At 41.8% G+C, this 60,948-nt stretch overlaps 6 protein-coding genes across 6 annotated transcripts; all 6 read right to left on the reverse strand.

The window, feature by feature from the left end:
* Positions 1 to 4,207: 4,207 nt before the first annotated feature.
* On the reverse strand, positions 4,208 to 5,287 carry LOC129339885 (olfactory receptor 6X1-like). Its single transcript, XM_054994459.1, has one exon. It carries the CDS (start codon positions 5,285 to 5,287, stop codon positions 4,208 to 4,210), a length of 1,080 nt encoding a protein of 359 aa, XP_054850434.1.
* Positions 5,288 to 21,079: 15,792 nt separating this feature from the next.
* On the reverse strand, positions 21,080 to 22,051 carry LOC129339886 (olfactory receptor 6X1-like). Its single transcript, XM_054994460.1, has one exon. The coding sequence runs from the start codon at positions 22,049 to 22,051 to the stop codon at positions 21,080 to 21,082; it is 972 nt and encodes a 323-aa protein (XP_054850435.1).
* Positions 22,052 to 28,963: 6,912 nt separating this feature from the next.
* On the reverse strand, positions 28,964 to 29,581 carry LOC129339888 (olfactory receptor 6X1-like). Its single transcript, XM_054994461.1, has one exon. It carries the CDS (start codon positions 29,579 to 29,581, stop codon positions 28,964 to 28,966), a length of 618 nt encoding a protein of 205 aa, XP_054850436.1.
* An 8,922-nt stretch (positions 29,582 to 38,503) lies between these two features.
* Positions 38,504 to 39,451, reverse strand: LOC129339889 (olfactory receptor 6X1-like). Its single transcript, XM_054994462.1, has one exon. The coding sequence runs from the start codon at positions 39,449 to 39,451 to the stop codon at positions 38,504 to 38,506; it is 948 nt and encodes a 315-aa protein (XP_054850437.1).
* Positions 39,452 to 45,388: 5,937 nt separating this feature from the next.
* LOC129339890 (olfactory receptor 6M1-like) lies at positions 45,389 to 46,318 on the reverse strand. The gene has a single exon (XM_054994463.1). It carries the CDS (start codon positions 46,265 to 46,267, stop codon positions 45,389 to 45,391), a length of 879 nt encoding a protein of 292 aa, XP_054850438.1. The 5' UTR covers positions 46,268 to 46,318.
* A 12,020-nt stretch (positions 46,319 to 58,338) lies between these two features.
* LOC129339891 (olfactory receptor 6M1-like) lies at positions 58,339 to 59,268 on the reverse strand. Its single transcript, XM_054994465.1, has one exon. It carries the CDS (start codon positions 59,164 to 59,166, stop codon positions 58,339 to 58,341), a length of 828 nt encoding a protein of 275 aa, XP_054850440.1. The 5' UTR covers positions 59,167 to 59,268.
* Positions 59,269 to 60,948: the final 1,680 nt, after the last annotated feature.

The raw sequence follows: 60,948 nt of genomic DNA on the forward strand, positions 1-60,948 counted from the left end.
TGAAATTATTGATGCTTCAGTCTTTGGGACCTAACAGCATGAAACCTGAACGTCTTTTATTCTTGCCAGTTCATGATTAGACATGGGCACAAATGGGAAAAAAAACCCGAACAAGCTGTTCGTTGTTCATTGCCATCCATGAACAACGAACAATGAACAGTAACGAACATGACCCTGTTCTCAAACAGGTTCATTGTTCGTTATTCATGGCCCCTTAAAGATCCCTTTAAACTATCAGCTGGCAGATGGCAGGGGGAATTCCCCCCTGCCACCTGCCAGCTGATAGTTTAAAGGGCCCTTTCCTGCCACGTGCAAGGGGCATGGCCCTTTAAATACCCCACAAACTGACCTTCCCAATGTCCAATACCCACCAAATTTGCAGGGGACATAGTCCTCACTGTCCTCTGAAGACCCCTCAAGTTTCAGAGAGATTGCACACCGGAAATGGCATGATCCATGTGTCCCCCCCCACCTTTGCTGTCATTTTCACAGTGGCAAAAATGGGACTGCCTGTTGGAAGGCAGCTACTTTGAGGGTTTACAAACTGACCTTCCCAATGTCCAATACCCACCAAATTTGCAGGGAATATAGCCCTCACTGTCCTCTGAAGGACACCCCCCCCCCAGTTTCAGTGAGATTGCACCCCGGGAAAGGCATGATCCATGGGCATGGGAAAGGCATGAACCATGTTATCATTTTCTCTTCACAGTGGCAAAAACGGGACTCTCTGGTGGAAGCTACTTTGAAGAGTTAAAGCCAGAAGGAAAGCCAGAAGGAGTTCATTTTTTTTTAATTACTAACACTACAAAAAGGGAAAAATGGGAACAGGGGGAAAGGGAAAAAACAACATATAAAAACTCACACACTACATCTACAGGTATTGCTTTCCCTTCATACTACAATTATTTAAAGTTAAAACTTTATAATATGCTATTAGATTGGTAGATCTTAAAAAATACAAACTACAATCAGGATCAGGTCTTCTCCCCCCCGCCCTGCGTCTCGGTCACAGCTCTCTCTGAACAGCTACAGTAGCTGTGCTCGCTCCCTCCTCCTCCCCCCCCCTTCAGCTTCTAAGTCCTCTTCTTGTTGGAACTCTTGATGGTTAGACACAAAGTCCCTTAGCTGTGCTTCCGATGTTATCTTGTAGGCTTGGTCTTTATAACTAAACCAGATACCTTCCGGAAATAACCATTTGTATTTTATTTCATGCTTCCTCAGAAGAGCTGCAAACCTTTTATATTTAAATCTTCTTTTCCGAGCTAAAAATGGAATGTCCTTCAATATCTTAACCTTGTTACCCAGGAAGTCCAAATCCACATTGTACGAATTATATAAGATGGTGTCCCGAGTCTTCTTAGATGAAAAGTCGATAATAATCTCGCGAGGCAGCTGATGCTTCGTTGCATATTTTGAAGATGTCCGACGGACTTCCAAAATGTCGCTTTTTAACTCTTCTTTAGTTGCCTTTGCGAATGTCGCCAAAAGTTCCGACACCAAGTCCTTTAAATTTTCACTTTCCTCCTTCTTCACATTCTGGAGATGCAATACCGTCTGAGCACGATCCACTTGTAGCCCTATCAATTGATTCTCCAAAATCTTTACTTCTTTGTTTGTTGTCTTCATGAGTTCTGCGTTTTCCCGAGCAGACTGCTCTGTCCCCGAGGCTGCTTCCTTAATGGTTTTCACTTCACTCTCAATTGAGCCAACCCTTTGACCGATTTCATTCAGCTTATCAACAAAGGGCATTATAGCTTCGACGACCGACCGCTTAACCAGCTCTTCAAGAGACTCTCCTTTCCCCTGCAAGGCAGCCGAAACAGATTTGCCTATAGCAGGGCTCTGCCTTTTCATCGCCATCTTAGGGGGGGGGGGGATCTGCCAACTAAGTTCCGAGACTCAGTGAATGGGAAGATATCCGAACCTTCTTAGCTTCAACTCCCACCAATCCTTTGCATACGCTTGAAATGACAGAAGGGATTCGCTACTTACAGGTTTTCACCTTAAATCTGCTTTTTGCCGTTCTCCATGGCCCGGCAGCACACGATGTGCTGTGCAAGACTGCTGGCCTCCATAGGAGCAAACGGGCAATTTACCCCCTGCATCGACTTCAGGGGGCTCTTCCCGGCGCGCTCCGGACCCTGAACCCCTCACTGGGAGTCCTGGGGGTTAACCCTCGCAGGTCAACCGCCCAGTCAGGCTGCTCGGGCACTTCCTCCTGGACCTGCGGAGAGGAGCGTCCGACATGGCCGGGAAAATGAAACCAAATCGAAAGCCAGAAGGAGTTCAGACAGAGTTCAGTCCCTGCCGTTGCCAGGGGAATTGATTGAAAGGCAGACTGTCTGGCTTGATGAAGGGCTGACAAAGGCAACGGATGAGGCTTACAATGACCACTTGTTCGTTTAGAATGCAGGCTCATGAGCGGCTTGTTCGTGAACAGATGAATGGGCTGTTCGTGGGTTTTTTCCATTCGTAATGCTGTTCGTGCCCATGTCTATTCATGATTCCCAAACTCTCAAGTCGGTAATATGTTTTACACTTTAAAATGAGCTAAGATTGGACAATTTCTCAGTCTCCTGCATATAGAGCAACTTGGTCACAATCTCAGTTGGTACAACCCATGGACCTTCAGATGCTGCATTTTCGCCACAGAGAAGCCACAAAGAAGTAATAATGCAGAGGAGAACAATTTCACTCACTCACTGAAAGGCCACCTTCCTTCATTGTTGTGATCTTGTTGGGTGGGGTTGGTGGATGCTGCATAAATTGTCACTCTAATATTCCCCGTGTAGTTCCCAAAGCTAAACATATTTGTGTCAATCCCCTGCTCCACACTGGATCACAAGTACTTTAGTTTGCCACGCTAGTTGGAATAGTGAGACAGACACAAGGCTTGGAACTAAAGGGCCACTTTATTAAATATAACATCATCCATTAATATGGCAAGGGCCAACTAGCAGTACATGTCAAGCCACAGGGTCACACCTGGACCTCTGCCTTGACCTGTCTGGGCGAGCCCCAAAGCCCCGGGTATGAGTCATCCTATGGATGGCTAAGACCCGACTGGCCGGCAAAATAGATCCCTCCAGCTCAAGCTCCTAAGCTGTACAGCAGTGAGGGAAGGACTTGCACATGGGGTTCCCCAAGGCAGTCTGCCCATGCAGCATGGCAGCTGTCACAAGCAGTACCATCCACTCCTGGTAGACCCCTCTTCCCCATCAGTGGAGAAGCGTCTAGGGTACTCACCAGTCCGCTCCCTATTCCCAAACTGTATCCTGCCAGTGACCATCCTAAAGTGACTCCACCTTGCCAATTACCTTAAACCTCCACAAGCAGTACAAGGTAGGCAAAAAAACATCTCTTCCCCATGCCAATTAGGGAAAAGGGGGAAAAATTCCTACCTGGCTTTGTCAACAGCAGCCAGCTAATGCTACACTACTAAAGGATGAGGTGGGTGGGCTGAGCATGCAGAGCAACAGCAAGCCAGCTGGCTGGAGTTGCCTCATCAGACTCCTTTCTCTGCCCCCCCCCCCCAGCCTGAGACCCAGATACCATGGAAATGCTCTGTCTCCTTCTCCTTCCAGGGGGGCAAAGAGCGGCTCCTGGCCTTATCAGTGGAAGCTGCTGGCCAGGAGGGCCGTAATTCACTCACTGCAACTATAAGTCTAACCATTGTGTTCTGAGTACCTATAAGACTAACAACATTTGTGGTAGGATACGAGATTTCGTGCATCACAGCTCACTTCTTCAGATGTAAACTATGACTCATGAAAGCTCATACCCTGCTACAAATTTTGTTGTTCTTAAACATGCTACTTGACTCTTGCTCTTTTCTACTGCTGCAGAGAGACTAACGTGGCTACCCATCATAATATGTTCTGAGTATATGTTAACCTGAAGAATGCTGCAGGCTGGAAACGAGCTCTTCCTCTCCAAATTTAGCAGGTTTCAAATCAGTACTTTGGGAGGATTTGTCAAAAGCATCTCCACAGCTATCCACCAACACTGAATGTGTTGATGCAAAACTATTCTAAATACTACTAATTTCACATTACAAGAAACTCAACAAGGCAATTATAAGATGTTCTTAATTTGAGAAAAATAGTTGATACACTCTATTTTGAGTTACTTTTATATATAAAAATGAGAAGCACTGAAAAAGGTCATAATTTAATAATGAAGATGCAAAATAGCCTTCACGAGAATCTTATGTCTTCAAGTAAGATGCTGTATGTTCCACTTGGTTCCACTTACTATGCTGTTTATCGGTAATAGTACTTAGTTGCGTCTTCACGTGTCCTGACCTTGTAGTTCTCACATCTCTCAAATTATTTACTGACTTTTTTGAACACGTTAAATCTTCATTTAGCAACTTCTTTTGGATTGCATTCCTGACAGCTTCCTTCACTTCTGTATTCCTTATTGTATAAATGAAAGGGTTCAGCATTGGAGTGAGGGCTGTGTTCAGCACTGCTAATACCCTGGTTAAGCGGGATGAGGAATGCAGATTGGGCCTCACATACATGGCCATCAGTGCTCCATACAATATAGACACCACAATCAGGTGTGATGTACAGGTGGAGAAGGCCTTCTTGCGTCCCTTGGCTGACGGAATGCACATTATGGTGGAGATGATATAGACATATGACACTATGGTCAATATCAAAGTCAAAATACCAAGTAAGACAGCACTGAGCAATCCCAGAAGCTCATTGAGGTACGTATCAGTACATGCAAGGCTAAACATGGGAGCAGCATCACAGAAGAAATGATCAACAACATTGGAAGCACAAAAAGGCATCCTCCATACAAGAAGGCATTGAAAAAACATGAGTACAAATGATGAATACCAAGTAGACAAGGCCAATTGAATGCAAACATTTTTGGTCATAATCATTGGGTATTGGAATGGTTTGCATATGGCCAAATAGCGGTCAAAAGACATCACAGTAAGGATTAAAAGCTCTGTACCTCCCAATGAGAAGTAGAAGAAGTTCTGGGCCATACAGCAACAGAAACAAATGGTGGTCCGTGTTTTTATAAGTGTTTGTAGAAGCTTAGGCACCACCGTTGTGGTGTAGCAGATCTCCAGAAAAGCCAGGTTGCTCAGGAAGATGTACATGGGAGTCTGAAGCTTTGGCTCGATAGCTACAATGACAAGGATGAATCCATTCCCCAGGATGGCTATGATGTACATGAATAAACCCATGACAAAGAACATTTTGTGCAGATCATAGAGAAAAGGAATCCCTACCAGGATAAATTCAGTTACAGTTGATGTATTCATTATCAACCTAGTGGTTGCAAAATATCAACTAACCCTCTGAAATGGCTCAGAATCTAGACAAGCCAAACTTTCTACCTTCATGTGAAATTAAAACTTGAAGAATTGAAATTATTTAGGTCATCAGGTACAGTGTAGCGCAGCAGCCAGAGTGTAAAACTCAAAATTGGGAGATCCACTTTCAAATGCTGTATTCTCCTTGAAACTCATTGGGTGACCCTGGGCATACACATACTCTAGAATAATTTTTCACTTAAATAGTCATCAAAGAAGAAAAAAAATCCTTTTGGAAATCTTCTGTCATCATTGGGCTTAGAAATTGTATATCAATAAAAGTACTCGTCATTCATAGGATAATTACTCACTTAATCCAATAGTAGGAAATCACACTCCATGATTCTCTAACCAGGCTTTTATCCAAAGGATTGTTTTTCCACACAAAGATTCTGTATACTTGACTAGACCTACAGGTGTGGTAGACTTATCCTTACAAGATGTGCTATTCTACATCTTGCACTTCCTCTGCTTTCTGCATTAGCTGAAGAAATAATGGATAGTGACCAATGATTTAGTTACAAGTTAATAGATTCAAAAATGGTCCTTTTATCCTTCAATATCCTTAGCACAGAAAGACAGGAAGGCAGAATTTTCTTTAGAATACCCTTGACCGAAGAACAGTACACTCCTCTCTGGGATGGTTGTCCTCTTCCACCGAGCGCACAGCTTCAGGAGGGACACACATGGAGTGGTGAGGGAGGAAGGGGACACCCGCCTAGCCAGTCAGATCAGCTGAATCAACCCTAGTGATCAATGGGGTGACAGATTTCGCAGCCAGATCACCCTCACATCCAATTTTCTTTAGAGATACAGGAATTTGAGAATATTCTGAAACTCCTCCCCTTTGATCATTTAAGCATCCGATTTACCTGAAGTATTCCTTATGACAAATTTCATTTACATGAAGCTGTTTGCCCAGGAGCCCCCTGTTAATAATGCATCTTCAATAATGTAAAAATTCTTATGGGAATAACTTTGAAGAAGATAAAGTTCTCTCAACTCAATTAACAAGAGTTTTTTAGAGTTAAAGATTTAACTTTGCAAAAGATCTTCAATAATATAATATTTCTCATGGGAATAACTTTGAAGAAGGTAAGGTTCTCCCAGGTCAATTATCAAGAGTTATTTATTTTTTTTTTTTTGAAAAATTTTTTATTGGGTTAGAGCATTATTATTTTTACATTACATTCAATTTTCCCCTAATTTTTCGTTTCTAACCCCCTCCCTTTCCCCCCCTTTTGTTGACTTCCAACAGCTTTCCCACCCTCTGTCCCTTTTCCCTTACTTCTATAAAATTCATCTGTCTAAAACAAATATACATTCTCCATTATATTAAGCAGTACATCTTTAACTCCTTTACTTATTATACAAACCGTACGTCTTTAGATAACCAATTTATCCCATTTTCCAGTTTTGAATATTTCTATATATCATTTTCCAGTTTTGAATATTTCTATATATCATAAACCTATACATCGTAAACCATAAAAATTTCCCACATTTAAATCAAACAATTTGATTTATTCTCTATATATTACTCATTTCATCTTTTTATGGTAATTCTATCTAACTTATCACATAATCAATCAATTTAACTCTTCTATGCATTCAGTTTGGTGCATATAAATCTTATCAAAGAAAGAAAATATTGTTAGTTACTCAATCCTCATGTTTAAACCTTATCATTAATTATTCTCTATCAATATTCTATCACTTAATCTTTACATATCTATATATATCTCGATCAATTAATCTAACTGCTTATAAATTCACATTTCTCTTCCTCCCCCGGTAAAGTCACCCCTCTCTTTTATACTTTTATTATACTTCAGTAGTTCTCAAACTGCCACAGTTTTCCTCCCACCTCCCATTTCTTCTCCAGATATTGTTTCAGCTTCTCCCAGTCTGTGTTAAACTGCCCTGAGTCCAGATCTCTCAGTTTTCTTGTCATCTTGTCCATTTCAGCCATGTACAGCAATTTGTAGATCCAATCTTCAATAGTTGGCACTTCTTGTACTTTCCATTTCTGCGCATACAAAAGTCTAGCTGCTGCAGTCATATAAAATATCAACGTCCTATGGTGGGCTGGGATTCCCTCCATTCCCAAGTTTAGCAGCAGGAGTTCTGGGTTCTTATTTATTTGAAACTGTAAAATTTCACTCATTTCTCTTATTATTTCCCCCCAGAACTGCCTAGCTACCTCACACGACCACCACATATGATAGAGGGAGCCCTCATGCTTTCTACATTTCCAGCATTTATTAGAAGTGTTCAAGTTTCCTAGCGCAATCTTCTTTGGTGTCATGTACCAACGATAGATCATTTTGAAAATGTTCTCTTTAATATTAATACATGTCGTTGTCTTCATTGTAGTTTTCCACAAGTATTCCCATGCCTCCATTGTTATTTCTTTATTAAAGTTTATAGCCCATTTCACCATCTGTGTTTTAACTATCTCATCCTCAGTATACCATTTCAACAGTACTTGATATACCTTGGATATTCTTTTCTTGTCTTCTTTAAGAAGGGTCTGCTCTAGTTCCGAGTTCTCTGTTCGTATGCCCCCTTTTGCAAAGTCCGAGTTGTATAAGTCTCTAATCTGTCTATACTGAAACCAATCATAGTTAGGTGATAGTTCCTCTTGCGTCTTTATTCTAAGTTTAGATACTTCAATCTTAGTTATTTCTTTGTACGTTAAACATTGTTGTTCATTATCCACAGCTCTCGGATCTATCACCTCATATGGAACCACCCACAAGGGGGTTCCTTCTTGTAGGTAAGTTCTGTACTTCTTCCAGATTGTATATAGACTTCTCCTTACAAAATGATGCAGGAACATCGAGTTGACCTTTACTTTGTCATGCCATAGGTATGCGTGCCATCCAAAAATTTTTTTATATCCCTCTAGGGCTAATAGTTTCTTATTCTTTAATGTCATCCAGTCTTTTAGCCAAACTAGGCAGATTGCATCATGGTAAAGTCTCAGATTGGGCAGTTGCATTCCGCCTCTCTCCTTTGCATCTTGTAGAACTTTTACTTTCACTCGAGGCTTCTTGCCTGCCCAAACAAAATCTGATATTTTCCTCTGCCATTTTTCAAATTGTTTAGAGTCTCTGATGATTGGTATTGTCTGTAACAAAAACATTACTCTTGGTAACACGTTCATCTTAACTGCTGCAATCCTGCCCAACCATGACAAATTCAGTCTATTCCACTTGATCAAGTCTCTCTCTATCTGAGTCCATAATTTTTCATAATTATTCTTGAACAAATCTATATTTTTTGCAGTCAGCTCAACTCCCAAATATTTCACTTTACTATTTACTTCACAGTCCGTTGTTTCCATTAACAATTGTTGTTTCTGCTTAGTCATGTTTTTACATAGTATCTTTGACTTCTTTTTGTTAATGAAGAAACCTGCCAAATCACCAAACTCCTTGATCTTATCTATCACTTTTGGCATGTTCTCCAATGGATCTTCTACAATTAACATTATGTCATCTGCAAATGCTCTAACCTTGTATGAATAGTCCTTTATTTTTATTCCTCGTATTTCCTCATCTTGTCGTATTTGTATCATCAGAATCTCCAATACTAAAATGAACAACAATGGAGATAACGGGCAACCTTGTCTTGTTCCTTTACTAATCGTCAATTTCTTGGTCAATTCATCATTCACTACAATTGCTGCAGTCTGGTCTCTATAAATTTCTTTAATTGCTCTGATGAATCTTTCTCCCAATTGTAGCTTTTCCATAGTGGCAAACAAAAAGTCCCAGTTTAAATTGTCAAACGCTTTTTCAGCGTCTACAAAGAAGAAACCAACCTCTTTATCACAACGCTTGTCATAGTATTCAATAGCATTGATCACTGTCCTTAAATTGTCTCTTATTTGTCTGTCCGGCAAAAAGCCTGCTTGTTCTTCCTCTATGACTTCCGAGAGCCACCCCTTCAGTCTCTCCGCCAATATCTTCGCAAAAATTTTGTAATCATTGTTAAGTAATGATATAGGCCTGTAATTTTTCACGTTAGTCAGATCTTGGCCCTCTTTTGGGATCAATGATATATTCGCTTCGCTCCAAGTGTCTGGAATTCTTTGATCCCTGAAAACTCCGTTCATCACCTCTTTTAGGAATGGTGCCAGTTCGTTGGCCATTGTCTTATAAAATTTAGCCGTAAGTCCATCTGGCCCTGGCGCCTTTCCTAGATTTGCGGATTGTATTGCCTTACTTATTTCTTCATCAGTTACTTCACTGTTCAACTTATTTCTCCAAGCTTCCGAAATCTCTGGAAGTTTAGTTTTCTCCAAATATGATGCTATTGATTCTTTGGTTACTTCTTTTTTATTATACAGCTTCGCATAGAATTTATAAAAGGCTCTACTAATGGTAGTCTGCTCCAGGTACGTTTTATTTTCTTCACAGATTTTATTTATTATTTTCTTTTCCCTTTTCTTCTTCAATTGCCATGCCAAATATTTCCCAGGTTTATTAGCACCCTCAAAAGCTTTTTGATTCAGTCTTTTAAGGTTCCACTCCAATTCTTTATTACTCATTGCTGTTAACTGTTCTTGAAGAATTTTGATTTCCTGATGTATTTTCTTTTTCCCTGGTCTCTTTTTTAACTGTGCTTCTTTGGCCTTTATTTTCTCCTCAATCTCTTGTCTCTTCTCCTCTTTCTTTTTCCTTGCTCTGCCATTTAAGTCCATTAGTATGCCCCTTACAACCGCCTTGTACGCGTCCCAAACTTTACTGGTTGGTACTTCTTTATTCACGTTGTATTGTATAAAAAACTTAGTCTCTCTTCTCAATGTTTCCATATTCTCACTTTCCTGTAACAAGTCCTCATTTATTCTCCAGGCTTTCCTTTTTCTCCTTTTTCCAAATTTCCACATAATTGGGTTGTGATCTGAGCCTACCATCGGCATTATTTCTACCTCCTTAGTCCATAACGCTAAGTCCTTTGAGGCCCAGATCATATCAATTCTTGATAATGTAAGATGCCTTGCAGAATAAAAAGTAAACTGTCTGGTTTTAGGATATTCTCTCCTCCATACGTCTTCGAGAGTCTCTTGTTGAATCAACTCAAAAAAAAGCTTTGGCAATAGTCCTCTTTTCTTTTGTGCTTTTGTAGTCTTTTTGTCTAGTTCCAAATCTGTCACTCCATTGAAATCTCCAGCAAGAATTATCTGGTCATATACAAGATCGTCTAGGTGCTTCCTTAAGTCCTTAAAGAAGCTTTCCTTTGCACCGTTAGGTGCATAAAGTCCGACTACCAACACTCTCTTTAAATTCCAATTACATTCCACTACTACAAATCTAGCTTCCACATCTCTCATAACAAGTTTTGGCTGCAGCTCCTCTTTTATATACAACACCACTCCTCTTTTTTTCTTGTTGGAAGCCGCTACAAATTCTTTGCCCAATTTTCCAGATTTTAAATATTTTACATCCTGTTTTCTAATATGGGTCTCCTGCAGACAAACAATATCACATTTTTGTTTTAATAGCCAATGAAAAATATTTTTTCTCTTATTCGGTGAGTTTAGTCCATTTACATTCCAAGATAATACTTTACACTCCATATTCATGGTTTTGTTGGTAAGTCTTTTTCATTGTCCTTGATAAATCTCTCCATCTCCCGCTCAGATCTGATGCGTTTTTTTGCCCCTCCAAACTCAAAGGACACTCCTTCCGGTAACTCCCATCTGTATCTGATATTCATGTCCTTCAAAGTCTGAATTAGCACTCTATATTTTTTCCTGTCCAATAACACTGATCTGGGCAGTTCCTTCATTATAATAATCGTCTTGCCATCAATCTCCAATGGATCTTGAAATTGTTTTGTCACAATCCTCTCTTTCATATTTCTAGTTGTAAACTGCACAATCACATCCCTTGGTAGTTTCCTCTGGGTTGCAATTCTCGAGTTCACACGATACGCCACATCTAGGATAGCCACAATCTCCTCCTCCTCCTTCCCCAGGTAATCAGCCAACACCTCAGTCATCTGTTCTTGCGCTGACTTCCCTTCCACTTCTGGCAGACCACGAAAACGAAGCTGCTTCTCCATGTGTTTAGTTTCTGCAACTGACATCCTCCCCTTCACCAGCCTCATCTCTGTTTGTTGCGTGTCTATTAAATTCTCCATCGCGTCTTCTACTGTTTTAACTCTCTGCTGCGTTCCTTGTAATTCACTGCTAATCGTTTCCACGCCTTTTTTCACTTCTGACAGCTCCGACTTTACTGTCTGTGTAACTTCCTTGACCTCTTTAATAAGCTCCAATTTCGTGTCCTTAAGTTCTTTCATCATGTCTATAAGTTTTTTGTCCAAATTTTCTATTGCCGATTGCCACTCTTTTTTCGACATCGTGGGGCTTGCTTTAGCTCGCTCCCACGAATCTGCTCTCTTCCTCAGCTCCGTGGCGTATAATTAAACGTTTTCCTTTTTTTTAAATGTCCCAATCTTTGCCAAAATTAATTTTTTATATCCAAAATGTCGGGCGTCTTTTCTCTATGGTTTCTCTATGTTGTTGTAATCCAAGATGGCCTACTTCCTCTTCCGCTGAAGCCACGACCCTTCCACTTTCAAAGATGGCGATTCCCCACTTCCTGTCCTTTGGCAAGGGCCGCTTCCCTCCAGCCACTCTATTGTTGTTACGCACTTCCTGTCTCCCGTCTTCCCACAGCAGGTCTCGCGATGGTGTCTTTTTCCCACAGCTCCAAAACCACAGGTATTCAAAACAATAGTCCGATTTTTGTAATAACTTCTTTAAACTTAGTCTCTTTTAAAATACAACTCCTGCCGAGTCTTCACCTCCTTTTCACTAGTCTGTTGCAGTTTAAAAATCTACTTTCTTTCCTCTCTGTTTTTGTCAATCTGTCCCGTTTCAAGAGATAGCGATCTTTACCTTCTCTTCAACTTTCTCGGGTTGTAATCGCTGTTTCGATCTTAAATTCTCCTCTCGACTTCCCTCCCCGATCGAAGCTTGGGTATGTAGGTCTTATGCCAGCCGAATTGGCCCCAAAATTGCCGCAGAGATTATAGCCGACCCGTCGCAAGGTGGGACCTCAAGGATCGGGGGGGAGACTCCTTGTGTAGAGCCCCCCCTCGTCCGAGATCTAGCTCACCCTAGGGTCTTGAGCGTTCTTTGCCTGCTCCCCGCCTGAGAGCAGTCGGCCGCGGGTTATTTTCACCCCTCCGGCCGGTTAAAACGGCAATCCGGTCAGCTCCACAAATGGAGCTGCGTTAGACCTCCATGAATCCCAAACCGGAAGTCCAATTATCAAGAGTTATTTAGAAGTTACAGATTTAACACTGCAAATAAAAAGAAAATAGTGGGATGGACTGTCTATATGGAAATGCCTAAAACCAGTTTGTTACTTGGTTGTTGTGGATTTTCCGGGCTGTATCGCCATGGTCTTGGCATTGTAGTTCCTGATGTTTCACCAGCGGCTGTGACTGGCATCTTCAGAGGTGTAACACCGAAAGACAGAGATCTTTCAGTGTCAAAGAGTTTGACACTGAGAGATCTCTGTCTTTCGGTGCTATACCTCTGAAGATGCCAGTCACAGCTGCTGGTGAAACGTCAGGAACTACAATGCCAAGACCATGGTGATACAGACCAGAAAATCCGCGACAACCATGGTTCTCCAGCTGTGAAAGCCTTCAACAATATATCGTTTGTTACTTGGTTTTGAAATTTGATAGAGTTCAAACTCCTCAATAGAGTTCAGATTGAAACCAAAAGGGATAGTTGGGGATCCAAAAGGACTTGCGGTGTGCATCTCATTTTACCGTCTCCCCAATGTTTATACTTTCAATTCCCTGGCAAACCCCACAGCCTCCTTCCTTTTCCTTCTTCCTTCTTCCCTTCCCACGCACAAGCCAGACAACATTTATCTTCCTCCTTTATCTTTCCCTCCTTCCTACCCCTAGGCAGCCTCTGTCTGGGAAACTATACAGCAGCTGCTGGGCTGGGCCCAGTTATGAAGTGAGGAACCTGCAAGAACGTTTTGGAGGGGGACACCTCACTCTCCTCTGTATTTCCTTCCTCAAACTATTTCCTCTTTTCCTCTTCCTGGAACATCCCATATTCCCTTTCCCTTCTTCCTTTTCTCTTTCTCACCCACAAACCAACCTACCTTTTATCTCCCCACCCTCTTTAGCCAGATTTGTAATTTATTTACTTAATGTGCACCCCACCTTTCACCACGATGGGGACCCAAAACAGCTTACATCATTCTCCTCTCCTCCATTTTATCCTCATGAGAATCTGTAAGCAGTCGGCCCAGATTCCGCCATCTTTAATAGCTATTTAATATAGCTACCTGTGACATAATACCACAAGGCCCCTGGATTAAAATGCAGTTTGGCTTACAAACAGGGGAATTCCAGCTAGCAGTTGCTGAGTACAGCCCGGGAGACCCAGGCATGAATGGAATGCCACATGTAAATGCAGAGTGACCAGCAGTGATTAGTTTACAGTTTTCCCAACTTTGAAAAGAATCCAGAGCAACAAAGGTTTCGCAGAGTCATCTCACTTAACACATTCCATTCCCCTCTTTCTGTGATGAGATCTTCTGCCCATGATTGAGGAGAAAATCAATTAGCATTCATAAGCTGTTATAATTCATTCCTGGGAAAGGTACATTTCACAACTAAATTCATCAACTTAGTTCTGGTGGACTCCATTAACAGACTGCCCATTTTGTGCAGGTCCAGGAGACCTTTTACACATCTCGGCAGCTAGCAATCAAGGTAATCAAACCTTTGTTATTCCCAGCAACTAACTGTTGGAGTCTTTGTTGCTCCTCAGGGCAAGTTTTATCCTAAAAGAGTAGTGCCCTTGCCCCATACAAATTATGCACTCTTACTGGAGTCGAAGTGCTGCTCCCCTGAGGTTAAGCCTCTCGCTCTCTTGGCCAAGGACGCTAGATGTTTGAAGCTACTCCCATGGACTGGACTACTCTTCTCCCATGGACTGGACTACTCTTCAGGATAGGTAGATATACTTTCCCCTCCCTCACTCTATCACAACTTCTGGCTAGCTTCCTAGGACTCTGTATGTGTGTAACCATTTTATTAATTACTCCTCTGTGTGTGTGTGTTTTTCCTCTTCAATAACAGTTTGATCTTTGAAAACTAAGGCACAAGTCTTGTCTACTTTCTGGGAAGGGACCCCGTAAAAATTGGGGGAAAAGATCCTGTAGTTACCCCCTCTCACATAGCCATCTTCCTTACTGCTATTTCTCTCCACACTTCTCTTATTGCAGGTAACAAACCTTGTGAGTTAAGTCATCTGAGAGTCTCTCTGCATGAGATGAATTAGTAAAGGCTAAGAACTGGGTTAAGAATCGGGTGAAGCCCAGTCCTGAAAGACTCTCTCTCAAGTAGCTTAAAAAGAAGAGAAATGAAGAGCTAAGAAATGTGTGGTTAAACTAGCCAAGGTGCTCATGAGGATCTCTTGCAATACATATATGTCTGGAATATTGGGAGGGATATCTTACACAAAGTAATAATTTAGAATAGAATTGCTGCTGGAAGCAACATGCATCTTCTGAAGGAAGATGGAACAAGAGCGGGTAGGAATATTGTTTAAGCCTTAACTTCACACATACAAGTGAAAGTATGCTTGTCTTGGACATTGGATGACCAGGTCTCCAAACATGGCAGGAGATTTTCTGCCAACTGCTTGCTGTCCCCTTCACTCTTCAGAAGGGGAAAACAGGTAGAGAAAGTGTCATTGCACCAATGGCGCAACCTCATTTCTGATGGAAAGCTGCGATGCTCTAGGATTCAACTAAAAATCTACGCTAAAACCATAGAGTTGTTTGAGAGGGGGTGTCACACTGGTGCAGCATTATTTCCTGGTTTGTGTCCAAAATGAGATCATGCCATTGGCAGAATATTATTCCCCCTTTCCCCACCCCTTCCTCTCTCAATGGTTGCTGGCCAGTGGTTGGTAACTCAGTTTGAATAAACTATGGTCAGAACACGGGAGGAAAGAAGGGTTGCAAGGAGATAGTACAACTGATAATCTGACCACTGCACTAAAAGCATTGGAAATATTTTTTCCTCAAAAAATGTACCATCTAGCCAATGGAAAAACGGCAATCCAGCAAGGCAGAAGCCCAGGAATGGTACCGATCATGTTTCTAGTCTTTCCAACAATAGCAGGGACAAAGCCAGTTAAGACTAGGGATGTGCGTTTCGGCATTCAGAATGCCGAAAGAATGCCGAAACAAAAGTGTTTCGGCTTCTTTCAGGGAATGCCGAAACGTTTCGGGGAATCCCGAAACGTTTCGGGTAGCCGAAAGAAAAAAGCCGAAACGTTTCGGGATTCTTTCGTCTTTCATTCGGCTTTTCAATGGGAAAATGCCTCCGTCTTCCCGGACGTCTGGGGGAGGCATCTTCCCACCGAATAAGCCCAAAATTGGTGGGGACCTTCCTCTAACCCTTCTCTAACAACCACCCAAGTTTCAGACAGATTGGACTTTGGGGGGCCATGTTATGGCCCCCCAAAGCAGGTCCCCCCATCCTCCCATAAAGGAGCATCTTCTTCATTATTTCCTATGGGGAAAAAATGAAGAAGCAGGCTTCCTTTGCCAGGGGTGGCATTTTGCATGCAAAATGCCCCCTTACCCTCAGGGGCCCTTCTCCCACCCCTCCTCCCACCCCCCACCAAGGCTCAGCCTGCTCCCACTTGGGGGGGCCATTTCATGGCCTCCCCAAGTAGGTGCTCTAATCTCTACCACTGACAGCTGGGGGAGGCTTGTGTTGCCAGGGGTGGCATTTTGCATGCAAAATGCCCCCCAACCCTCTGGGGCCCTTCTCCCACCCCTCCTCCCACCCCCCACCAAGGCTCAGCCTGCTCCCACTTGGGGGGGCCATTTCATGGCCTCCCCAAGTAGGTCCTCTCAGCCCCTAAATTCCACCCCTTACAGCTCCACACAAACCCAATTCCCCCCAGCTGCCACACACAGACCCAAATCCCCACATTAGCCCCTCACAGACCCAAATCCACCCCCACCTGCCCCACACCCATAACCCCAGGAACAGGCTGGCAAAGGCCAGCCCTCTCCCTTTGTTCCCTATGCTGGGAACTTCTAAACTCTCTTTCCCTGGGCAATTCTGCACAGCCCAGGGGTGCCACAATGGTGGGCACACTTCTGAGTGCCAGCTGGTCCCTGTGAAAGAGCACCTGAACCACAGACACCCTCCCTCAAATTCCCCCACCACCTACAGAGATGGCTGGCCAGCCAGCCCCATTGTTCCCTATGATGGGAACCAACTGCACAACAAAGAATAAAACAAGAACAACACAAAATAAAGTTTTTTAAAAATTATTTTCTCCCTTCCAAAGTACAAGTAGGCAAAGCATTATGACACATAACACCAGCAGTCCCCCACACAGAAAAATAACACAACTCACTTAACATCAGAGAATCACAAAGCACGATTCCTGTCAAAAACACTTTATTTCTTGAACAGCTTTAGGCTACACAGCAGGGGGGGAACACCAAAGGGCATGGCAGCAGTATCTTACACAAAAATAACACAACTCACTTAACATCAGAGAATCACAAAAGCACAATTCCTGTCAAAAACACTTTATTTCTTGAACAGCTTTAGGCTACACAGCAGGGGGGGAACACCAAAGGGCATGGAAGCAGTATCTTACACAAAAATAACACAACTCACTTAACATCAGAGAATCACAAAAACACAATTCCTGGCAAAAACACTTTATTTCTTGAACAGCTTTAGGCTACACAGCAGGGGGGGAACACCAAAGGGCATGGAAGCAGTATCTTACACAAAAATAACACAACTCACTTAACATCAGAGAATCACAAAAACACAATTCCTGGCAAAAACACTTTATTTCTTGAACAGCTTTAGGTTACACAGTAGGAGGGCACAAAAGGGCATGATAGCAATGTACTACAAAAAATAATACAACCCACTTCACCGTTTTTGACAGCAATTGTGTTTGTGTGATTCTCTGATGTGAAGTGAGTTGTGTTATTTTTGTGTAGTACACTGCTTTCCTGCTCTGTGGTGCCTTCCTACTGTGTAACCTAAAGCAGTTACAGAAATAAAGTGCTTTTGACAGCAATTTTTTGGGGTGATTCTTTAATGTGAAGTGAGTTGTGTTATTTTTGTGTAAGATACTGCTTCCATGCCCTTTGGTGTCCCCCCCCTGCTGTGTAGCCTAAAGCTGTTCAAGAAATAGAGTGTTTTTGACAGGAATTGTGCTTTGTGATTCTCTGATGTTAAGTGAGTTGTGTTTTTTTTCTGTGTGGGGGACTGCTGGTGTAATGTGTCATAATGCTTTGCCTACTTGTACTTTGGAAGGGAGAAAATAATTTTTTAAAAACTTTATTTTGTGTTGTTCTTGTTTTATTCTTTGTTGTGCAGTTGGTTCCCATCATAGGGAACAATGGGGCTGGCTGGCCAGCTATCTCTGTAGGTGGTGGGGGAATTTGAGGGAGGGTGTCTGTGGTTCAAGTGTTCTTTCACAGGGACCAGCTGGCACTCAGAAGTGTGCCCACCATTGTGGCACCCCTGGGCTGTGCAGAATTGCCCAGGGAAAGAGAGTTTAGAAGTTCCCAGCATAGGGAACAAAGGGAGAGGGCTGGCCTTTGCCAGCCTGTTCCTGGGGTTATGGGTGTGGGGCAGGTGGGGGTGGATTTGGGTCTGTGAGGGGCTAATGTGGGGATTTGGGTCTGTGTGCGGCAGCTGGGGGGGAATTGGGTTTGTGTGGGGCTGTAAGGGGTGGACTTTAGGGGCTGAGAGGACCTACTTGGGGAGGCCATGAAATGGCCCCCCCAAGTGGGAGCAGTCTGAGCCTTGGTGTGGGGTGGGAGGAAGGGTGGGAGAAGGGCCCCAGAGGGCTGGGGGGCATTTTGCATGCAAAATGCCACCCCTGGCAACACAAGCCTCCCCCAGCTGTCAGTGGTAGAGATTAGAGCACCTACTTGGGGAGGCCATGAAATGCCCCCCCCCAAGTGGGAGCAGGCTGAGCCTTGGTGGGGGGTGGGAGGAGGGGTGGGAGAAGGGCCCCAGAGGGTTGGGGGGCATTTTGCATGCAAAATGCCACCCCTGGCAACACAAGCCTCCCCCAGCTGTCAGTGGTAGAGATTAGAGCACCTACTTGGGGAGGCCATGAAATGGCCCCCCCAAGTGGGAGCAGGCTGAGCCTTGGTGGGGGGTGGGAGGAGGGGTGGGAGAAGGGCCCCTGAGGGTAAGGGGGCATTTTGCATGCAAAATGCCACCCCTGGCAAAGGAAGCCTGCTTCTTCATTTTTTCCCCATAGGAAATAATGAAGAAGATGCTCCTTTATGGGAGGATGGGGGGACCTGCTTTGGGGGGCCATAACATGGCCCCCCAAAGTCCAATCTGTCTGAACCTTGGGTGGTTGTTAGAGAAGGGTTAGAGGAAGGTCCCCACCAATTTTGGGCTTATTCGGTGGGAAAATGCCTCCTCCAGGCTTCCTGGAAGACGGAGGCATTTTCCCATAGAAAAAAGCCGAAAGAATGCCGAAATAATGCCGAAAGAATCCCGAATCCCGAATCCCGAAAGAGATTCTTGTTTCGGCTTTCAGCTTTAACGATAGAGAATTTTCTTTCGGCTTTCTACTTTCGGCTATAGCCGAAAATTTTTGGCTTGCACACCCCTAGTTAAGACCCTTGCTGCTTGCTTCCTCCTTACTATCCCTAAGAAGGCCAGATGTGCCTCCTCCCTCTGAAAGGACCAGCTGCCCGTCTTGTAGCCTCAGCTGATATCCTAATTTCTGTGGGTGAGGTACTATGGCGTGTTTTGTATGCTTTGTATTGATTATTTCCTGCTGTTGATGGAGCATGCTAATGTGCTTAATAAACCACTTTGATTCATAAATCTAACCTGAAGGGTGTGGTTCATCTGGCTCTTCTCCAAATTCTAAAAAGAACTAGCAGCAGCACAGCCGATTCAGCAGAGATGAGCTAAGCCTAATCGTGGAAGACGCTGTTTCTCCTTGAGACAGGGGGTGGTCACCACAGCTCTAAAGCATCGGTTTTGATCTTACCTGGAAGGTAGATGTCTAAATGTTGCACTAGGGCTCTATTGCTTGCTTCCTTGTTCACTAGTCTATGGGGTTCTGAAAGGTTCGTGTTGTCCCCCATGCTTTTTAGCATACATTCTGGTTGAGTCCATTCAAAGATTTGAACTGGGTTTTGACCCGTATGCAGATGGTAGCTCATCATATGTTACAAGCAGATCCCAGTGGAGAAAGGGCTGAGGATACCTTAAGCTGATGCCTCAGTGCAGTTTAGGGATGGATGAGGGTCAAGCAAGTGCTACTTGGTGGCTGGAAGGACTCAGGAACTGAGGTTCTCTGAATCTGTAAGGGTGGCACTTCCCCTAAAATAGGAGTGTCATTGTGTGTGCTGCTGGACCATGTTGAGGAGGCATGTACCAGCGGCATGTACCAGGGATAGCCTGTCCAGCTTTGGCAGGTGAGCCAGCTGTGGTCTTTCTTGGATGACAAAGACCTTGCGCTGATAAAATTTAGGTTAGATTACTGCAACGTGCTCTCTATGTGGCTGCCCTTGTGAAGTTTCTGGAAACTAACAACATTCAGTTTTTGAGTATAAAATTTTATAAAAAATATGGAACAGTTAATATTGAGAGGAAGCTTGATTTTGTTTCTTTATCATAATAATGATAATATTCGATTTACATGCCACCCTTCAGGATGACTTAACATCCACTCAGAGCGGTTTACAAAGTATGTAATTATTATCCCTACAACAAAACACCCTGTGAGGTGGGTGGGGCTGAGAGAGCTCCTAGAAGCTGTGATTGACCCAAGGTCACCCAGCTGGCTTCAAGTGGAGGGGTGGGGAATCAAACCCGGATCTCCAGATTAGAGTCCTGCCGCTTTTATCCACTACACCACAGCAAGCAAGTGGACTTACAAGGTGTCCAGCTGGTCCTTTCAAAGGCAGAAAGCATACCTGGTCTTCTTAGGGATAACAAAGAGGAATGAACAAATAATCAAGACAAAGCATATAAAACACATTACAGTACCTCACTTACAGAAATTAGGGTACCAACTGGTAATGATGCTAACATTTGATTTATATACCAGGACAACTTAATGTTGCTCTCAGAGCAGTTTGCAAAGTGTGTTATTATTATCCTCATGACAATCACCCTGTGAGGTAGGTGGGGCTAAGACAGCTCTGGAAGGTCACCCAGCTGGCTTCAAGTTGAGAAGTGGGGAATCAAACCGGGATCTCCAGTTTAGAGTCCTGCCGCTCTTATCCACTACATCAAACTGACTCACAAGGTGGCCAGCTGGTCTTTTCAAAGGCAGAAAGCATACCTGGTCTGCTTAGGGATAGCAAAGAGGAAGCAAATGCCAACAGCCAGGACTTGTTCTTGTGGTAGGTGGAGAATGTAGAAACAATATTGTTACCATTACTGGAATAGAAACTTGCCCTCTGGGCATCTCTCTTCCTGGGTTGCAGAGAGCAATCACATCATGTGGTTGTCATGAGAAAAACCAGACTGTTCTCCACAAGGTAGCTTTGTAACTTCATCTGGACCACATAGAAGTGATCAAGAAATTTCTGAGCATCTTACATTTTCCAAGAGAAAATGGCAACCTCTACTCCACTCATTTCACTACATTATTACTTGAATAGGTGCCTATCTGTATGTGTTGTGATTCTGGAATCCTCATCAATATTATAAACTGACCTTTTTGAACATATTTAAAAAATCATTGTTCAGCAACTGTCTCTTCTTATGTATCATATTCTGAACAGCATTTTTTACTTCTGCATTCCTTATTGTGTATATGAAAGGATTCAGCATTGGAATAAAGGCAGTGTTCAAGACTGCTAGTACCCGGGTTATACGAGAAGAGGAGTGCACACTGGGCCTCACGTACATGGCTATCAGTGCCCCATACAATATAAACACCACAATCAGGTGAGATGTACAGGTAGAAAAAGCCTTTTTACGCCCGACAGCTGAAGGGATCTCCATTACAGTGGAGATGATACAGGCATATGATACTATTGTTAAGATCAAGGTCACAACTATCATTAGGACAGCAAATAGAAATCCCACAAACTCACTTAAGTGCGTATCAGTACATACAAGACTAAACATGGCAGCGGAATCACAGAAGAAGTTATCAACAACATTGGATCCACAGAAGGGCATCTGCCAAAAAACCAGACACTGAAAAAACAAAGTTATGAATGACACATACCAAGCGGCTAAGGACAATTGAATGCAGACATTCTTAGTCATAATCATTGGATATTGAAGTGGCTTGCAGATGGCCAAATAACGGTCAAAAGACATCACTGTTAGGACTAAAAGTTCTGAACCGCCAAATGTGAAATATAAAAAACTCTGGGCCAGGCAGCAGTGGAAACAAATTTTGGTCCTTGTTTGTACAAATGTCTGAAGCAGCTTGGGTACCACAGTTGTGGTGTAGCAGATCTCCAGGAAAGCCAGGTTGCTCAGGAAGATGTACATGGGAGTCTGAAGTCTTGGCTCAATGGCAACAATGATAAGGATAAATCCATTCCCCAGAACAGCTATAATGTAGACAAATAAACCGACAACAAAGAAAATCTGGTGTAGCTCATACAGAAAAGGAATACCCAGTAGAATAAACTCCGTCACTGTTGTTGTGTTCATCATCACCTCCATAACTGCAAAGTCAAACAGCGAATCCTCTGGAATGGCTGAGATTGGAATCCCATAATCCATAGCTTCATCAAGAAAGAAAGGTAATATGTTTAAGGAATTGAACTGACTACAGGGAACAGAACTGCTGAAGGTACGGATCATCTAAAGTGTAAAGCATTTTTTTCATATATCTCAAATCAACACACAAACTGATCTCCTGGTAGCCTAACAGACTGAATGCTGGATATAAAAACTCGATATAAGAAGTCAGTTTTCAACTAAACCCATGAGTATTCACTAAGTTCAAATTAAACATTTACCGTGCTCTCTTGAAATGTTTTACACAGATACGCACGGGTATAATATCATTTCAATAAACAAGGAAAGGCGTTTGACGGAGCTCTGGAAATCACTCAACTGTATTCATCTTTGCCTTTTAATAACTAGACTTAGGCTAATTTATGATCAGAAAATGTATTATTTCCAGGCTATTAAGATATCCAGACCATTTTTTAAAAAGAAAGTACAGTGACATGAACCAGTATAGTATAGTAGAACTTGGGAAATCCAGTTTCAAACTCCATGTTGTCGGTTAAACTCACTGGGTGACACTGAACTCTTCACTCTCACTCAATCAGACCTGACGAGCCAGGCGGTTATGCAGATAAAATGGCATATGAGTAAAGGAGAGGGAGAGAAAAGTGAGCTCCTTATAGTAAGAGGAATAAGAAAAGTTAAACAAATAATTGGAAAGGAATGGAAGACATTGAAGTCTTTTAAACAGCAATTTGTAACATCCTCCAACACTTTTAGTATATACACATCAGAAGATATTTATATTTTTATATTATATATTTATATATTTATATATGTATGGATTGAGATTGTGTCAGTAATCAATTTAAGGATTCTGTCCTTAAATTTGGTATACTAATAAAAAGAAAATTCAAGAAAAGGATATTTACCCATTTATTCCAATAGCAGGAAATTATACTCCATGTCTGTGGAGATTAGGGATAGAAGAGAACCCTTTGCAATGTTACTATGGGTGGAACTTTCCACACTGAAATTATGTTGAATTAACTCCACAGAAACACTTGGTTTGCACTGATCTTCATCATGCATTTACTCCATTTTCAACAGGCTCTCAGGAAATATTGGCTGGAGACAAAAGATTCTACTACAGTGGAATGGAGGTTAAGAAAATGCTTCAATTGCCCTTAGAACAGGGCAAGTAGAAGAGAGTCTTTTTTAGCCATACAGTCATTTGGACAGATCATGGGTTCAGCAGCTAAGCACTCAATTGCTCCACAAAAGTGTTAAGGCCCCAACATTTTCAACATTAACAAAGTTTTATAAATTGCTTTTATTAAGTAAGTCTCCAATCAAAGGCTGTTTCTCATGGGAATGACTCCCAAAGATTCATTAGGAAGCTATGTGCTTGAGTTTGCAAGCACATCTATGAATAGCGGTAGAGATTTTCTGCATGCCCCGCCAACCCTCTCACTTCTGTCAGTTCTGGCTCCATTCTGCTTTGGTTTATTTTCAGCACACATTTTTTTTTTTGCCTTTCATTTTTGTTTCTTTTTATATCCTTATTTTTAACCTCGTCTTTTCCCCTGGCTCTTTTGGATTTTTTTTTTCAGTTTTGTTTCTCTCATTCACTCCCACCCACCCCCAACCCACTTTTTGATGATTGGACATTTGTCATCTTTGAATCACTCCTCTCTCTGCCTTCCACCCACCCTCCCCAGTTTAATTTTTTTTAAATCTTTCTAAAAACATTCAATACCTATATGGCTATATGTATATATAATTGTGATTATATGTGTAAAATCATGAAATCATAGAATCATAGAGTTGGAAGGATTCTCTAGGGTCATATACATACCTCCCCCCAACAAACACATACTCAGTGATCTTCATGCCCAGAAGATGTCAAAACATAGGTTCTCTGAATTCCTGGTTTTCATTAGAACCAAAAGTAATTTCTAGCCCCTTCCATTGCTAAGGTATGCCTTTCCTTATATGTCTACAAAGGATAGAGATTTTTTTTGAAAATGAAAGATGGGAATTCAGAGAATTTATTAAATCTATCATTGGTATCTTTTGTCAATATAATGATATTAAACTGCTGTTTTAAAATAATACAAAAGCCCTGGTAGCTCATGGGTAGGGGATGGCCCCCTCCCAACCATCCCTAACCCCCCACTTCCAAATCAGAGTCTCTCTCTCTTTTTCCATTCAGCACATGAATTAATAGTTCTCATATGTACACTAAATGAAATTGCAAGTGCACACTTGAAAATTCATTCATTTATTTTTGTTTAAATGTAGGCTTCATTCAGGGACGTTGAATTTTATTTTGTAGATAGTTCCAGATGCATTACATTTGCCTTTAAAAAAACTAATCTGTACATGGTGTTTATTTCATTTCCATGATCAGTCATTTTGGATACTCCAAGTCCTCTTTTTGCACCATATTTTCACACTATGAAAATGTTAACATAAATGTTTTTAAGGCAAAAGATGTGGTTTGCCTCTGCGAAACAACCCCGGAGGGATCACCTACTTGGCTTCCGAGATCTAAAATCAGGCTGGCCTGGGTTGTCCTTGTCTGGGCTCAGGTGATATACTGCTCCAGTTAACTCATATGCTATAATAAGTGTTATACCTTTCATCCACACATTTCTCTAATCATTTTTAAAGTCCCTAACAAACTCTAGCAGTTGCCACTTTATGTGGCAGTGAATTCCATATATTATACATGCACACTTTAATATCCGGAGGAGTTCGCTGTTTTAATCTGTTGTTACAAAATAGTAAAAAGTCCAGTAGCACTTTTAAGACTAACCAACTTTATTGAGGCATAAGCTTTTGAGAACCACATACATAAGAGGGTGTCAGCAACGTATTGATGATATCCAGTACCAATGCCTCAGACAGTCTAATTCAAAAGTCTTTTAATCAAATGTATTCTGGTATTGGAAAAGGCATGCTCAAAACTTGCACGTTGCTGCTCTCAAAGTACTTTCTGGCTCACAACACTGCACTGCTTAGGGGGAACACGGAATTGCTCAGTAAGGGGTGGGGAGGCGAGCAGGCCTGAATTGCGGGAGCGCTCTCGGGCAGTGGCTCCATCCTGCGTGATGATGTCACTTCCCAGAAGTGATATCATTGTGCAGTCCTTGGGAGCTTGCACGCACTTTGGCGCACACAGATGTTCCCAGTCAGTTCCATCACTTCTTTTCCCAGGAAAAAAGCCATGGGTGGTTTGCATTGGTGTGGTTTGCATATGGCCAAATAGTGGTCAAAGGACAACACAGTAAGGATTAAAAGCTCTGTACCTCCAAATGTGAAATGGAAGAAGTTTTAAGCCATGCAACAACGGAAACAAATCATGGTCCGTGTTTCTATAAGTGTTTGTAGAAGCTTAGGCACCATAGCCTTTTAAAAAGTGTGTTTCTTCACCTATTCGAGGCCCATGATTGGGTAGAGAGGTAGGATAATTTAGATAAATAAATATACAGTTCCTTAATATCTCTTGTGACAAGTTGATTCTTAATAACCAACCAGGTAAGATATTTCCACCAACCATCTTTTAAAAATGTAAATTATGTGTCATGTGTAGAGTTTGATGCTAAAGTGTATAGACGATTTTGAGTTTAAAGACAAGGGAAAATTTTTACAATGAAAATGGAAAAGTTAATATTGAGAAGAACCTTGATTTTTTAAAAAAAATTTATTTATGTATTTTGATTTCTATTCCGCCCTCCCCACATTGGCAGGATCAAAACAGATCCCCATTAACATTTCATAATGTCTGTTGTTTGACGGAGATATCTTGTAATGGTGTAATGGGAGTATTCTTTGTGCCCTTGTAACTGTATCAAGTGAATAGACATGAAGGCTGTAATCCAGTGCACAAGGAGATGCCCTTCATTCTGCTGCTTTTTGTATAGGTAACTCTTTCTTTAATATATAATTGTTCTGGTTGTTCTGTTCAGATTTGGTTTACTCACTATTAAGAATATCTTAGAATTCTATCACCACTTCAATGGACGAAAAGCAACTCGTCCTACTATTCTCAGGGCCAAGCTACAAGTGACAAATGACACTTGAATGGCAAGTGTATTTCTCCCTGTTCACTTGCCCTCCACTCAATCCACTTGCCAGGCAAGTGTCTTTCGTCATGTGTAGCTTGGCCCTCAGAGTAAAACCTGGAACTTCTGAAACTCTGGTTTCACTTCGGGCCAAGCTACACATGACGAATGACACTTGAACGGCAAGTGGATTGAGTGGAGGGCAAGTGAACAGGGAGAAATACGCTTGCTGTTCAAGTGTCATTCGTCATGTGTAGCTTGGCCCTGTATATGGCATAAATCTTTCTCCTTTTACTAAGGATTTCTGTAACTTCTAATGAATCTTGTTGCTTGGACTGGGAGAATTTTAGCTTCTTAGAAGCAACTCCCATGGGAAATTGTGCATAACTGAAGAAACATTTGCTCTGAGTCTTGTATAAAAAAAACAATGCATAATAGTTTAATTAATATTTTCAGGTTTAACTTTGCTAACTGATCTGAGAGCAGTGGGTTGGGTTGCATTTCTTCCAGAAAAGGGGCTATAGAAATTTAAGATATTCGCAATAGAATGGAAACGAAATTTGCAAGGAATAATCAGAACTAGGGATGAGCAAAGGAAAAAAATGGCTGATTTGGATCAATAATACCATTTTTTTAAAAAAATGTATTCGCTGAATACTGAATTCATTCACCAGTTTGGATTCAGTAGAGAAAAGGAAATTTGGTAAAATTAAGCCATTGTTTTCAAAGGGAAACACAATTTGAGTCTATCTTGAAGCATGGGGGGGGGCATTTTTCACCAAATTTTACCAAATATTCTGGGCACCTAGTCCTATCTCTCATCTAATTACACCCCTCCTCAATTTTCAGGAATATTGGACACCGGAGGGGGTCCTTTTATGCCCCCCTCAAAGAAGTTGCCCCAGCCACCTCCAATCTCCATTATTCCCTATGAGAAAAACTATGGGGGCTTGCCAGGATGCTGTGGGTGGCATTTTGCAAGCAAAAAGGAACTGAATTTGGAGGGGGGGGGGTATTCCTAACTATCCTCTAACTATCTTCCATGTTTCATAAAGATTAGACCCCGGGGCATTTTATGCCACCTCAATTAAGATGTCAGGTGCAGAACAGGAGGCAATGTCCCCCCCCCCCATTTTACCCAGCATGTGTCAGGTATGGAGCAGGAAGCAAAGCCCACCACCCCTTCACATGGCCGAAATCAGGCAGATCAGGTGTGGAGTGGATGACAATGCCCACCCCCTCCTTCACCAGCTGGAATCAGTAACAGAGGAGGAGCAAATGCCTGCCCCCTTCCCTTTCTAGAGCCTGTTGCATTTTCCCTCCGCAATGGGCTTTGTTGCTAGTCTTTAATAATAAGCATAAGACTTCAGATCACCTGAGAGACACATATGTAACCTTAAATATAAGCAAATCATAGACTAGAATGTAAGTTGAAATTATAGTCAGAAACCACATGTTAACCTCATATATTCTTTAATTTGACTTCGTTCTGCATAGGGCCTAATAAAAGAGCTTCTTTATGCTCTTTTGCCACCTGAGATGTGCAATGGGGGGGGGGAATCAAAAGAAAGGAATCACTCCGCCTCATATGAAAGCGTTTATTTGAAAAATACTCTGGGTCTGGAAGCTGAGATAAGTATATGCAGTCAAATGCAGATCACGCCTTCATAAGGAGTTTAAATGCTTTAGAGTTTATCTGGGAGTACTGAGCAACCCCAAATACAAGATTTTCACAAAATTGTCAAATATATCCAGTTGTCATGCTTGCCTTGCCATAGGTGATGAATAACTTTCCATGGTGAGGTTGAAAAGGCCGGCAATCTGTCTAGAATTCCCACTTTTCCATTTCCTCAGTCTGGCTACAAACAATGAACATGTTTACTCCAGTGATCTACGCTGGACTGCACATACTCAATGAATTCTCTCAGTTCTACCTGGGAATGCTCTCAGTCCAGAAAGTTCAGCCCATGAGCCAATAGTGGCTACTCGGGAATAGACATGGGCATGAACAGAACCCCCCCCCCCCGAACATATTGTTCGTTGTTCATTGCCATCTATGAACAACGAACATTGACAAACATAATCTGTTCATGAACATGTTCAGTGTTCATGGGGGCCAGCAGGCTCTCCTCCAGCCATCAAGATCCCTATCACACCAATCCCAGAAACCCTACCTGAGCAGGCAGCAGGAAAAGTACCAATAATAAATAATAGCTTGTCCCCAGAGCCTGGCAGCAGCCCTGGAACCTGAAGGGGTAGATCCCTACCACACCACTCCCAAAAACCTTACCTGAGCAGGTAGCAGGAAAGGTACCAGTAATAAATAATAGCTTGGCCCAGAGCCCGGCAGCAGCCCTGGAACTTGAAGATGTAGATCCTATCCCACCACAAACAAAGAAAATTCAAACTCCAATGCACTCTCTCTGTCAAAATACCAACAGCAACTCTCTCTCCCTCACTGTCTGCAAAACCAGAGCTGGGAGCCCCCCTCCCCCTTGTAACAAATTTGGAGCTCCACACTTGAAAGGAAGAACTGCCTATCAAGCCAAATTGGGCTTAGATTGGGGTTTCCAGGGCAACAGCAGGAGTTCAGACAGAGTTCAGGCAGTCCCTGCCTCTGGTTGCCAAGGGAATTGATTGCAGGTGCCAAACTGTCTGTCTTGACGAACAGCAATGAAGAACTAGGCTTGCAATGACCACCTGTTCATTTAGAATGGGACCTCACTAACAGCTTGTTTGCGAACAGCTGATTGGGCTGTTAATAGCTTTTTTTAGTTCGTATTGCTGTTCATGCCCATCTCTTGTCTTAAATATTATACCCTCACCTTTTTAAAACATTTAAAAAATCATTGTTCAGCAACTGTCTCTTCTTATGTATCATATTCTGAACAGCATTTTTGACTTCTGCATTCCTTATTGTGTATATGAAAGGATTCAGCATTGGAATAAAGGCAGTGTTCAAGACGGCTAGTACTCTGGTTATGTGAGAAGTCGAATGCACAGTAGGCCTCACATACATGGCAATCAATGCCCCATACAATATACACACCACGATCAGGTGAGATGTGCAGGTAGAAAAAGCCTTTTTGCGTCCAACAGTTGAAGGGATGTGCATTACAGTGGAGATGATACAAGCGTATGATACTATAGTTAAGATCAAAGTCACAACTATCATTAAGACAGCAAACAGAAATCCCACAAACTCATTCAAGTGAGTATCACTACATACAAGACCAAACATGGCAGCAGAATCACAGAAAAAAGTATCAACAACATTGGGTCCACAGAAGGGCATCTGCCAAAAAACAAAACACTGAATAAACACAAGTATGAATGACACATACCAAGTGGCTAAGGACAACTGAATGCAGACATTCTTAGTCATAATCATTGGATATTGAAGTGGCTTGCAGATGGCCAAATAAAGGTCAAATGACATCACTGTTAGGACTAAAAGTTCTGAACCAACAAATGCGAAATATAAAAAATTCTGGGCAGTGGAAATTCAGCAGTGGAAACAAATTTTGGTCCGTGTTTGTTCCAATGTCTGAAGCAGCTTGGGTACCACAGTTGTGGTGTAGCAGATCTCCAGAAAAGCTAGGTTGCTCAGGAAGATGTACATGGGAGTCTGAAGTCTTGGCTCTATAGCAACAATACAGAGGATGAATCCATTCCCCAGAACGGCTATAATGTAGATAAATAAACCGACAACAAAGAAAATCTGGTGTAGATCATGCAGAAAAGGAATACCCAGTAGAATAAACTCCATCACTGTTGTTGTGTTCATCCTCACCTCCATAACTGCAAAGTCAAACATCTTCTGGAATAGCTGAGATTGGAAGACATCCCATAATCAGTAGTAACTTCATAGGAAAAGATAGGCAGTATGTTTAAGGAATTGAACTGACCTAGGTGACCAGGGCAAGAGAAGCAGCTGAAAATGAGGATCATCTAAAGCAAAAGTTTTCTTAACATTTATATTTTTTGCCATATATCTCAAATCAGAACAACAAACTGTTCTCCTGGTAGCCTAAGAGTCAAGACACAAGTGACGCCTGACACAGGTTGGACACTTGTCAGCTTCCCTCAAGTTTTGATGGGAAATGTAGGCATCCTGGTTTTACAGCTTGGCTCTCCATTACAGCTGCAAGACCAGGATGCCTACATTTCCCATCAAAACTTGAGGGAAGCTGACAAGTGTCCAACCTGTGTCAGGCGTCACTTGTAGCTTGGCTCTAAGAAACTGAAGTTTGGATCTAAAAACTCAATCTAGGAAAGGAGTGTACAGATAAACCCATGAGTATTCTCTGAATTCAAATTAAACATATACCTTGTTCACTTGAAATATTTATTCAGATACTTTTGGACACAATATCGTTTCAATAGAGAAGGAAAGGCTGTTTGATGGAACCGTGGAAATCTCTCAACAGGATTCATCTTTCGCTTTTCATAAACAGGCTTAGGCCAATTTATATTCTGAAAATATGTCATTTCCGGGCTATTATGATATCCAGAACAGTTTTTTTAAAGAAAGAACAGTGAAATGAAACAGTATAGTATAGTCAAACTTGGGAAATCTGGTTTCAAACTCCATGTTGTCGGTTAAACTCACTGGGTGAACCTTTCACTCTTTCTCAATCAGACCTAAAGTGCAGGGTTGTTTTGCGAATAAAATGGCTAAGAGATAAAGGAGAGGGACAGAATAGAGAGCTCCTTATAGGAAGAGGAAAAGTTAAACAAATAATTGGAAAAGAATGGAAGACGTCAAGGACCTTTAAACAATAATTAAAGCACATGTAACATCCCCCAACACATTTAGCATATACACATCAGGGAAAAAAAACATATTTATGGTTGAGATTGTGTCAGTAATCAGTTTAAAGATTCTGCAACATTTTGTATACTAATACAATGCTAAACAAGAAAACAATATTTACCCATTTTTTCCCCAATAGCGGGAAAATATACTCCATGTCTGCGAAGATCAGGGATAGAAAACCAGCCTTCAATATATTACTATGGGTGGAACTTTCCACTCTAAAATTATGTAGAATTAACGCCACAGCAACATTTGGGTGGCATCGATCTTCATCTTGCATTCACTCCATTTTGAACAGGATCTGAGGAGAGAGAAAAGATTCGACTACACCAGAACGGAGGTTAAAGAAATCCTTCATTTGCCCTTAGAACAGGGCAAGAAGAAATGAGTCATTTTAAAGCCATACAGTCATTTGGACTGATCGTGGGTTCAGCATCTAAGCACTCCGTTGCTCCACAAGAGTGTTAAGGGCCTCAAAATGTGCAACATAACAAAGCTTTTATGAATCACTTTTATTAATTAAGTCTCCAATCAAAGGCTCTTTCTCATGGGAATGACACCCAAAGATTCATTATGAAGCTATGAACTTGATTTTGCAAGCACATCTGGGAATAGCAGTAGAGATTTTCTCCATCCCCCCCTCCCCCGTTAATTCTCGATCCATGCTGCTTTATTTTACTTTCTGCACACTTTTTGGGCCTCTTGTTTTTACTTTTTTCATGTGATTATTTTTTCCATCATCTTTTCCCCTGGCTCTTTTGGAACTACTTTATTCCTCTCATGTAATATTTTTTTCAGTTTTGTTTGCCGCACCCGCTCCCACCCACCTCCAACCCATTTTTTGATGATGGGGCATTCATCATTGTTGAATCACCCCCCTCCTGCTTTCCACCCCCTCTTTATTTATTTATTTTTTAAAAAATTAAATACTGACATGGCTATATTTACATAACATTGCGAATATACCTGTAACAACAACTGCAACAACATTTAATTTATATACCACCCTTCAGGATGTTTACAAAGTATGCCACTATTATCCCCACAACAAAACACCCTGTGAGCTGGGTGGGGCTGAGAGAGCTAGAAGCTGTGACTGACCCTAGGTCAACCAGCTGGCTTTAAGCGGAGGAGTGGGGAATCCAGCTTTCCAGATTAGAGTCCTGCACTCTTAACTACTACACCAAACTGACTCTCCAGTTTGGTGTAGCAGGTTCTCTGAATTCCCAGCTTTCATTTAAAAGAAAGTAAGTCTTTGCCCCCCACAGTCAGAAGGAAGAGACAGAGACAGAATTTGGAACTAAGGACCGCTTTATTAAACATAACAACAACAGTGAACTGTGGCAAGGCCAACTGGCGGTACAGGTCAAGCCACAGTGTCCCACCAGGACCTCCGCCTTGACCTGCCTGGGCGAGCCCCACTGCCCCGGTCTTGAGCCATTCCAAGAATAGCTTGGACCTGGCTGGCCAGGCAAAGGGTCCCCCCCCCATCAAGTTCCTAAAGCCTCAGCTGTACAGCATGAGGGAAGGACTTGCACCCGGGGTTCCCTGGAGGCAGTCTAGACAGGTGGTGGCAGCCATGAAGCATACCGTCCTTCCTGCCAGACCCCTTTCCCCTCCTATGGGGAATTGCCAAAGGGGTGCTCACCAGCCCGCTCCCTATTCCCCAACTTTCTCCTGCCAGTGACACCTACTAAGCACCACCCTACAAATGCCTCTCTCCCTGCTACAGTACAAGGTAGGCAAAAAACCCAAACCCATTTAGCCAATTAGGGAATGGGGAAAAAATTCCTACCTGGCTCAAAACAGCAGCCGGCTAATCCTGCACTGAAACAGGGTGAGGCGGGTGGGCCAATCATGTGGAGAGACTGAAGCTGGAAGGTGGAGACACTTACTAAGTCTTCTGTCTCTGCCCCCAGCTGAAGACCCGGATGCCCGGGAAGAAAGGTCTGTCCCCTCCTCCATCCGCGGGGGCAAATTTCGGCACCCAGCTTAAGCCGTAAGGCAGCTGCTGGGAAGTGCCGCATTAGCCACTTCCATTGCAAAAAGATTTCTTTTTCTTATATCACTACAAAGAAAAGAGCTTGAGACTTATTTTACGAAAGGAAAGATGGGAAATCAGAAAACTTGCTAAATTTATCATTGGTATGTTATGTCAATATAATTATATTAAAGTGCCAATTAAAAAAAAAATTCAAAAGCTCATGGAAGGGTGACAATCACTTCCAGCTGCAGGAAAAAAGCCAGCTTGGGAGGGATGCTCTGATTTGAAAGTGGAGGAGGGGCTAGGGATGGATGGAAGGGCTGCTCCCCTCATAGGCTTCCCTGAGCAAAGACAGGTAGTGTGTTTATTTTCAGTCTTTTTTTAAAAGTCAGCCCTTATATCGATATATTGATATAAGGGTGTACCAATAAATAAATAAATCAATAAAAGGGGAGGGGTTGCTGTGATGTGCCTTTCTTCAGGAGAGTTTATGCACACAGTGTCTACTATATTGAGCATTGTTTATATTATTAGAAGAAGCACGGAAGCTAATAATAATAGAAGTTTAGCTTGGTCAGCAGTCCTGCATATAGCATAGGCAGGATCCTTAGCGTAGTGGCTAACTGGCTGAGCTGGACTGTGAATCAGCACTCTGCTAGTTCGACTCCCACCACTGCCCTGACCTCAGCAGGTGGCCTTGGGGAAGACCCTCCTCTCATCCCAGCTCCCAAGCTGTGTTGGGGGGATACTCAGGGCTTTTTTTCTGGGAAAAGAGGTGGTGGAACTCAGCTCCCAGGATCGCACAATGATGTCACTTTGGGTCATCTGGAACAAGGGGGGGGGAGTTTTTTAAAGTTTAAATTGCCCTCAGTGAAAATGGTCACATAGCCTGCCCCCTGATCTCTAGACAGAGGGGAGTTTAGATTGCCTTCAACACCACCACTGGCCATGTGACCAGTTTTAAGAGGTGACGGAACTCTGTTCCACCACATTCCAGCTGAAAAAAAGCCCTGGGGATAATAATAACACTGACTTTGTTCATCACTCTGAGAGTGATACTAATTTGTTCAGAAGGCTGAATATAACCACACTGTTGTTGCTGTCATTAATTTCATTTTTCCATGTCTTAGTCTCAACTCTGCTTTGGCCCCTTCTAAAAATCATTATTTTATTGCTTAATAAGTATCTTTACACTAACAATTATGAGTGTTGCATAATAATTTGGCACATTTATTCCAAGTGAAACTCAATACAGATTAAATAATGAGAATGACTCCTCCGACAACCAGCTCAAACCCACATTTGATAAATATAAAAAGGAATACGATGGATTTGATAGGTTTTTTCCCAGTTTCTTAAAAATGTGCAGCAATTTTGAAGACTTAAGGGATTTTTCCCCCTTAAAGGAATGTATGTGAAAAATCACTACATTTTGCACTATACTGTTACAAATTCAGTTTATTGCCTCTGTCAGTACTATATTATATGGAAAGAGTTCCATCCCAATTTATCAATACAGATACCAAATCTGATATTAACAGCAGCTGAAATCTATAATATAACATATTGAGCTTTACATTTTGTCTATCTGAATTATCTTCATCAGCATCTCACAAAAACTTACACCATTCATTTTTATTAAACACTTCTTTCTCTGTTTCCAGGGGTGCCATTTAGAAAAGATATTCCCCTCATCAAATAACACACCATTCCCTGAATGGTCTGCACTAGAGATGGGCACAAACCAGGAAAATGGCAGTTTGTGGCAGTTTGTGGTTTGCCATGTTTCACAAACCACAAGCCACGAACCACCATGAACTTCCCAATTTGCGATCTGGTTCATTTGTTTTGTACAGTTTGTCACTTCTGTAGCAGAACATGAACTCTCTGGTTGGCAGCCAGAGCTGCAGATCAAGCTTTGGAGGGCTGACATGGGTGTTTCCAGGGCTGCAGAAATTCTGCAGATGTCCATCCTCCCCCCCCCCCATTACCTAGGGAATTGATTGATTGGTGCCAGACTATCTGCAGTGATGAACTGAAAAATGAATCAAATGAAGTGCCCTAAAAATCATAGTGGTTTGTTGCAGTTCATCAGAAATACGCACCAACGAATCGCCGGTTCGCAAACCATGAACCGGCCCAGTTCGTGATGAACTTTGGTTTGTATTTTGGTTCATGCCCATTCCGGCTCTGCACATGTATACTGTCTCACATGAGGAAGACTCCTCTGAATGTGTCAAAAGTACACACAGATGCAAACGCAAATAACTATTATCTGGATTTCTTCACTTCGTCACTGCCAGGGTAATGAGTTGCCACCAACCTCTCTGACAGACTCTACAGCTAGAGACTGACAGGCAGGCCTCCAGCCCTCAGGGCACTTGACAAGCAAAAGTCAGTCCTGCAAGATAGGCACCCAGCAGGCTGAATTGAAAAACAATTAATTGAGTAGCAAAGTGGCAAAAGAACTGGACTTGGACTGAAGCCATAACTCTGAATAGCTCCATATTAATATAAGAAAAAGTAATTTATTAAAGAAAACTACAAAGGCAAACAAAAATAAACATTAAAATATGTGGAGAAGCATAACAGCAGCAGCAGGTTATTTAAGCTAGGCTACATACACTAGAAATCCCTCAAGTTGTTCAGATGTTACCTTCAGCAAGTTTCAGAGTCCAAATGGGAGCTTTAGCTCATAAATCCGAAGATCCAAAAGACAAAAGCACAAAAGTTGCTAGCAAGAAATCCACCCGTTTCATCGCATTCAGGAGCAGCAGCAAAACAGTCCTCCAGAAACGTGTATTTCCAAAGGGAAAGAGCAGGAGCAAGTGCAGGTATGGGGTGTGAGAACAGGAACAGGGTAGCAATAGACTGAGAACAAGGGCTTTCGCGACCAGCTGCCTGCAGCTGGCCTAAACTCTTAGCCAATCAAAAGGGTCCGAAACCTCTGATGACGAGCCTGGCAGTGGCTTCACAGGTATAGCAGGCAGGAAAGAACTCATCACTCCACCTCCATAATGCTATGTGCTAACCAACCTCGAGGCTGGTTCTAGCCTCCGTCAAGCTTTGTCCTTGAAAGCGGTTTCCGGTTTGCAACAGTAGCTCAAGGGCTCTTATCTAGATGGAACAGACAGTGCCAACAGTACTGACTAGTCTCCCAAAAGGAAAAAAAAATCTCAAAAGCCTAACCAAGATGTTTAAACTAAAAAAAAAAAAATGACCAGGATCCTCTTCTGTGGAGGAAGTTACCAAATTTGTAAAAACTGTTTGGTCTGTTTTATACAGTCTGTGGGAAACAGTAATAAGAGAAAGAATAAAATTATTTTATTGAGAGGCAGATGTGCTTGTGGAAATGCAAAGGATAAGAGTGATCCATTCATGCATTTGGAACCACTGGGAGGGCAAACAACTGAAGCACAGCTAACACTCAGCCAAACTTCAAGTGCTGCAAATTGTAAACGACTTTTCAAATTATTTTCTATTAACAAGTGTTCAAAGTGCTAAAGTGCATACAGGGTAATAAATAGCATAAGTAATATTTATAAATAGTTCATTTAATAAATAACAATAAATAAAAATCAAATACACAGGTACATAGAAATCATCTAATTGGTATCAATCAATAAATCACAATCAATAGATAACAAATACAAAGGTACATAGAAATACAGTAGTCTCATTCACACTGATTTGTGTGATAATTCTTATTTTGGATTTTTAGCCTTTGCCGGTTTACAGACTAAAGTCCACTGTGGTTCCCAACGGGTGACAAGGTGAATAAAAAGGTAAGTAAAAGCCTCTGTTCTTTTGCATGTGTTCACTCTAATCCAGGTCTCTTCTCTATTACACATTTCAGTCTTGCCCATGGGATGCCCTTGGTGGCAATTTCGCCCAACAGAAAGCTAGCCCCACTTGTTTCATACACTGAGCTTTTCCAAGGGCTGATTTATGACTGTCTGTATCCTAGGCGCACCAATGTACCTGGTTTCTGATGGATAACTCTGGTTTCTGACAGATAACGGTGAGAAAAGAAATGAAGTTTTGGCTAGTGCCGAAACTCCGTAGCTGCTGAACTACTGTGGTAGAAAATGCAAGCAAAATTAGATTAGAAGCATTTTCCTAGTGTCGTTTATGAGCACAAGCCTTTAGTCTCTCCCTCCCACCCACCCTCACTCTGGCTGGAATTGCAAAGTTCCTCTCCCCCCAGGACTCTCGCACTGCTTGGTCTTTGAAAATGTTTATTTTAAGACCTGGCAGATTCCACCTGGGGTGGGAGGGGGAGAGACTTGAGGCTTGCGCTCATAAACTACACTAAAAAAAATGCATCTAACCTAATTTTGCTTGTATTTTCAACCTTCCTCTCCACAGCATCCCAAGTGACTCTTTTAGAAGGACATTTATCAGATAAAATTGTTACCCGACACTTAAAGAACACGTGCTATGCATCACTTGTAGTTTAGTTCACTGAGAGAATGGGGTGGGGGAGAAGAACTGAGCTAGATCATTGAAGCCTTTCCCATGCAGAACAGCAGGATTTTACTTCAGTGGCACCTTAACGAACAACAAGATTCTCAGAGTGTAACCTTTTGAGAGTTAGACCTCCCTTCTTCAGAGCGCTGACTCTCCAAATTGTAAACTCTGGAAAATCTTGTTGGTCTCTAACGTGCCACTGGATAAAAATCCTGCTTTACTACTGTAGACCAACATGGCTGCTTACCAAAACTATTCCCACAGCTGAAGTCCTTGATGCTCTTTGATATGCAAGACTGGTTATCGGTCTGAATTCCCCTTGCATCTCAGGGTCTGTAACTGACAACAGCCTACTTGATTATTATTATCAATGGCAACTAGAGGCAGGTGTGGACCAGGAAAATGGTGGTTCATTTGGGTTGTGGTCTGTCGCATTTCATGAACTCAAACCACAAACTTTCACAAATCCACCCCAGTCCATGGACTGGTTTGTTGGGCTGTGGTCTGCATTTTGGTCCGTACCCACTTCTAATGGAGATCAATAGAATAAATACAAAAATTAGTGATTTATCCTTCTGAAGGCTATGCTAGGAGTCTCAGCTTCCCTGTAAATGTATCCACATGATAGCAAGGCTGCTTGATACAACATGACTATTTCTTATGATCATTTCCATCTCTCACTTCACAATGATTATGTATCCTGACTGTGTCAGGTAGAAAGAATTCTCATATCAAATTTAGCTGATTTCAAATTATGTGTAACCTATACTCACCTTGTGAGTGAATGTCATCAGCCGCTCCACAGTAAGCCACCAACACTGAACACGGTAATGAAAAATTATTCTAAACACTATGAATTACAAATTACAATTATCCAAGTTAGATGAGGTTCTTCTATGGGTGGTATATTAAATTTCGAATTACATGATTATAAACATAGAAGACATGCATTTGCAATTTAACATACAAATGGGCTCTATTGTTTAGGAGAATTTTATTCCCCTAAGCAGAATATTGTTAAGTTCCACTTGGTTGCACCTTAGTGATGGTGCTTGTATCACGAATATTATTTTCCAACTTTTTTGAACTCATTTAAAAAAATCTTCATTCAGCAACTGTCTTCTCTTATGGATTGCATTCCGGACAGCTACCTTCACTTCTGTATTCCTTATTGTATAAATGAAAGGGTTCAACATTGGTGTAAGGACAGTATTCAGTACTGCTAGTACCCTGGTGAAGCGAGATGAGGATTGCAGGTTGGGCCTCACATACATGGCCATCAGTGCTCCATACAATATAGACACCACAATGAGGTGAGATGTACAGGTGGAGAAGGCTTTCTTGCGTCCCTTGGCTGAAGGAATGCGCATTATGGTGGAAATAATGCAGATATATGACACTGTGGTGAACATCAAGGTCAAAATAACAATTAAGAGAGCACTGAGCAATCCCAGAAGCTCACTGAGGTACGTATCAGTACATGCAAGGCTAAACATGGGAGCAGCATCACAGAAGAAATGATCAACAACATTGGAAGCGCAAAAAGGCATCCTCCATACAAGGAGACACTGAAAAAATATGACGATCAACGACAAATACCAAGTGGCCAAGGACAACTGAAAGCAAACATTCCTGGTCATAATCATTGGGTATTGGAGTGGTTTACATATGGCCAAATAGCGGTCAAAGGACATCACAGTAAGGATTAAAAGCTCTGTACCTCCAAATGTGAAATGAAAGAAGTTTTGAGCCATACAACAATGGAAACAAATCGTGGTTCGTGTTTTTATAAGTGTTTGTAGAAGCTTGGGCACCACAGTTGTGGTGTAGCAAATCTCCAGAAAAGCCAGGTTGCTCAGGAAGATGTACATGGGAGTCTGAAGCTTTGGCTCGATTGCTACAATGACTAGAATGAATCCGTTCCCCAGGATGGCTATGATGTACATGAATAAACCTATAACAAAGAAAATTTTGTGCAGATCATAGAGAAAAGGAATCCCTACCAGAATAAATTCACTTACGGTTGATGCATTCATTATCAATTTAGTGGCTGCAAAATCCACTTAACCCTCTGAAGTAGCTCAGAATCTAGACAAACCAAACTGTCTATCTTCATGTGAAATAAAGACATGATGAAATGAAATTATATCAATCATCAGGTAAAATTTAGTGCAGCAGCCAGAATGTAGAACTGGGAGATCCACTTTCAAATGCCGTATTCTCTTGAAACTCATTGGGTGACCCTGGGCATACACATACTCTAGAATAATTTTTCTCTTAAATGGTCATCAAAGAAGAAAAACAATCCTTTAGGAAATCTGTCATCATTGGACTTAGACATTCCATTGTATATCAATAAAAGTACTTGTCATTTGTAGGATAATTACTCATTTAGTCCAACAGTAGGAAATCACACTCCATGATATTGTATCCATGACTGTTATAAAGGATTGTCTTTCCACACTGAGATTCTGTAGAACTGACTTGACCTACAGGTGTAGAAGACTCATTCTTGCAAGGTGTGCTAGTCTACATCTTGCACTTCCTCTGTTTTCTGAATTAGCTGAAGAAATAATGGATATTGACCAATGATTTAGATACATAAAATTTCCCAAAATTGTGCTTTTGTTCTTCTATATCCTTAGCAGGGAAAGAGAGGAAGGTGGATTTTAAAAAAAATAAAATAAAGGCATTTGAAGGAATTCTGTCACTTCTTCCCTTTGATCATCTAAGCATCCGATTTGTCTGAAGTAGTCATTATGAGAAATTTCATTTCCATGAAGCTGTTTGCCCAACCCTATTAATAATGTTCTTCCAATTTCAATTTTTATATACATTTCCAAAAAAAAGCATCTTCAATAATGTAAGATTTCTTATGGGAATTGCTTTTAAGAAGGTAAAATTCTCTCAGCTCAATTAACAAGTCTTTAAAGAGTTACATATTTAACTCTGCTGAATATCTTAAAGAGTACAATATCTCTTGTGGGAATAACTTTGAAGAAGGTAAGATTCTCTCAGGTCAATTATCAAGAGTTATAGAAGTTACAGACTTAACATTGCAAGCAAAGATGCAGAGGAGTTAGCCGTGTTAGTCTGTAGTAGCAAAATCAAAAAGAGTCCAGTAGCACCTTTAAGACTAACCAATTTTATTATAGCATAAGCTTTCGAGAATCAAGTTCTCTTCATCAGATGCATGATACAAACTGGTCAAATACAGAAGAGGAGGAGAGAGAGGGGAGAGAAGGGGACATATATCAGAAGGGGACAAGATGCAATTAGCGGGGAGGCAACCAAAACATTCCTTTGCTAGTAAATGTAAACATCTCCTTTTGGTGTGGAGTCAGTTTGCCGTGTTAGTTTGCAGCAGTATAAGCATCCAATTCCTATGTAGTATAAGCCTTCGATAACCACAGCTCTCCCTGCCAGATGCATCTGACAAAGAGAACTGTGGTCCCCAAAAGCCCATACCAGGCTCCACTGGGCTCCCCCAGACCCCGCCTCTGTAAAGGAAATCTGTTACCTGTGATAATGTGATAACCATTCATAGTCCCTATTCAGTCCCAGCTTGACAGAGTCAAATTTGCATATGAATTCCAGTTCAGCAGCCTCCTGTTGGATTTTGCTTTTGAAAGGTTTCTGTTGAACTACAGCGACCTTTAAGTCTTTGATGGAATGTCCTGGTAGATTGAAGTGTTCTCCCACTGGTTTCTGGACGTTTCCATGTCTAATGTCAGATTTGTGTCCATTTATTCTTTTGCGTAGAGGTTGGCTGGTTTGTCCAATGTACAGAGCAGAAGGACATTGTTGGCACATGAGGGCATATATCAGATTGGAGGATGAGCAGCTGTAAGAGCCAGAGACAGTGTAGTTGATGCCATTGGGTCCTGTAATTGTATTCCCTGGGTAGATATAGGGGCAGAGCAGGCATCTGGGTCTGTTGCAGGGCCTGGTACCAGTGCTGGTGACTCTGCTAGCCAATTCATGATTGTAAGTGAGAAGTTGTTTAAGGTTGGGGGGCTGTCTGTAGGCAAGGAAAGGTCTTCCACCCAGGGCTTTTGAGAGAGAGGTATCATTTTCCAGGATGGGTTGTAGCTCACTGATGATACATTGGATGGGTTAGTGGGATGGACTTTCTGTATGGAAATGCCTAAAAGCAGTTTGTTGCTTGGTTTTTAAATTTGGTATATCCTAAATAGTGTTCAAATTGAACTTCTGGATTCCTTATTGTATAAATGAAAAGGTTCAACATTGGAGTGAGGGCTGTGTTCAGCACTGCTAGTACCCTGGTTAAGTGGGAGGCGGCATCAAATAGGGAGACCTAACAATCTGGGGCACTATTTTTTTCGATAAAAAGACATTTCAAGATTTACTTGCTAAGAAAAAGAAAGATTATTTTCAGAATAGATGGAACCAACTCTCTTTTTCTCTCAAGTCACGGGATAGTAAGACCTTCTGGCGTGCAATTACAGGACTGCTAAATAATAAGCCCCCACTTGATCCCACTTGATGAACTGGTTATTTTGCAACGACACTCAGCTCTGACTCTATGATGGATTCCACACACATTGGATAATACACTTTCAATGCACTTTATCAATCGTTTGAGGTGGATTTTTTGTTCCGCACACAAAAAAATCCATTCCAAATGATCTATAAAGAGGATTGGAAGTGCATTATCCAACATATGTGGAATCACTCTATCTGTTCCATTAGCTACAATGAGACCACCCCCTCTAACATTCCTAGATGGCCTCCAGTCAACAGTGATGAAATTATGGATTTAATCACTATTTTGAAACTGGGTAGGGCCTCTGGCCCTGATGGGCTTCCCGCTGAACTTTTTAAGAAGTATGTAGATTGGTGGGCACCGTTACTAGCTAATCTGTTTACACTTATCGATCACTATGGCATTCTTCCTAATTCATGCCTTAATTCAATTATAATCCCAGTTTATAAGAAAGGAGGACCGAATTTACCTGGAAATTTCCACCCTATTAGCCTTTTATCTGTTCTGGGTAAGTTATATGTCAAGCACCTAGAAATCCGTCTTTTGGACTGAGTTCAATCTAGTGCTATCACTGGCCTAGAACAAATAGGTTTTTCTAAAAATAAATCAACTTTAGATCACTGCCTTCTTTTGTTGGCCTTAACAGAGAAATGTATGAAACTAGGTAATAAATTTTTTGTAGCCTTTTTTGTAGACTTAAAAAACACTTTTGACAATCCTCAGAGAAAGATTATGTTATAAAATGTCAAACCTAGGAATTGACTCACATTTATTATTTCTCTTGAAGAAATTACATACAGATACTACATGCCAAGTCAAATATACATCAAATGGAAGGTTAACCAATCAAATGCCAATTCAGAAAGGTGTTAAGCAAGTGTATGTATTTGCTCCCCTCCTTTTAAATCTTTTTCTTGCCAATCTGGCTTGGTTTTTATTATCAGTGAATGGTCACCCACCCAAATTAGGAGGCCAATCAATACCCCTTCTTCTTTATGTGGATGATACTGTTATTCTATCCTTTAACCAAAATTGGTCTTTGAAGGTATTTAGAAGCTTTCAACAACTACTGTCAATTTAATTTACTTTCCATCAATTACTCTAAATCAATTGCCGCCCGCACAGTCGGAATAAGAGGCACATACAAGGCTTGGGTAATAAAGGGCCACTTTTATTTGGCAACAACATGAACTGCAACAACTAAAAAACCCTGGCAAGGGCCTAACCAGTGGTACAGGTCAAGCCCTAAGGTCACTCCCCTGGACCCCACCTTGACCTGTCTGGGTGAGACCTGCTGCCCCAGATGCGAGCCACCCACATGCATGGCTGAGATCCGGCTGGCCTGGCGGATGGTTTCCCCCTTAAAGCTCCAAGCACCTCTGCCGCAGAGCATGAGGGAAGGACTTGTCCAGGAGATCCCACCAGGCAGCCTGCCCTCTCAACTGGCCACCACAAAGCATGCCAGCCGATCCTGACAGGCCCCTAATATCCCCACCAATGGGGATGTGCCAGGGGTACTCACCATCCCGCTAACATCCCCCCAACTAAATCCTGCCATTGATGGACTATACAGCACCACCACAGTCCAATAGCCACAGCTCCAGCAAGCAGTACAAGGTAGGCAAAAAACTTCCTTCCCCAAGGCCAATCAGGGAAAGAAAGGAAAAATTCCTACCTGGTCCCCCAAAAGGGAACTGGTCAAAAACCTGCACTGCTACTGGGTGGGCCGAGCACGAGGCAACAAGTGCTGATGCAGAGACAGGGCTGTCCTGTTAAGGCACTTAGCCATGCCCCCTTCCCATGTGACCCTGAGAGGCCGGGGAAACGCTGCCTCTTATCCTTCGCAGTGGCAAATGTGGCCCCCAGCCTCAAGCCCTTGGCTGCCGACCAGGTGGGGGCCGAAATGTGGCTGTGTTTTCCAAAAAATGGGCTCCACATAGGTGGCATATTGGGAATTGAGAACAGAACAAGTTAAATGTTATCACCTACAATTATCATTTTAACTGGTTGGTGCACCGGAACAGAACTATAACATTAGTCAGAGCCTCTCTAAACCATTTAAAGTAATTTTTATTTGTTAGAGGGAATCAATATATTTCTGCAGTAATTAGAATATTTAATTCCAAATTATTACCTCAAGTTCTATTTGGTATTTCCATATGGCTTAAAGCCTTCAATCAAGATGTGGAAAATACACAAGCAATATTTCTTAGACAAGTCATGGGAGTTTCCAAATGTGATTCTTATTTTATGATTTGTCTCGAAACTGGCCAAAATCTGATTAGTACTAAGGCCTGGATTTTGTTGATATGCTGCTGGCTTAAGCTTCACTTTAGAGCTGAACCAGGATCTCTTTTAAACTCTTTGAAAAAGGAATTGCAGAATACAAACTGGGATGCTACAATTAAACTCAAACTTAATCAAGTTAGGATCACCCTTGATGATTTAGCTTTAGCTGACAAATCTTACATCTTTAAATTGATCAAGCAATGATTTATAGATACTGAACAGCAAAAACTGTGTCCAGCTCAACCTAACATTTGTTCACCCGCCATGCTTGGCCCTGTTAGTCTTCCATGTAGGATGGCTTATTATCTTCATGCTCTTGACATTCTTTCACAGCATAGAACCCTTTTTATTGGCCAGGGTTAATGCAATGCATTCCCTTCCAGGATGTGTTCTGGAAAGTATCACCAGATCCCGAAGCAAGAGCATCTATGTCAATGTGGTCTTAATTCCTTAGACACAATTGACCATATAATTTTAGACTGCCCTTTTTATGTCTGCTTGGAAATGTTTGCTTTCTAATTTATTACATTCTTAAAGTCATCTGAGTAATAAACTTAAATGTCAGTTTCTTCTAAATGATTTGGTTCCTGAAGTTACTGATCCAGAAGAGTTAGCTGCGTTAGTCTGTAGTAGCAAAATAGAAAAGAGTCCAGTAGCACCTTTCAGACTAATCAACTTTACTATAGCATAAGCTTTCGAGAACCACAGTTCTCTTCATCATGAAGGGTAAGAAGAAACTGGCCAGAGATATATAGGTGAGAAGGGGAGGGGGGAGAGGGTGCAGGGAGTGAGGGCCATGTAGATGTAAATCAGTTGCAGAGGTCATTAAAGATACAACTTATAATATTTAGAGTTACCAATTCCAGCAGCACAGCTTCGATACAAAGCAAAGCTGCCAATCATGGCTATTTTGGGAGGTGGAGGGATAATTTTGGGAGACCCTGTAATTAATTTTCTGTATCTTATTTACTTAGATTTTAATGAAACTCCAGTGAAAAGGAGTCTTGTCGTCATGAATGTTCTTGCCTCCAGACCCTCCAAAATAATCATTAATGCTGAATTTCAAAACTGAATATAAGGAGAGGAAATAGAAGTTGCTGTTCTCCAAGGTGGTCAGGGCCCCAGAATGTAGAACGTCCGCTTAGCTTACTTAAATAAATAAATAAACTTGGTGAAATCAAGTCACATGCTTATACAGAAATGTCCTATTTAGAGCTTCCTTCAAAATTCCTTTGACTTTCTCGTTCCTGAGGCTGTATATAAAAGGGTTCAAAAGTGGAGTCACCACCGTTGTCAGGATAGCAGCGACCTTATCAAAGGACAGGGAGTAGTTTTGGTTCGGGCGGACATACATGAAGATGGAACTTCCATAGGCGATGGTGACCACAGTGATGTGAGAGGCACAGGTAGAAAAGGCCTTCTGCCTCCCTTGTACAGATGGGATTTTGAGGATGGTGGAGATGATGTAGGTGTAAGATACTACAGTGAGCATCAAGGAGCTCAGGATCACTAGGGAAGACATCAGGAAATCAAGGAGTTCTATGAAGTGGGTGTTCACACAGGCTGCTTCCAACAAAGGTGCAATATCACAAAAGAAGTGGTTGATGGCATGCCGGCAGAAAGGAAGTCTGGAGACAACAACTATGGGACAAAGAACTGAGAAAAAGGCACCAACCCAACATCCCAACACCATTAAGAAACAGACCCTTCCATTCATAATTACAGTGTATCTCAATGGGTTACAAATGGCCACATAACGATCAAATGACATGACAGCTAAAAGGATGAATTCCACCGTCCCCAGGAAGAAATAAAAATAAAGCTGGGTGAGGCAGCCAGAGAAAGAAATTATTTTCTTTTCAGCCAGAAGATTGGAGAGCATTTGGGGGGCAATAACTGTAGTGAAGAGGATGTCCAGGAAAGACAAGTTGCTGAGGAAGAAATACATGGGAGTGTGGAGACTTTGGTTGGTCCATATAAGGCAGAGAATGACTACATTTCCCATGAGGATGAGGAGGTAAGTGAGCAGCAAGATGAGAAAGAAGAAGATCTGCATCTCACGGTGTACTGGGAAAGACAGGAAGACAAATTCTTTAACAGATGATTGGTTGCCAGAGTCTGACTCCATTCTTTGTTCTCTCTGAAAAGACAAAACAGAAGGAATGAAGAACCCGGATGTCATCAGAGTTTCTGCTCATTCTAAATAAAAGGACTTGGGGTTTCTGAATTAAGTGAAAATAAAGAAAAAAAATTAATAATGAAAAATATGAAATGAGTGTGAATAAAACTGAAGTTTCTGTAAATTAATATAGAGGATTTAGGAAAAATCCTGAACATTCAAACCTTAAGAGCCATTACGAAGAAATACAGCAGTATATGTAAACATAATACAATACAATACAACACAATGTAATGCAATGTAATGTAATATAGTGATGTGATGTGACAACTTAATGGCCACTCAAAGTATGTTATTATTATCCCCACAACAAAACACCCTGTGAGGTGGGTGGGGCTGAGAGAGTTCTGAGAAACTGTGACTGCTCCAAGGTCACCCAGCTGGCTTCAAGTGGAGGAGTGGGGAATCAAACCCGGCTCTCCAGAAAAGAGTTCCATGCTCTTAACCACTACACCAAACTGGCTCATCTCTGATGTGAAGTTATCATGTAAGATATTGGTAAAAAAGAAAGAGGAGATGATTTACAGTTCATACAGAAGTGCATTTCTTTACCAATGTGCTTAGATTTAGTGAAACATCTATATTCAAGAGTGGGAACCTGATTAATTAGACTTAAATACATTTAAGGAAAAAATCTTTGATTTCTGCTGTGATAGGTACTATGGGACACAGTAAAGACGCTACCATTGGGACATCAATAATTTAGTGTGAGCACCCCCACACAAAGTCGAAAACACAAAAATTGTGTTTTTGTGTATAGAAAAAAAATTGTAAACATAGTACAACAGGAACACTATGAAGCTAAAGGAAGGTCAAACAGTAAAGTCATCATAGATGCTTCATAAAGGTAGAAATCCCTTTCTCTCTGAACTTTATTAACAATTGAAGATCTTATTCATAAAGTAAGCCCACAAACAAGGTAAGAAGGCAACAGCTGTTCTTCGCTGTTCACCCCTGGCAACTGATATTCAGTTGTGCAGTGTCCCTGAGCATGGGTCTTCTTCAGGCACCATAGCTAACAGCAGTTGATAGACCTATCCTTTATGATTTTATCTAATCTAAAGCTATCTGGCATCTCCTACCACATCATTGGGGGCAAATTCAATTCATTACTTTCTTTTGGCTGTCCTGAAGTTACTGCTGGTGAATTGTATTGAATTACTCCAAGATTTTGTCTTATGGCAGAGGAAGAAAAGTTCACTCTACCCACCTTCTCCACAACATGAAAAATTTATAAATTTGTTTTAAAAGCCCTGCCCCAAGTAACTCATTTGTCCTTTAATTAAAAAAACCTGAAAATATCTTTCCTTTGGAATTGTGCTCCAAGACTCGATCTTTAGTTCTTCCTTTTCTGTATTAGGATCGTACAAGAATTCCTTTCCTGTATCAGATTGATTACTTTCCATTCACTTGCTTCCTTCCACCCATTCTTGAAATAATTCCCATGGCTGAGATCACCACAGTGCCATTTTAGGCTCAAGTGTTTAGAAACCAACTCACCTTACTGATGCGGTTGCAGGCTGCCATCCACCCTGTCGGTTGTTAGAATCTCTCCTTTGCAGTTGCCCATTCCAGGTAGTGATGTTTATGTCTGCTGTGGTAACTGAGTGGCCTTTTCACTCCCAGGGGCCAAAGGAAAGGAGAAGGTAGGCAAAAATGGTCCTCTAACAATTGATTTTTGGGAGCCTTGCTTCAGTTGGGTTTGAAGTGTGTAGTACAAGCTGAGGGTTCTGCTGTATCTGCAATGTCTCAGTGCCAGCTATTTATAACAGTCTTCATCCTAGATAGGCTCTGCTGAGAGTGTGGAAACACCTCATGCTTACTGTCTTGCACCACAAACTGGGTTCGTGTATAGTATCTGTTTTGAAGATGGCAATTACTTTAGCTATTAAGCTTAAGTTTTATAACAGGTTTTGTCTCCTACACAGACACACAGTGGAGCCATGGGTTAAGCAGCCGTTTGCTGTCAAATTCATCTATCAGATTGAATAGCATTCTGTCTCATGTCACAGTTGACTGCTGGACATCATTAGAATCTCTCTATTGTCTAACACAATATATATATTTTTTTTGAAAAATTTTTATTGGGTTAGAATCCATTATTTCCACATTTACATTCAATTTTCCCCAATTTTTTCATCTCTAACCCCCTCCCTTCCCCCCCTTTTGTTGACTTCCAACAGCTTTCCAACCCTTTGTCCCCTTTCCCTTACTTTTATTAGCTTCCTCTATCTAAAACAAATATATATTCTCCATTATTCTAAGCAGTACATCCTTAACTATTTTTAACATTATATGCCCAAACTGTAAGCCTTTGTTTCCATCTTAGATAAACAATTTATCCCAATTTTTCAATTTCAGGTATTTCTATATATCATAAACCATATAGATCATACATTCGTTTATATCAAACAATTTGACTTATTCTCTATATATATTACTCATTCTATCTTTTTATAATAGTTCTATATATCTCTCCTCACGTAGTCAATCAATTTGACCCATCTATATCTTCAGACATTCAGTTTGGTACAAAACTTGTCAGAAAAAAAAGAAAATATTGTTAGTTAATCGCTCCTTATATTTAGTCCTTATAATTAATTATTTTCTCTATGTTCTGTTTGTTAACCTATATATATCTATATATATGTCAATCTATTAATCTGACTGCTTATTAATTCACATTTATCTCTTCTCCCCCCGGTAAAGTCTCCCCCCTCTACTTCAATACTTCAGTAGTTCTCAAACTGCCACAGTTTTCCTCCCACCTCCCATTTCTTCTCCAGGTATTGTTTCAGCTTCTCCCAGTCTGTGTTGAACTGCCCTGAGTCCAGATCTCTCAATTTTCTTGTCATCTTGTCCATTTCAGCCATATACAGCAATTTGTAAGTCCAATCTTCAATAGTTGGCACTTCTTGTACTTTCCATTTTTGCGCATACAAAAGTCTAGCTGCTGCTGTCATATAAAATATCAACGTCCTGTGTTGGGCTGGAATTCCCTCCATTCCCAAGTTCAGTAGCAGGAGTTCTGGGTTCTTATTAATTTGAAATTGTAAAATTTCACTCATTTCTCTTATTATTTCACCCCAGTACTGCCTGGCTACCTCACACGACCACCACATATGATAGAGGGAGCCCTCATGCTTCTTACATTTCCAGCATTTATTAGAAGTATTCAAATTCCCTAGCGCAATCTTCTTTGGTGCCTAACACAATATATATTTAGGAACAACTAACCCACCTTATCAATGTGACCATAGGCTGATACCTACTGAAGCTAATATTGGACTGTTCAATGCGATCTGGTTGATGAACTTCTTGCCCTAGGAAGTGATGTTCTAGCTAGATGAGAGTGGCCCCAATTACTAGTACAAACTTCCTTGAGGTCCACATTCATATGGTGAAGCTATCAGAAACTTTCTAAAACCTTCTGGAAACCATGGGAAAGAACATCTGTCATATTTCTGGTGCTAAAGGATGCTTTTTGTTGGAGTCGGTACTACAACAGCAGCAATAAAAAGATAATACTACTAAATTGCCTTAAGGACAATTCTGCCATAGCATATAAATCAGGAGAGAAACATCTAAGCAAATTACGTTTGAAATGTAATTTTAAACTTTCACTAGGCAAGAAGTCTGAAGACACGGGAATTTCTTGGTGTACAGAGGAGCTTTCTCCTTAATCAAAACAATCACATCTTGAGTCTGATCGTTTCACTCTTTTTTCTCCTGTTCTCCTTTTTCTTTCCATCTATTCACCTTTCCATGACTTGTAAAAGCACATCTCCATTCTTACTGGTTTGAGTATAGCTTGGAACACCTAACTTACCAGTTGCTTCACTTGCTTCTCATCTCCAAGGGATTTAACTCTTAAGGAGTTTCATGGTTCTCATGAGGCCAATTTGAGAAGCATTTCTAGGTCCCAGAGCTTTTTCTTTTAATAGCATAATTTTTTATCAGTGGAGATGCATTTGGGAAATGGTTTGCTCAGAAAAGCCAAATTTGCAGAAAGAAAGGGAGAAGGAACATTGGTCTTTTCACTGAGTAGCTTGGATTATTTCTTAACTTTGTATGTAACAATTTCTATAAGCCACCTTGAAAAAATAGCCAAAGGACAGAGAAAAAATGTTGAAAATAAATATACGTAGGGTGTAAAGCTCAGGAATGATGCATCCTATAAAAATCTTTAAAATATGGGAAGCGCAAGATGGTGAGTTGCCTTCTCAACTTATGCCATATTTTTGTTGGACCGTAGATTGGATACACAAAGGGAGGAGGTCTGGACCCATATATACCACTGGAATCTAACTTGTCCCAGTACAAAAAAATAAGCTGCTCTCCTCCTTCCCGGGAACAGATCTCCCTCTGGATGTCTAGCTTCCAGGGCTCTGAGTTAAGACGCAGCTTAATCGAAGCTGAGTCATGGGAAAAGTCATTTTTAGCCTACAATTCTATAATTAATAATATCTCCTCTTATGCCAAACCAATGACTTCTAATAACCAAATCATCTCCCCAAATGCTTGGTTCGATACAGAATGTTTGCTTTTTAAAAGCAAACTTAGACAATATTTTCGTCAGTCTCAGTTGAGATCCTCTGCCTACTCCCCCACCCTGTTTTTTAAGCTTAAAAGGGAATATGGTCATTTGTTAGCACAAAAAAAAACATGCTTTCTATTTGGAAAAATGGGCTAAACTTTTCGATGCTGTCCGAATGAATGATAATCGAGCATTTTGGCTATTGGCCGGTAAACTTAATTCCTCAACTGGTGTTGCCCCCATTAGCGCTATTCCTTTGGCCAGATGGTATTCTTATTATAACGATCTTTTTAATGAGTCCTCTGCCTTAGATTTGAATAATTTTGGATTAATCCCTTCTGATATCCCCAGTTGGCCCCCAGTTTCCCAAGATGAAATTGTTGATCTCATTGGATCCCTCAAATCTAATAAGGCCCCTGGTTTGGATGGGCTCCCAACGGAGATATTGAAAGATAACATTGACTGGTGGTTGCGAGCTCTTGCACACCTGTTTACCTTGATCGGTACGGTGTTCTCCCTAATTCTTGGCTGAGTGCGGTTGTAGTCCCCTTTTTTAAAAAAGGGGATCCCAATAATATTGACAACTACAGACCAATCAGTTTACTCTCCGTATTAGGGAAGCTATATGCCAAACATCTTCTCATCAAACTGTCCAAATGGATGGCAGATTGTAATCTCCCAGGACGTGAACAAATTGGCTTCATAGCAAATCAATCCACGTTAGACCATTGCTCCACTCTAGCTTTTTTAGCTGAAAAGTACTCTTGCCACCTGCGCGGTAATCTCTATGCAGGCTTTGTTGACCTACGTAAAGCCTTTGACTCTGTTAAAAGATCTTTATTATGGGATAAACTTCTCGAACTGGGGATTGATAAGCGTCTTTTATTTTTGATTCGGAAATTACATACGTCCAATTTTTGCCAAGTAAGATTTGATGGGAAAGGGTCTCTCACTAAGGAGATACCTGTCTCTAAAGGAGTTAAGCAAGGGTGCGTTCTTGCCCCCTCCCTTTTTAACCTTTTTATCTCTGACTTACCTTCTTGTTTGGATAGGATTAATGGCCACCCTCCTAAATTAAATATGACTGCAGTGCCAGTTCTGCTTTATGCAGATGATGTGGTTATCCTTTCCTTTACAAGAATTGGCCTTATTCGTCTCCTATCCGAGTTTAATGCATATTGCTCTCGGAACTTTCTTTCTATTAATTTTGACAAGACAAAAATCTTGGTTTTCTCTAAATCTTGGAAACGCAACCGCTGGCTAATAGCGAAAAAAGAAAATCTTTCCGCTACTTAGGAGTGCTATTCCATTACAATCTGAGTTGGTGCCCACATAGAGAGCACTCTCTAAGTTTAGCCAAGAACAAGTCTGCAGCCTTGATTCGTTTCTTTTTTCAAAAGGGCAATCAATTTGTCCCAGCAGTGCTTAAGATTTTTCAAGCAACAGTTATTTCCCGACTGCTGTACGGAATCCCTATTTGGATACAGTCCTTTACTAAAAGAATCGAGCGTATCTACTCTGTCTTCCTGCGTAGGATCCTTGGTTTATCCAATTCAGTGTCGTCGTTTACCCTCTGTAAGGAATTGGATCTGCACCTGATAGAATCTCAGGCCTGGATCACTACGATTAAATTTTGGCTCCGTCTTCATTTTTGATCTTCCCCTACCAGCCTAATGGCTCAACTTCTAACTGATCCCTTTATTTCGGATTGGGCACAGGCTGTAGTGGAAAAGATTGGTTCCTTAGGAATCGACTTGGAGCCTTTATATAATAGTGGTGAGGTGGCAATTCTGCAGAGGAGAATTTGGGATATTGAGGCGCAGACTATTAATGCCGGTAGCTCCGGAATCTGCTCCCCTCATTCACTGCCCCTCTATTCCTCGCATACCACCATGGCAGCATATATTGCTGATCTGATAAACCCAGTGTTCAGGAAGGCTTTTATGTTAGCGAGGTTCAATCTCTTTCCCTCAGCAGTGGTCACAGGCAGATACGGGGGTATTCCGTATAGGGATAGACTGAGTGACTGTACTCTGAGGGAACCCGATTCGATCTCGCATATTCTTTTTCGCTGCCCCAAATATTCTGTTATGCACAGCTTATTGATTCATCCTCTTTTTCCTCTGCAGAGGGATTTTTTGGATAAGGATCTAAAATTTTTCTTAGCAGACAAGAGTCCAGCAATAACTCTGTCCATTGCTGAATTCCTGGCTTATGTGTGGAAGTCAAGGGTAACATTTTATAAAGCCCCCTATGACTGTGCTGTATCCTGAGATAATTTTGCTGTCTGGGGACCAGATTGTGCTGCCCTATGAATTTACTCCACAACATTTCTTCTGTTTCGTCTGTATTATTTATGCCAATAAAGGTTGCTGTGCTCTGTAATATACCACTGATAGTAACAAATAGAGGCACAACCATTCAACTGTAACCCTCCTATATCCTTTCCTGTGCATATTTCACAACCAAATCATTAATACAAAATCTGATTTTGTTTGCTGCTATAACACATTGATACCTGACCATCAATCAAAAGGACATCAGCACTGACAACTAGAATCTTTTATTTCAAAAATGAAATCATTGATACAAAATCTGATTTTGTTTGCTGCTGAAACACACACACACATAGTAGCATACAACAAAATATAAAGCCAAACCAAATAATATCCCCCTCCCCCATCAAAATGAAGAGGCAGACACAGAGTTGGGAACTAAATGGCTGCTTTATCAAAATTACACAACATATCTGTAACCATGGCAAGGGCCTCACTAGCAGTACAGGCCAGGCCCTAGGGTCACACCTGGACCTCTGCCCTGACATGTCTGGGTGAGCCATCCTCTGCCCTGGGTGTGAGCCATCCATTGTATGGCTGGGACCCAATCTGGTCTGGCAAAGTGGTTCACCCCTTTAAAGCTCTCTCACTCAGCTGTAAAGCTGGAGGAGGACTGGCTTGTTCAGGGGTTCCCCACCAGGGTGTCTCTTCTCACAACTGGAGCATGAAGCAGCCAGTTCTCCTCACTGACCACTAATCCCCACCAATGGGGATATGCCAAGGGTGCTCAACAACCCACTCATCTTCCTGAAACTTCTAACCTGCCACTGCCAAGGTGAAGCCTTAGCTTAGGCCTTAGTGCCCCACAGATGGCTTAAATCCAACCTGAGCCCTTGCTGCAAATTCTCCAAAATATGTTGTTCCTTTTCACAGAAAGGTGAACTCCGTCCCCTCGGTAGAGGTTTGAAAATTTGTATCTGTTGAATTTGACATCTGCCAGGCCCCATTTGTTAAGTGCCTGCTCAGCGGGAAACCATTGGAATGGCAGAACAGAATTCCCTGCTCATCCCCCTGGGCACTGATATAACTCCTAAAGGTGAAGACTGGGCATAAGTCCCTCTCGGCACATGGACTGAGGAGGACATCCACTCCCTTTTGCCCCTGATCAATCTTAGAAATGCTAGATAGTTATTATTACTTGGTCCCCTTTGAATTTAACATCCCTAGCCATTAAGTCTTGGCCCATCTCATCCTTCAGAGACTGAGAAACGAGCTCAGTATCTCTTAGTGCCACAAAGACGTCAATCAGGGAAGCAGCATGAAAAAACACCTCCTCAAATAGTAGTGCACGCTGAATGGCCCTGAAGACTTCAGACTCCCAATCTGCCACATATCCTGGGGCATCTGAGCTGGCAGCAAGTTGGCCTCAGGGGCAAGCTGATGAAACCAATATATCTGAAAGCAAGATGGTGCATCTGCCACGCCATTGCACAGTCAGGGACATGCCTGGCCAAGAACAATATGTTAAGGTACAATCACCTAAGTGTCAAGGCATGGACCAGTTTCATAACACTGGGAGATTTAAAGGAGAGGGAGGTGACTACATGAACCCACTGCCATATTGTCACACCAAAAGCACACTGAGTGTTCCATGAGCTTGCTCCCCCACAAGAAAACCTCCACCAACATTGGGAAAAATTCAAGGAATGTCAGGTATCTGCCGTGACTCCCTTCCACCAAAGCAGCCAGCCATTAGGCCTCACACCAATGCCCCCCAAAATAAACTTCCAAACCAGTCAAACTTGAGGCTTCAGAGGAAAGCTGCAGCTTCCCTTCCAGTAGCAAGTCCTGTCTCCAGAAGGTAACTCCATTGAAGTCCTCTAACAATTCTCCCCAGATGCCTAGGTCCTCCCTCATGCCAGCAGTAAACTGCAGCTGATGGTGTGGAAGCCTGAGGGCACCCACTACATCATAGAGTCGTCCAAGAAACGCCCTGCTGGGGGCAACCACCCTGCATGAAATATTGAAGTGACTCACTATCTGCTGCATTTCCAGTAAGTAAATCTTCCATTTCCCATTTAGGCCATCCAGTTGAGCATTTAGGTCCTGGAGCTTATAGGCTGTTAACTGTGAGGTCTGCCGAACCGTGTCCAGCTCAATCCTTAAGAATGTAAGGAACTGTGACGGGGCTTCTTTTTTCTCATGGGCAAGGGGGGCTCCAAGCTCCCAAGTAAGATTAACAAAATCCTCACACTGTACCAAACAAACCGGGCCCGCAAAGAGAAAATCGTCCATTTATTGGGCCATTTCTCAACAGTGCAGCCACCAATGTAAGGCTCACTCGAGGAACGAGCTAAAGCATTTGAAGGCCTGACAGGAAAAGGAGTATCCCATAGGGAGCACCCAATCCATGTAAAATTGGTCCTCAAAAGAAAAGCCTGGTAGCTCAAAGTCCTCTGAATGGACCGGGAGAAGGTGGAATGCTGACTTAATGTTGCATTTCACCGTCTCTGCTTCTGGCCCACACATCCAGACTACCTTGACCGCTTGGTCAAAGGAGGTGTACCTGATTGAGCAAGTGTGCTCAGCAATTGCATCTTTTATTGACTCCCCCCTCCCTTGGGTATGAAAGATGATGGTTAACCCAGAACTCACCAGCTGATTTCTTAGGAACCACACCCAAAGGGGGACTCTCAAATGCACGACAGGCAGATGTGTTAGTAAGTGAAGCTGCCCTGGAAGCCACTAACAGCAGCCTTTTCTGTTTTGTCTTGGTGCTGGGCATTGGAACACAACATACTTGCTCCAATGCCACAAGCCACTGACACCAGTGGCTGGGACCATAATTCTCCTCATCCAAGGAGGACAAAGCAATGGTGGGTCTTTTAGGAGGACGGTTTACAGGCTCTTGTTCCGTGGGTGTTCTCTCTCTCTTCTTGGGAGGCATAGCTACTGCCCTGTGACAAAACCTCACTTCCACACTATAGCAGTGCAACAGCTAAAACTCCCCCCCCCTTTCCAGGATGGTATGCCAAGTGGCTACCCTTGGGAAAAACCCCAAATGGCTACCAAGCCCACTAAACTGTCCTCCAAAGCTATACCATAAGTGCAGCAAGGCCTGGGGCTCACGCTTAAAATGGCCACCAAGCCTACTACACCCCTTGCAAAACGAAACTGCCCTGAAGGGCTGCAAGACCTTGGAGCTGAACTCTAGATGGGGGAAGGTGCTAAGCCACCAAGGGAGCAGGGGCTCAAGCCCTAAATGTGGCAAACATCCCTGGAGCCAAATACCCCCAAAGAGGGGGGCAACGGCCATACCCCACAACAGGAAGATGGGGTGCAAATTTCAAGCAACCCTCACACGTGGTCAGGACGCCTGCATGGTCTGAAGACAAATGGGCCACCACAGGTGAAACCCACCCAACCAGTTGACCCTTGCCACTGCCAGCCCGCAAACGCCCCCAGATGCCTGCCGGCCAGATGAGCCACACAATGTGGACCCGACAAACCGCCACCACTATGCTCCCCTGATGGAATTTAGAATACGCTCCAATGCCACATCCATGGCTGCAGTGCCCGACCTGGGAACATGTAAACTTGCACTTCGCTCCACTTCACTCCTGAAGCAACCACCTCTGCAATGCCACTCTGCTCAGCCCTCTAAGGCAGGTGGCTGAAGCTGCACAGCATCCCACTGCTGCCCTGACACTCCGCTCAGCCCTCAAAGGCTCATGGCCAAGTGTCCCACATCCTTGGGCTGGGACAGAGGTGAGCACAATGGGTTCCCGCTCACTGAGCATGAGGCACAACTGGGACACCAAGGGGCAGAGCAGCCATATAAGGCCTCCAGCTCCACCCCTGGCACATACATGGATTGCCAGAATTCCTCATCCATGGAGGCAAGAAATCGCCCACAGCCGAATTGGCTGTTGCTACACACACACACACACACACACACACACACACACACACACACACACACACACACACACAGTAGCACACAGCAAAATACAAAGCCAAACCAAATAACGTAGTATGCATTCTAAGAAAACAAATGCAGATGTTTCTGATACTAGTGTACAACCTCTCCCTATCCTATCTATATCTGTGATTGTCTTCCTGTAAGAAAATATAAAATCTCTCTTTTTTAAAATTTGGGCTTTCCATTCATCGTTAAAAACAACAATTGGATGATTTAGTGCATCTGGAGAAGTTTACACGTCTATAGTAGATGCTGTTAGAAAGGCTTTACATGTAATGACCAGAATCCAGGAGATCAATAGCACAGCAGGGCACTATGAATGAAGCCATGGTCTCCTGACTATTTCTTGCATAAAATGTGATCAGGTTGAAGAGAGATAATTACTGAGTAGGTAGTCGAGGCAGAATAAGTGGCATTTTGCACTGTCCAACAACTGCTCCTTACTTTTCTATGCCTAATATGTGTAGAAAGTAGAAGACTATATCTTCCATTAAATGTGTCTACACAGCAAAGGGCCAGTAAAAAGAAAGGGTGCATGTATCTGAATGCAAAGTATACTTTCTCATGTTACTCTCACTGAGTTCTATTGAATATTCTCATGAGATAGGTCTTGGTTTTATATAACATAAACATTACTTTAATTCAATTCACTTCCCATTATTACATGGTCAACTGACTTCTTTCAGTAACACAATACACTATAAACATTACACATTTACTGACATAATGCCACTATTTACATTGAACAATGCAACGTGGATTTGTCTATTTTGACTCTGACCAGGGAATGAGAAGAAAAGATTCTCAGGAAAAGTCAATAATGCTAAGAAAAGTAGAAGACAGTAGGAAAAGAGGAAGACCTAAAACGAGACGGGTTGACTCAATAAAAGAAGCCACGTCCTCCATTTTTCAGGATCTGAGGAAGTCTGTTAATGCTAGGACATTTTGGAGGTATTTCATTCATAGGGACGATATGACTTGGAGGCAACTTGACGGCACATAACACATGCTCTACACAATAATTGTTGTTGATGCTGAATTTCAAATTGGAATGAATGGAAAGGGAATAGAAGTTGCTGTTCTCCAAGGTGGTCATGGCCCCAACAATGCAGAATGTCCTCTTAACTTACTTAAATTAATAAACTTGGTGAAATTAAGCCACATGTTTATACAGAAATATGCTATTTAGAGCTTCCTTCAAAATGTCTTTGACTTTCTCATTCCTGAGGCTGTATATAAAAGGGTTCAAAAGTGGAGTCACCACCGTTGTCAGGATAGCAGCAACCTTATCAAAGGATAGGGAGTAGTTTTGGTTCGGGCGGACATACATGAAGATGGAACTGCCATAGAAGATGGTGACCACAGTGATGTGAGAGGCACAGGTAGAAAAGGCCTTCTGCCTCCCTTGTACAGATGGGATTTTGAGGATGGTGGAGATGATGTAGCTGTAAGATACCACAGTCAGCATCAAGGAGCTCAGGATCACTAGGGATGATATCAGGAAATCAAGGAGTTCTATGAAGTCAGTGTTCACACAGGCCACTTCCAACAAGGGTGCAATGTCACAAAAGAAATGGTTGATGGCATGCCGGCAGAAAGGAAGTCTGGAGACAATAACTATGGGACAAAGGACTGAGAAAAAGGCACCAACCCAACACCCCAACACCATTAAAGAGCAGACTCTTCCGTTCATAATTACAGTGTATCTCAATGGGTTACAAATGGCCACGTAACGATCAAATGACATGACAGCTAAAAGGATGAATTCCACCAACCCTAGGAAGGAATAGAAATAAAGCTGGGTGATGCAGCCTGGGAAAGAAATGGTTTTCTTCTCAGCCAGAAGATTGGAGAGCATTTGGGGGGCAACAACTGTAGTGAAGAGGATGTCCAGGAAAGACAAGTTGCTGAGGAAGAAATACATGGGAGTGTGGAGACTTTGGTTGGTCCATATAAGGCAGAGAATGACTACATTTCCCATGAGGGTGAGGAGGTAAGTGAGAAGCAAGACCAGAAAAAATAATATTTGCTTCTCAAGGTGTATTGGGAAAGACAGGAAGACAAATTCTTTAACAGATGATTGGTTGCCAGAGTCTGACTCCATTTTTTGTTCTTTCTGAAAAGACAAAACAGAAGGAATGAAGAACCTGGATGTGATCAAAGTTTCTGTTCATTCTAGATAAAAGGACTTGGGATTTCTGCATTAAATGAAAATGCTAGGCAAAGAAATAATTAATAATGAAAAATATGAAATGAGTGTGAATGAAACAGATTTGTATGTAAATAAAATGGAATTTAGGAAAAATCATGAATGCAGAACTTAAAGTCCATTAAGAAGAAATGCAGCAATGTAAGTAAACAGAATATAACAAGGAGGAGGAGGAGGAGGAGGAGGAGGAGAACTACTACTACTACTACCCTTCTATACTGCTCTTCTAGACAGACTAGTGCCTCATCCATAGTGGTGAACAAGTTAGTGTTATTATTATCCCCACAAAACTGCTGGGGAACCGGGGCTGAGAGGAGTGGCTTACCCAAGGCTATCTACTGAGCTCATGGCAGTAGTGGGATTCGAATCAATAGAGTGCTGATTCGCAGCCAAACCACCTAACCACTGTGCTACAGCAGCTCTCTGGTTAGAATAGAATAGAATAGAATAGAATAGAATAGAATAGAATAGAATAGAATAGAATAGAATATATTGGTAAGAAAGAAGGAGAAGATGATTTAAAGGTCATACAGAAGTACAACATTTCTTTACCAATTTCATGATAAGCTTAGATTTAGTGAAACATCTAAATTCAAGAGTGGAAACTCAACTAATTAAATTTAATAAATTGAAGTAAAAATTCTTTGATTTCTGATGTGATATGGGACACAGTAAAGACTATACCATTGTGACATCAATAATTTTGTGGGAGCATCCACACACAAAGCCGGGTGTGACATTCTTTCTTATAAAAAATACAATACATGGTCAAAAATAGTACAATAGGAACACCGTGAAGCTAAAGGAAGGTCAAACAGTAAAGTCATCATAGAAGCTTCACAAAGGTGAAACTCCTTTTCTCTCTGAACTTTTTTTAGTAATTCAAGATCTTTTTCATAAAGTAAGCCCACAAAAAAGGTAAGAAGGCAATAGCTGTCTTTTGCTGTTCACCCCTGGCAACTAATATTCAGTTGTGCACTGTCTCTGAGTATGGGTCTTCTTCAGGCATTATATCTAATAGCTGATAGATTACTATGGTTTTATCTAATCTAAAGCTATTTGGCATCTATTACCACATCATTTGGGTGCAAATTCAATTCATTACTTACTTTTGGCTATCCTGAATCTACTGCTGATAAATTTAATGAATTACTCCAAGACTTTGTCTTATGGCAGAGGAAGAAAAGTTCACTCTACACACCTTCTCCACAACATGAAGAATGTATAAACTTGTATTAAATGCCCTGCACCAAGTAACTGATATGTCCTTTAATTAAAAAGCTGAAAATATACTTCCTTTGGAATTGTGCTCCAAGACTCAATCTTTTGGTCTTTTTTTTCTGTATAAGAATTCCTTTCCTGTATCTGATCAATTACTTCCCATTCATATGCTTCCTTCCACCCATTCTTGAAACCTTTCTCATGATTCAATCCAACACTATTTCATTTTAGGCTGAACTGTTTAGAAATCAACTCACCTTACTGTTGCGGTTGCCGGCTGCCATCCACCCACTCGGTTGTTCGAATCTCTCCTTTATGGTAGAAGAGAGGATC

The sequence above is a fragment of the Eublepharis macularius genome, chromosome 12 (genome assembly GCF_028583425.1).
Source record: "Eublepharis macularius isolate TG4126 chromosome 12, MPM_Emac_v1.0, whole genome shotgun sequence".
NCBI lineage: Eukaryota > Metazoa > Chordata > Lepidosauria > Squamata > Eublepharidae > Eublepharis > Eublepharis macularius.

What these genes read in the sequence shown, in the direction of transcription:
- LOC129339885 (XM_054994459.1), bottom strand. Translation starts at nt 5,287, where the DNA reads ATGAATACATCAACTGTAACTGAATTTATCCTGGTAGGGATTCCTTTT.
- LOC129339886 (XM_054994460.1), bottom strand. Translation starts at nt 22,051, where the DNA reads ATGATGAACACAACAACAGTGACGGAGTTTATTCTACTGGGTATTCCT.
- LOC129339888 (XM_054994461.1), bottom strand. Translation starts at nt 29,581, where the DNA reads ATGTCATTTGACCTTTATTTGGCCATCTGCAAGCCACTTCAATATCCA.
- LOC129339889 (XM_054994462.1), bottom strand. Translation starts at nt 39,451, where the DNA reads ATGAATGCATCAACCGTAAGTGAATTTATTCTGGTAGGGATTCCTTTT.
- LOC129339890 (XM_054994463.1), bottom strand. Translation starts at nt 46,267, where the DNA reads ATGCAGATCTTCTTCTTTCTCATCTTGCTGCTCACTTACCTCCTCATC.
- LOC129339891 (XM_054994465.1), bottom strand. Translation starts at nt 59,166, where the DNA reads ATGGGAAATGTAGTCATTCTCTGCCTTATATGGACCAACCAAAGTCTC.